We start from the raw sequence: 71213 nt of genomic DNA, 5'->3' as shown, positions 1-71213 counted from the left end.
TACTTCTTCTTAATGTCCAGCTTGAAACTGAGCATGTAGTGAACCAGCCTTGAAGCCCAACCAAATCCCTGCTCCTTGAACTTGATGAAAACTCCCAAACTCGACTCCTTGAGCTCTTCAAATTCGTCATCAGTAAGAGCTTTCCTAAGAGCAGTATGCAACTTGCTGTTATCCGTATGATACGAAATGCTATTGTGGGCTTCTGGCTCTTCCCCTGATGTGTATAACCTACGGGGGAGTTCTGGAATATCCATCCTTTTTGTCTGCAAAATAATCAAAGACAACAATATAAGTCCAGACGACTTAGTAGACGACTTATAATTAAGTCGTCTGGAAAGTCTTCCAAATGGACGACTTATATTTAAGTCATCTACTAAGTCGTCCAGTTGGAAGACAAAGCCGGACGACTTAAATTACTTACAAGTCTTCCAGTCGCAGAAGGAGTTGGAGTACTCGTCATTGCGGTTATAGATCTGAAAAAATAAACGTGAAACGGTGAGAATGAGTAAATTGATAGAGACAACGTTTTATGTTCATCTTTTCCTCGAGATTGATGACTTAGCGGCGTTAGGGTTTACAGAGAAACGGCGCTAAGGTTTACAGAGAAGAAGCGGCGGCGCTAGGGTTTAGAAGAAGCGGCGGCGCTAGTGTTTAGAGGAAGCGGCGGTGAGAACGTTGGTGACCACGGTGGCGAGGGCGACGGTTTGTTCGGAAATAGTGGAAGCGGCGGCGCTAGGGTTTAGAGGAATCGGCGGCGCTAGGGTTTAGAGGAATCGGCGGCGCTAGGGTTAGAAGAAGCTGCGGCGACAACGGTGAGAATGAAGTGAGATAGATAGCCGACGTTGAGAACGATGGTTTGTTCGGAAATCGTGGGAATTCGAAATCGCCTTTGAGAGAGAACTGTTAGGGTTTTGAGAGAGAACTGTTAGGGTTTCTGAATTTCGCGAAAAATGAAACAAAAAAAAAATCACCTTATATATTGGGTAAATAATCCGGTTAGCTTTAAAAGTACATTGGTAAACTTTAAGGTTTGGTCCGGTTTAGACGACTTATTCTGGCTGATAATGTACAACAGACGACTTAATATTTAGTCGTCTGTTTTCAGACGACAAAATATTAAGTCGTCCTAGACCCTAAAATGAACCCCTAAACTAAAATGACTAGATTAACTAACTAACCACGTTATAAAATCAAATTATACTTAAATAGTGTTTACTATACACAGAAATGAACACGCATAAGTAATTTTAAAAATTTTCAAAAACGGTTTTAATGCTTTCCAAAATCTAACCCTAAGAACACATACAATACTACAACATATGTTGATGAAACATAAACTAAAGAATATCATGACTCACTACTTTCACTCATCTATGCTGAAAACAATTGAAATTTGTTATATCTTAATTTATACCTCCTAAGACATATGTTAATTACATAATTCCCATTTTTCACTTATCAAAATATTTTTTACAAAATTTTTAAATAATGTTTAAGACTAACTGTCCAGACGACTTTCAGTTAAGTCGTCTGGACGACTTATTTTCAAGTCGTCTAAACAGACGACTTGCGAGGGGTAGAAACGTAAAAAAAATTCCGTTTTTTTGTTTGGTCACAAGGGGATAGTTGTAATTTCAATAGCCTTTTAGGTTACTTTTGCCTTTGACCCAAGTTGGGGTATTGTTTTGGGTTTGACTCCAAGTTTTGAGTCACACTTGGCAATTCTCCCTAAAAAATATCACGAACATATTCCGTTAATTACAAGGATAGCCAAAACTTGCTACTCAATTAATTAATTGGCTAATATAATTAATTGACTAATATATAGCTCAAATTAATTCTTCTTTGAAATAAAAAATGCATTTTTCATGGACTTCGAGGCATATTGTTGTGAACTGGTCGTCTTCTTCTAAACCTTGGATAATCCATCGATAGATACTTCGCTAGAGCATTCTCCTCTTCTTTTTCACCTAATCTCTTATCTTCATTCTTAGAATTGCCTGAGAATAAAATATACAAGATTTATTACAAATTCTTAGTTTTGAAATTACAAAGAGATGACGATTTTTGCGGTTTTCTTTTATAATTAACTTAGTTAGATGCTCCTGCAAATGATTGAATTGTATATCTCCGATTCTCTGCAACTAAATACAAAACTCTGAAGAAAGATGCAAACATATTATAACTTAACATTTTCTACTGACATGGTCAAAGATTCACATGTTTGACTATAGAACTGTGTTTATGAGTTTTGCTACTTATTAATCATTTCTTTTTATGAAAAGAAATGTCTGACTAATTTATTTATGTAAAATAGTTATCATTTCCTAATGACTGACTTACCAGAAGAAGTGACTGGAAGTTGCTCACTTGAACCTTCATGAGCACCTGATGTCATCACCTGTTATTTTGCAAATGAAATAAAGGATATTATGAGATTTCCAAACTTTCCATAAAACTCAATCTGAAAGATTTAGGAGATAAACACATTCACCAATCTCTTACATTATCATGTTCACTAGAGATGATCATGAGTTTCCGTGGCGCCATTTTTCTCATAATCTTTTCGGTTACAGCTGCTGAAGTTGAAGTTATAAGGAATAAAAAGGTCAATGCACAAAGCAAGAAGGTGACTCTAATTAGCTTCATTGTCTTCAATTGATTTCTACGAGAACTTTTTCTTCGGGTGATATCTTTCTTTTTCTTCTTCTGCTCTTGTTTTATATCAACCAAAAGGAACTTACACACACATATATATATAAGTATGTGAGAAAGAAAGTTCACGAAACACAAGCGAGAGTTCCAAAACAAGTTAAAGAAACTATATTAAAAAGCATACTGTATTAGTTTATTATTTCAAGATTTAAAAAGGCGTTCACGCCACTGAGGCTCGTTCTCGGGGTTGTCTGTCTCGGGACAAACACAAGTTTGGCCTTACACTTAATCGAACCCAGTTTGTCGAGTCTTTGCCTTTCTGTTCTTTTTTTTGTCTCTCTTCTCTCGTTATATCCCATATCTAAGAGCACCCCCGTCAGTGAACCACATAAAAAGAGTTCACAAAGTATTTTTTTATTATATTTTTTTTTAGTTTGATTTTTGTTTAAAAAAAAAAAAAAAAATTAATCAGACCAATCGCGGACCGCCATGTGCCATGGAGCTCGCGCTACAGTGATGAACCCGGTTCACTGAGAAAAGGTGGAGAGAGACAAGTTCATCACTATTCATTATTTTAATTTTTTTTTTTTTGGAATCTGTGTGAACCCCGTGAGTTCACTAACGGGGATGCTCTAATTATCTACTAACATTTTCCATTCACATTTAAAGTGTCTCATATTACAATATATATGTGTGTGTGCATAAAAAGCAATAGTGAATTATCGCTTAGTGTTCCAAAAAAAAAAAGAATTATCGCTTAGAACCCTTCATTATTCATTTAAAATAAATTATCTTCATGTATTCTAATATGTCGACGCTCAGACCACGAGCACATCCTATTAAAATGCTAGATAACCATCGCAATCATTTTTTTAGGATATTTAAGTGGTCATCGCCAATTGCTTTGAATCGTTAGATTATGAAACTTAACAATATTAAATCAATGTAACACAGTGTATATATGTTGTTTGAAAAAATGTTTTTTTTTCAACAGCAATAAACATACTCATTAATATTCTGCTAATCAAACATGGGGCTCTGGATTGATAAAGACAAAATAAGACGTTTGAAAACAAGTGTTTATACAATTAGTTAATGCTTCAAAAAATTAAAATATGTAAATCATAATATGGTTTAAACTTTGAGAGTAGGTATAAACAAAGTTGTTGAGAGTATCCCATCATTTTTGCCTAATCCCTTTGCTCTTTCTCACACATTCACGCCAAAGTTACTTATAAAAGCTCGATCCAAATGGGGTGAAGATGAGAACATCACTTTCTAGTTTGTTACAAACACTTTTGGTAGCATCATTCATCTTAATTATCACGTTTTGAAAGCGTTCCAACTCAAAACACTAGTCAATATCAATAAATACAATTGTAAACCAATTTAGCCTTGTCCGTACCGGATCACTTTTTATAATTTGAAAAATAAACAAATTAATATCAGATTAGCTCTGATTTTTTGGATAGGACTAAAATATGTCATCACTAGAACAGATCGCGTAAAACTTGTTAATTTGTGTTTTGGATTTTTGGGATTAACAATGAGCTAGCTAGCATGACCAGTATAACTACAAAGTTAAGCTTGTTTTTTATAATATTACTCTATATCATGATTAGATATGCATTTTCCATCGTGACATTTCTAATCATAATCATCAACCTCGTGCAAGTATCATAACATATTCAATAATCTGACCAACGAGAAAAAAACTACTAATTCAAATTCTGTGAAATAACCAATAACTCAAATTCAAGCAAATCCCAAGAATACGTAATGGCTACTATGTCAAGACGATTGTGTTGATTAAAATTTCGCTAAATAATCATGATACGTTACAGATCTGTTTGTTGAGGATTAATAATATTTCTAACAGTTATCTATAACAAAATCATTTCCAAGCACAAAATGTTAAAAACAAGATAAAGACTAGAAAATATATTTCCTCCATATGTAAAAGACTGTTTTTGAACTTTCAATAAATATTAAAAATAGTAAATATCTTTTATATACTTTTTGTTTTGATTTTGTATTTAGATAAATGTTTTACTACTCACTTTACATTTTAGTTTTTTTTTTAATTTTAAAACAAAAACATTGGATAAAGCCTAAAATCAATATTTTCAAAGCAAATAAAAAAGCTAAAGTATCATTCTATCATTTTCATATCTAAACTGAAGATAACTTAATTGTATTTTCAAAACATGAAGGCAAATTGGTATATATCATCACTTTGGTCAACGGAATAGCAACAACAGAGCGAGACAACGGTCTTGGAATCGCTGAGCATTGTGGATTGCCATTAACCAAGACAAGAAGAGATGGCCCATCAGGCCACGACCAGGCCCAACCACAGCCGTGTCCAAGAGGAAAGAGAATCGGCGGCTGAGGAGAGAGAGTCTGCCTATCCTTTGGCCGACATTAGATATATGATATTTTCCTTTTCTATGTTTTAGATCTTTTCCTATTTCATGTTGTATTAGGTTTTGGATAATTTTCTTTTTCCTATTCCTTGTAACCCGTATATAAGGGAATACTTTGATTGAGTAATAATAATACAGAGACACACGAAATATTCAGTCTAAAAACCCTTCGTTCACAACACGTTATCAGCACGATAGTCTCTAGACCCTGAGACAAAACCCTAACCTAAAATCCGTCACACATAAACCCTAAATCAGGCGGAACTTCAAATCGATGTATCTCTCCAACCCCGAAGAACCAGAAGACGAGCCACATATCAAATTGAAGTTCTGGACGAGACGAATCTATCTGCGAAAACCGTTCGTCAATCCGATCTCAGACGCGCCCACACTCGCAGAAACAACAGACGGCGCCGACTTAGTTCTTTGGAACCCTAATCCGAACCAACAAGTTTTCTAGCCAATTTCAAATCCTATGAAAGATAAGTTTATCATATCTCAGTTATTTGATGATACCTTGTTTAGATTATGATGTTTCATGGAATCTAATACTCCTTTTTTTAATTGTTTCATGAGCTGAAGAGGAGTTAGTGCGAAGAACCCTAACTTGTTCTTGCTTGAGCTCTGGCTTGCATACATCCGATCAGATCCAGCCCTAAGGTGTTCCTGATCCCAGACGTCCTCAGCTCCCTGTTCAAAACAAGGCCAGTCCACGTTCCAAGTGAGACAGCTTGCAAACCAGATCAGCTTGCATTCGCAAAGGAAGCAACTCGTGACCCGATAGGATGCAGCGTCTGTCCAGCTCGCGTCCGAGGTTCATCAGCTCTCTTGGTGGTCCGGTTCAACCCTTCAAACAGAGGTATACCGTGATCTGAGAACCTAGAAAGAACAAACCCTAAAATCCCAATCCATGATTATGGACTCCCTTTGTTCTTGATGAAACCCTAAATTGATATAACCTAGAATTGATCATCTCATAATTCACTAGATAAAAATCGATTCCCAAGAACATGTTTGATTGTTTGATTGTTTCTAATTTTGAATTAAAGAAACCTTAAATTTGGAATCGTAATCCTAGAAACCCTAAAACCCTAAAATCGGTTTTGACTTCATCTGATCTATTGATCATTGAGGTTTCTAAATTAATTTATCAGATTGATGATCTGAGATATTAGGATTGTTTGAAAGATTGATTGATAAATCTAAATCTCTAAATTCGAAATCCTTAAGGCCTTGAAACCCTTAATCGGCTACTTAAAAGTTTTAAGATCCTAAATCTCGTTTTGATTTCATAAAGGTTTTTGAAATCTTAAATCTAATAAAAGTTTTAACATATTGAAAGTTTAAAAATGTTTTTTGAATGAGAGTTAGGTTGCTAGATTGATTGATTCTAAAATCTAGTTGAAACATTACCAACCTTGAAAATTGGTAAACTTGATATGTATTGTGTAGCATTGTGTTTTGTCATGAATCATATTGGACGACCGTAAGGTCTAATACATTACACACACACGTGGTCTTGTACCCTTGAAGCCTTTTGGCTTAGTGCATATCTATGTAGCCATGTGGCCAAGCATCCGGATGGTTATAGAAACCGGATTGCATAATGATCCAATCCTTAGGATTGTTGTATCACATAAATACCGTGAAGCTTAAGGCATCACAATGTATGACCGTATGGTCTAGAGAAACATCTGAATGATCATGCGACCTTGTTTGTATATCTCATGAACCGATCTTTAAGATCGTTGTATCACAAGACATGGCCGTGTGACCTGACTCACACCATGATCGATTGTTTTCATAGATGCGTAAGACTTGTTTGTGGCCGAGCTTGTAAAATATCATGCGGCTACATGACCACATTGTGAACCTAAATTTTAAATGACAATGTGACTCAGATATCGAAAAGGGACTTGGTGATACACCAAGGACAACAATGAGAATGAATTGGTATAGTATTCCATCATCTCATTGAAGGTCTAAAATCAGTACGTCACCATGGAAAATCCACTAGACTTTGGGGATGCTTTACAGCATAGAAATTACCAACAGAAAACGGTGTTGCTCCCAAAGGCTAGAAATGACTAGAAGAATCTAAGATTCTTGGATTACAAAGTCATGGATGAGTACAACTCAGTCTTGTTTAAGACAGTCTCGATGATGAGACTTTGTGGTGAAGTAGTAACCAAGGAAGAGTTACTAGAGAAGTCCTACTCCACATTCCATGTGTTGAATGTTATACTGCAACAACAGTATAGAATAAAAGGCTTCACCACTTATACTGATCTAATTTTCAAAAGGACCAAATTTCGATACGACTAGTCTTATTGCTTTATGATTGCATTCGTGTTTGCTTTAAACGATCATTCACGTTTCATATATAATAATAGAATTGGTCTTAAGATTATTAAATCTTGTCTGATCTTACTTAAACATATGAATGTTTTAAAGAGTTGCCTAAAGGGCATAAAACCAAGTAAGAAATCATGAATGGTATAGAAAGCCTAGTAGGAAACTATGGCTAAGGCATTTGCCTATAAGGCATTATATACACCCAAAGAAATGTGGTCCATTGAAAGTTATAATGAATGGTTTCCAAATAAGAAACAATGGGCAAGAAAGGAAACAAAGTTCCTTCAGATCTTTAAGAATAAAAACGCCTAAGACATTTGAAAGAAAGTGGTCGAGACTATACCGATGATCTCTACTGATTTATACTATGCTAAGGACCAGTATGATGAGAGGCAAGAGATGTGGTGACCATATTGAGAAACACCACGAAATTTTACACTATATGGCATGATAGGATTAGCCATCCTAGTATAAAACTTGATGCAAAAGATTAATATTAAAAAGGCACAGAGTTATCCCGTAAAGATCTCACGTTGTGAAACATGTACACATAGGGAAACTCATTTGGCTTAATTATCCCAAAGCACCACGACCTTATAGTATGGTCATGAGGGGGAGAGAGGATAAACCCATGATCAATACTACAAGTTCGTGTACTATGGTCTAAAACACCATGATATATGGCTCGGTCATTACTAGACCATAAAGGGCCATTACCCGGCCAAAGAGAGACCATGATACAAACGGCCAAAACCAAAGAGGCATGTGACTTGTCCATTACATGACTTGGCCGTGACTTGTCTGAATAGTGCAGGCTTGTCCGCACACAGTCCATGACTCGGCCAAAGAAGCCGAAGAGACCATGAGAGACAACGGTCTGGCCGCAAAGGCCATAACCGGTCCGGAAAGGCCGTTACCTATAAAAGGTTCGGCCATTACCTATATGCTTGGGGACATTATGAATATACATGTACAGAATGCTAATAAGCATCAGGCCATATAAGTGAGCATAGATATTCCCATCTAAAGAATGAATACGGGTCATTAAAACCAGACAAACCATCTTAAGAGATTCTGAGATAAAACCACCACATACATATATATGCCGTCTAAGATGGAACCTCAGAAGAGGATTGGGAATATATGTTGGATAGGAGTAATAATTTCTCCCACGAATTCAAAGAAAGCTTGAGCCAAAACATGGGTGATTAAAATAGTGGCCAAGTACGGATTGCATGATCAAATGGATCTGACTATCCAAACATTAAAGGAGAAAGATTATAAGCTGGATAAAGAAAGAGTAAAGGAATGATAAGAATGGTTTTAACCATCATTGTCTTGGCAAGATCCTCGGACTATACATTATGATATAAGACGTCCAAAGAAAGATATTATAAAGTTGTCCAATTGAGAAGCTAATCGACATGCCAGACACTGACCCGAAAGAGAATGACTAACCAGCTTAGCACCAAACGAAATTTAAAGTCCTAGAAGAGACATAATCAAGTTGCTATAGAGTCTATACAAGATAGACCAAGTGTTCCATAAGAGTAAATAAACTCGGATAGAAAGAAAAGGTGCATAGACAGATCCGAAGTCATGATAAGAGAAATCATACCAGACATAGAGATAAAGGCTGGCCAGATACACATCTAAGGTACCAAGCCAAGTAGTCTTGGGACGCCAAGCTGCTAGGTAACAAAGGTCCTGGATAACGAAATCTCAAAGTGATCAGATCATGTCTGGAACATAGTGGAATCACATGAAAGTGTCGACACACACATTTGTATAAAGATACATAAGAGAATAGCACTTGAACATAAGCGAGGATCATGTACCCACGAATGAGTACTCATCATACAATCATAGAATCATAAAGATTATAAGGAATAAAAAGACAAATGTGGAGGTTCAAAGTATCTAAAGAGAGATGAGTGTATTGGCCATGTACATATACAGAAACGCCATCTGATAAACCAGTGAAATAGATGGATCTTGTGAGATAAAGAAACCGTGAGAGAGGACAAATGATCACGTGGCCTAGAGTGTCTATGTCTTCATATTAACAGCATTAGATCATAGCTTGTTTACACAAGGTACTCACAGAGATCAAAGGAACAGATTATAAGGAGATGAACTCCTATGTGGTGATTGCTGCTACAGATTTCGATATTAAACCAAGTCTGGTCATAAGAAAGAAAATAGATACACTAAATGTAGTAAGCAGCATATGGATCACTGGATAAGATAAGATAAGATAAGAGAACAGATTTGTTCCTAAGCTGATTCATGGACTGAAGCAAAAGCAGCTGCATAAAGTATATAAAAGAAATTGATCACACATGATCATTGATCTTGGAGTTGTGTAAAAGACAATCCAATAACAGTCCATATACATATGAGAATTTATAAAGAAATTCCTTGTGCTTATACTAAACCTAAAGAAGGTTAGTAGATATATAATGAAATCTATGTGGGTGTCTGGCTAAAAACGTCCAGCCACTACAAGAAAACAAGTAGATACCGACTGAAGAATCCGTAGGGAAACAGTCGCAAATTACGTATTACGACTGAATAGCGACTAAACGTTATGGTCGTCAATCATCGTGTCGGTAATTAGAGCGGTCGGGAATCGGTCGCTAAATTACGACTACCTTACGACTAAATTACAACTAATTAAATCAGTCGAAAAATAGTCGGGCAACAGTCATACTATATTACGACTACACTACGTCTAATCTACAACTACTTTCTTGACAAGTATTTCGTTTAAATGCAGTAGTTAATCAGTCGGATATTTGAAGTCGTTAATCAATCGGGTTCTTGTAGTCGTTAATCGGTCAGTTATTTGCAGTCGTAAGTTAGTCGGTATTTGTTAGTCATAAATTAGTCGGTAATCGTAGTCATAAATTAGTCAATATATTTCTGACTGATTAGCGACTACAGTTATTTTATGAGTCGCTATTTAGTCGTAAAATATTTCTATTTTGCTAACTGTTTTACGACTACATTCTGACTTCTTTTTTGTTATTTTAATTCCTAATTTTATTATTTGTGCTTTCTTGTTTGTGATGCTATTATATAATAAAACAATATTTATTAAACAAATTGTGAATTTGAAAACACTAGTTAATTTTAAACCTGAAAATGTGAACCACCGAGAGTTTACAAAAAAAGTTACCTACCACCGAGAGTTTACAAAAAAAGTTATCTACCACCGAGAGTTTACAAAAGATGTTGACAAACAACTAAACAAAAGTCAAGTTTCATGTCCAAGAGACATAAACAAGAAAGTATGATGGTGGAATTAGTAGATACGAACTGATCAAATCTATGATCAGTTGCAGACAGAAACTTCTTCACTACAGCAAATTCATTGATCTGCTTTGCTTGCTCTGCAATAGTAGCACCCTGCTCTGCAATAGTAGCACCTTGCTCTGCAATAGTAGAGCCCTGCTCAGCAATAGTAGTAGCCTGTGCTGCATTAGAAGCAGCCTGCTCTTCTATTTTGCGGTGAGCTTCTTCAAGCTGCTTATTCATGTCAAGGAATGCAGAAGAAGAGACCTCACTGTACTTCCGTTTACCATTGACGAGAGTTTGCTGGAGGCTTCCAATGCCATAGTAATGTCCTCTTTCATCTGTGAAAGTAGACTACAACAAAAAAATAAAATTGTTACTATAAAGCAGAAGAAAAGAGTATGAAGTATAAAGAGAAATTTTTTTTTGAAAGAAACAGCTTACCAAAAGGAATATCTCGGTATCCTCCTCTATGGAGAGCTGTCGATCATTGGAAGCACCATCTGAACTCTCTGAGTTTTCAGCCTCAAGGGCAGTCAACTTGGCTTCTTTGTTCTTCTTATATATCTCTGCAACCTGCTCAGCTTTCAAATCAACATAGGTCCCATCCTTTTTTGTATGTGTCTTGATGTAAACTTCACCAAGAGAAACTGGTCTGCCCAATTCTTCAACCTAAAATGGTAAAAAAAAAAGCAAAGGTTAATGATACAGATTGTTTAACTTTTATGAAAGGAGCAAAAACAGCTTACCATTTCATATTCGATTTGTTGGAAAGACTTCTGGCCAGTGTTGTGCTTGTGTGGACCAAGTCCGTTCCGTTCAGACAAACGAGCCACTGATGCAGTTTCACTTTTTTTTTTCGCTGCAGGAGTGTCCCAATACGCTGTCATTTCTTCCCACAGAGTATCATGGATCCAGATTGGTTGCTTTCGTTTCCTCCTACAAATGCTAACCATGTCTTTCATACGTAGCTGACATATGCTATCAAATTTTTCCTGGACAAGACCAGTGTGTATTTGACTCCAAGTTTGAGTTTTCTACAAAAAAAACACAGAGAAAGTTGATGTTAAAAGTCAAATTAAACAAAAGTTGAGATTTAATATAGAAGATAAAAGACTTAACTGCAAATTCTATAAATATTGTCACGACCAAACCTTTGAGATCCTCCGGGTCAGTTTCCCTTTGTCACGACCAAACCTCAAAACACAGAAACAAAATAATGAATTTATTAGATCGGAACAGAAGTAATAAACCAGTGACTAAGCCAACCAAAGCAAGCCAAATTTAAAGACAAAGTGAGCTTACATCAGACACTCTAAACATTCAAGTGAACTGAAAAAGGTGTGAGCTAAGCAAGCCTCGTATAGTATTCAACCAGCTAACTGAAAAAACTGTGAGCTAAGAAGTTAACCCTCAAATAAAAAAACTCAGTGAGCAATAAAACATTCACAAGTTAATATTTTCCTGTTTGCAAAGCCTCAAGTAAATTAAGTGGCATAAAAAACAATCAAATATATTATTCAACCAACAATTTCACTAGTGAGAATGTCAAGTCAATTTTTTTAAAAAATATATATATAATGCTCAAAAGTCAGAATCATACCATGTTGTTCCAGGCTCAAAGTTTGGGGATAGGATGGGTATGTCGCGGCCCCGATTTGGCTGGGAAATCAGTTCGTTGATTTGACGCAAGAACCCATCAGAGAGAGTTGGGTTCACAGCTTCTGGACGTTCTGTACTCGCAGAGTCTTGAGCCTCAGAACTGCTCGGACCATTTCGCGCTGCTGACGTTTCAGTCCGTCGAGGTTCTGGAGGTGGAGGTGGAGATGGTTGAGGAACATGCGCAGAAGCAGCTTCAGTTTGTGCATGTGAGTCTTGGAAGAGTTGCCTCGGAGGTGGGTAGTCACTCACGCCTGGTGGAGATCGGCGGTTGGGGACGGGAGGAGCCGTCGTCCTAGGGAAGAACTGGTACTGCGAGGGAAGGGGAGATTGTTGGGATTGTTTCTGCTTCTTTTTCGATCCCATCGTTTCAGAAAGAGATGAGAGATTAGGGTTCTTTCGGGTTAAAAGATAGATGAGGGTTTCTGGATTTCGCTTTTGATTTCGACAGAGTGAGAGATTTGGATAGAAGGTGATAGATTTTCGAGAGAGAGTGAGAGATTTAGGACTAGGGTTCTTTGTGTTCTGTCGGCATCGAGAGAGAACGAGAGAATGATGTATATTAGTGTTATGCTTAGGTGTTTGTCTTTATTTTGATTTTGGGTATAATTGGGCTTAGCGGGATGGTAAATTTGGTTAGGCGGGATTGTGGATTTGGGTTAGGCGGGATTTAGAAAATTAGTTTGTTTTGGTTTTACTTTTTTTTTTGGTTTCGCTTTTGTTTTGGTTTTGCTTTTTTTTTAATCACTTAACAATATCAAAACACGTTATTAAAAAGCAGCTAACATAACATTATTTTCACATTATAGAAAAAAAAATAACATAAGTTTAGGGATATGACTTACAATTTATTGTAAAATATTTTAGTATGGTGTTTTTCCATCTTCACCATCATCATCATCAGAAGAAGAAGATTTATTACATTGGAATTCATCTTCCGATTCTTCATCTTCGACATCAATATCGAGATTTATCGGTTCTCTTCGAACATGCGACAAATGGTCGACTGCTAGATCTTCAATTGTAGTCATCAATACAGCATCATCATTGTCTTGTTGTAACAGTGTCGATTCTTTGTCTTCGTATTCTCCTGAAATAATTCCCCTCGGGTTCACTTTTAAGACATTGTACCACGACTGTTTTGGTTTTTTTACATACGGATACGAGATGTAACAAACTTGATGTGCTTGAGATGCTGTTATCAAATAATAAAAAGTTAATAATATATTTATGGACATTAATTAATATGTATAAATAATACATACCTAGAATAAATGGTTCGTATTTATAGTATTTCCTCGATGAAAGAATGTCTACGATGCCACTGTTGCTCCGCCGAGTGCCTCTGCCAATTTTAGGGTCATACCATTTACACTTGAAAAGTGTGATTTTCAAATCCACCGCCCCCTCGTACTCAATTTGAATGATATCAGTTAAGATTCCGTAGTAATCAGCTTCATCTGATGCATTTGTATAACTCTCTCCTTTAACACATATCCCATAGTTACAAGTCTTTCGTCCCTCACCATGTTTCTGCGTATGAAATAAGAAACCTCTGCTGAAGTAGATGGGCCAGCTTTTGGCCTTATTCACAGGTCCACTCGCGATATCTTTGACCCACACAGGAAACTTATGTGTATTACTCCAGTAACAAACCTGCATATATATAAAATATCAATATATATAATTATAGACACAATAATTCCACTAATATTATTGCTGAAACATACATAATCTTTCACCCAAGTATGATATTCGTCAGCTCTCTTTGCGGAGAGTTCTTTCTCGGAGAGGTCTAGATATTTTGTAGATAGATAATCTTCAAACATCCTATATGAGTTCACCACCACAAATTAGTATAGTTAATTATTGTGATATATTGTAATAGAAGAGGATAATTACCAAATAATACCTCTCAAATGGCTGAAAATAATCACAATTTCGCAATACATATGAATGTGCGCAATTATAATCTTTCTCGGAAAGCCATATTTCTTGCATTTCCCCACTTGGACGACCAACATGCGTAAATATATCAGGTACTCCGGAGACATGATATACATGAACTTCACCTTCATCAAATCTTGTTAACCTGCACAAATTAACGATCCACATTACATAAAAATATGAGTACACAATAAAAAAAAAGTGAATCGATCTCTAGAATAATGAAAGTGTTTACCTTGATTTTGTTTGTATATGATCAGCAAAGTAGTGCTCAGTAAAGTAAGCTATCTCCTCATTGATATATGATTCAACAATCGATCCAGCAGCAAATCTTTTGTTCTTTGCTTTTGCTTTCAACTTTTTGAAATTCCTTTCAAAGACATACATCCACCTATAATTGACAGGTCCTCCTAGTTCAGCTTCGTATGGGAGGTGTACAGGGAGATGCTGCATTACATCAAAAAATGATGGTGGAAAGATCTTCTCTAAATTGCAGATGATCAAAACAATGTTTTTCTTTAGAATTTGGAGACGATCTTTCTGCAAAGTTCTCGAGTAAAGGTCACGGAAAAATAATCCAACACCTACAAAATTTAAAATATTATTGATAATTATAGATTAAGTTGTATCATTTAATATAAAATCAAAACAAAAATTTAGAACCTGATAACGCACGATGGACGTTTTTGCCAAGAAGCTCTGAAAAGATAAATGGAAGTAGCCGCTCCATAAAAACATGGCAGTCATGACTCTTCATGCCAGAGAACTTGTTGTTCTCTATATCAACACAATTAGCTAAGTCTGAAGCTTAACCGTCGGGGAATTTAACTTCACATTTCACACATTCCAATAAACTTTTTTTCCCGGCTTTGTCTAATGTGTAGGGAGGAAATGGAGCTTGACCATCATCATCAACATGTAAGTGTGACCGATCACAAATCTCTGATATATCCAATCGTGACTGGATTGTGTCTTTCGATTTACCCTTCACATTCATAAGAGTATTCATGATGTTGTCAAAGAAATTCTTCTCAATATGCATCACATCAAGATTATGTCGAAGAATTAGATCCCTCCAGTATGGCAACTCCCAAAATATGCTTTCCTTGTGCCAATTATGGTACTTTCCATATCCAGGCTTCTTCTTTTCATGACCGTTTCCACCGCAAGAAGACGTTTTTGGTGGTTCAGCACCTTTTAAATGTTCAGAATAAACTTGCTCACCAGTTAAAGAAACAGGTGGAAATTCATTTAAGGCGTGTTTTCCCTTCAAGAAATCCTTTTTATTCTTCCTTAGTGGATGATTACAAGGAAGAAATCTTCTGTGACAATCAAACCAACACGTCTTCCTTCCATTAGACAGATAAAAAGCCTTTGTATCTTCCATGCAAATTGGACATGCCAATTTACCATGGGTCGTCCATCCGGAAAGCATGCCGTACGCCGGAAAGTCGCTTATCGTCCACAAAAGCACGGCTTTTAGGTTAAAATTTTGATTCAAGGACACATCGTATGCTTCAACTCCAGTTGACCACAATTCTTTGAGCTCTGCGATCAGAGGTTTGAGGAAGATATCAAGACTAGCTCGCGGATGCTTTGGCCCAGAATTTAGAATTGTAAGAAACAAGTACTCCGTTTTCATGCACATACCCGGGGGCAGATTGTACGGAGTCAAGATCACAGGCCACAGCGAATGATTATGAGACATCCCAAATGGATTGAATCCATCTGTACATAATCCAAGATAAACGTTACGCGGTTCTTCGGCAAACTGGGGATGTATTCCTTGGAAGTTTTTCCACTCGGCCGCATCAGATGGATGACACATTTCTCTGTCTTTTGCTTGGTGTTCAGCATGCCACCTCATTGCCGCTGCAGTCTTCTTGCTCTGATACATTCTTTTCAACCTATCAGCTATAGGTAGATACCACATACGACTATATGGTACTTTCGTTCTACGTCGTTTGTCTCTCGGCTTCCATCTTTCTGCACCACAAAACTGGCACGTATCCCACCTTTCATCTTCTTCCCAAAATATCATACAATTGTTGATACAAACATCAATTGTATAATATGGGAGCCCTAAATTGCGCATCAACTTTTCTGTCTCATAGTTTGAGTCGGTTGCCATGTTTCCATCAGGTAAATAGTCATTCAGCATTTGGCACACCGAATCCACACATTTTTCACTCATATTATAATCTGCCTTAGTTTGCAAGACTGGAGCAGCTAAGGATAACTGCGAGTGACCTTCACGACAACCATCATACAAGGGATTTTTTGCTCCTTCTAACAAATCATAAAACTTTTTTGAATGGTTGCATGCATCGTCTACTACATTCTGGTAACTACCATCCGGGTAACTACCACCCTGGTGATAATTGTCAGAACTCACATTATCACGAAAAGCATCATTTACCATATCAACATATATATCTTCAGTACCAACTTCTTCATTACCACTTAAATGTGTCGGGTCAACATGACTCGTTCCTAATGCCATATCAATTTCTTATCCATGATTATACCAAACATAATAATCTTGCATGAATCCTCTACTATATATATGTTTCCAAATTTTTGACCCCGGAAGAAATTTATCGTTTTTGCAAACACTACATGGACAGAAAAATTTACCCCCGTTGCTTTGCGTGAGAGGCTGACTATTGGCAAATGTCATGAATTGATCCACCCCTGCTACGAATTCTTCCGAGAAATCTCCCGTCCGTTCATCGATCCTCTTGTACATCCAATCTCGAAAATTAGCATTGTTGTTATTTCCCGACATTGTAACACTTCAAACAATCTTTTTTTTTTTGTCTTTCACGATTTTGTTTTTTGAAATTTGTTTCTACGGTTTATCAGCAGAAATGTGGGGAGACACCGTCTGTATTACATTGTAAATTGCCTGACTTATTAGCGACTAAAGACTGACTAACCAAAATATTAGGTACAATGACCAAAAATGTAAAAAACGTGCTATGTACCGGTTTTAACCGACTGATTAACGACGAAATAATGACCACATACGCATAGTCGTTAATCAGTCGCTATTTACCGACTATAATGCGAGTGAACATTTCCGACATGGTATTAGTCGCCAGACAGTCGTTATTTAGCGACTAAACTACGACTGGTTGTTGTACATACGCATAGTCGTTAATCAGTCCCTATTTACCGACTATAATACGACTGAACATTTCCGACATGGTATTAGTCGCCAGCCAGTCGTTATTTAGCGACTAAACTACGACTGGTTGTTGTAGTCGTTAATTTGCGTCTGTTCTGCGACCGTTTTTCTGCGTCGCCAATTAGTCGCCTAACAGTCGTGTCATAGTCGTTATATTTTGCGACTACCTTTTCAGTCGCAATCCGTGGTCGGGAATCACGTGTTTTCTTGTAGTGAGCACACCAACTAAGAGCATCCGGCTCTCTGGCCAAAAGCGTCCAGCCCTCAGGCTATAAGCATCCGGCCCCTTCTACCAAGGATGTCCGACTCATATCCTTTGATCACGGCTAGTATAAAAGATCAACCAACAGGTTATAATCCGACATCAGATCCCTTAAGGATCCGGGATAGCAGAATAGTTTACAGCTGCTGTGTAACCTACACAAGACTTTGTCGTGAGGACAATAGGAGATATTTGATCTACCCTTCCCGGTCGGATACCAAAAGTATTGTAAGCCCGTGAAGTCAAGATCCATGACCTAACAATATATATTAAGCGTGTGATATGATCCACAACAACTAAGGTCATGAGACGCCATCATATGGCATTACCTAAGGCAAATGAATCAATGTCCACATCCATGAGTGTGTTCGGCCTAAGAGCCACAGCAATGAGTGATCATGAACACTCATGAAACAAGTAGTGAACATGTATAGACAAGGTCTATGACCTGGACGTAGATCGACCAGATTGAAACATGGTCGAAAGATAAACCATATTTAGTATGATGTCCATAAGTACTTGGTCTGTCCGACCTAAGTAAAGGAGTTTGATAAGTAGACAGTCACGTCTAGACTATGGACAGATGCAAACACGTTTTGCAAAGACCAACATGTGATGCCGAGGACAATATGGTTCACATTGCTTAGCATACATACTTTAAACGGGACACTCAATGTCAAAGGACATGAGAAACGACCTAAGAGGTCTAAGTGGTCTTAATTACGGTGCAGTAATGAAACTGGCCGATTACTCCCTTCCTACACAGATAGGATAGATCACGCATCAAGATGCGTAGTATGTAGAACCTACACCGCGGTTCACATCAGGGGGAGTAGTGCGTGTTGTACTCTTTTTCCTTCATCATGGTTTTGTCCCACTGGGTTTTCCTGATAAGGTTTTAATGAGGCAACATTAAGCGTACTACAAATCTTGTATGGTTATGGCATCCAAGGGGGAGTGTTATGAACATTGTGGATTGCCATTAACCAAGACAAGAAGAGATAGCCCATCAGGCCACGACCAGGCCCAACCACAGCCGTGTCCAAGAGGAGAGAGAGTTGGCGACTGAGGAGAGAGAGTCGGCCTATCCTTTGGCCGACATTAGATATAGGATGTTTTCTTTTTCTATGTTTTAGATCTTTTCCTATTTCATGTTGTATTAGGTTTTGGATAATTTCTTTTTTCCTATTCCTTGTAACCCCTATATAAGGGAACACTTTGATTGAATAATAATAATACAGAGACACACGAAATATTCAGTCTAAAAACCCTTCGTTCACAACAACACTTACCTTTTTTTTTGTAACACAAATAGAATCGAGACACTTACCTTGGTAGCATGGAAAATAGATTGACCCAAGTCGCTGATACGCTTGACAAAGGCCACTGAAATGTGGAAACGTGGAAACTCTAACCAAAAAAAAATGATAAACTTCAAAACTGACTGTAATATAACCTTTTTTTTTAATAATCACCAAAGCTAAACCAAAAGCATGTACATACATGATGCATTTGAATGAAAAATTTCTAACTGTTAACCCAAAATTACACACACCACTGCACTATAAATCACCAAAAAAAAGAAAAATAATAGTATAAAATTTTATAAAACTTTCTTCCTCTGTGCTTCAAAGTGAAAAGCTTTTCTTGATCAAGAGAATCTACAACACATAAGAATGTCTCTCCATCCTTTTTGTCTTTTCTTGTTCGCTTTCGCCATTCTTACAGGACTACTACTGTTCCATTCTGACTGCAAACTGCAAATAAAATAACAAAAAACTCAGATATGTCTCTCTTTTTGTGTCTCACAAAGTGCTAAGATGAGCCAAAAACAATACACTGGAAAAGCAAATGATCTTCCACTCGTTGTGCTTGCATCAGAACGAACTGATAGGCTTCCAGAGAATACAATTTGTCCTGAGTATGTTATATGACCTGAAACTGGCTCTGCTGCTGAGAAACTCGTCTCTCCAAATAGGCCTTGAGAGGTTTTTGTAGAAACAGAGGAAAACTTCTCCTGTGCTTTTTCTTGATCCACTGTTTCTTCAAGCTCTGTGTTGAGAGCTGGGGTGCCTAAGCTTCTTGTCCCCTTCTCCTGCAGTCACACAAGTATATAGTTGAAAAACCAAAACTTTTGTTTGATGGTATTAGATTGATGATATGTAAATTACCTGTAGCTGAAGTAGAGATTGTTCTTCACGTTTATTACTCTTGTTGCTGTTATTAAGTGGTTTTTGTTCATCTTCCAAAGTTAAAGATTCTTTCAAGACATTCTCCGATGTAGCCACTTCATCTCTTGAAGTTTCTTCAACATCTTGGTTTGCCTCAGGATCATTACGAAGCTCAGAATCCTCAAGCTTACAGTTTCTGTCTTTCAAGGACTTTGTTTTTAAAGGATTTGGTGAACACTGGTTTGAGTTTGAGTCTGAGTTACACCTCACCGAATCATCGACACATATATCCTTCACCACATGATAAGTTTTTTCATTGTAGCAAACTACAATCTCAGGCAAGTCACATGCCGTAACGTTTTTGTCCATATAAAACACTGGATCAACTTTCTCAAGAGAATTCATTTTAGCAACAATATCATGACTGTTATCTAGGAGTTGCTTTTGAGTCTCATTAGAATATCCACAGGAATGGTTTTCATCGTCCTCTTTATCCCATTCGTCGTCGCTTCTAGTATCATAGAATACCTCACACGCATTGCTATTGTTCTCTGCATCCTCCCACTTCACTTCAGGGCATTTATGAGGCTTCGAGTCATCTTTGCAACTCTCTACTGAGTTTTTAACTGCGTGATCATTATCTGAAAATTGAAAAACCACTTGATCTACTTACTGGTTTGCAAAACATTCAAAGACCATCAGAAACATCTTAAAGCTACAAAGAAGAAAGCAGCTAACGAATCAATCACTAAAATATTTGAAAGCTAAAGAGTTTTTTTACCTGCTCTCATTGTTATAGGAGAGAAAAGATTGCAAATAGAGAATAGTTCATCTTCTTCAAAACACCAGAGCTACAACTTCAAGCACCAGTGGCAAAACCAATCTTGCATGTCCAAGGGTGAAATATATCAATAATTGTCAAGTAGATTCATAGAAAAGAATCAGAGAAAAAACAATGCAGTTGCAAAAGGAAAAAAAAATTGAAACTTTATTCAAGATGCATGATGGAATCTATTTATCTGTTTCTCTCAAAGTTAGATACATAAGCAACCTTCATATGACTTAGGGTTGTTCAACGAAGCAATGGGCCAAGAAGATTGTGGCAGAAAAACAAGCCAAGCTTTGGGGAAAAATATTCTATGGATACATAACATAAATATAGTCAGTCACACATGGAAGATTCTCTTTGTTTTCCTCAAGTCTAAAAACAAATCATCATGAGGTCTAAGCACATGATAAACAGAAAAGGATGCAATCAATCACTAGCTAGCATGAGCACTTTCCAACCTTTTGATAATGAAGATAAAAGACATTTAGATAAAAGCTGTAATGCCATAACAATAAGCAAGAAAGTTTCAAAATTAGCTTTCTTTGTAATAAGATTTGTAGCAGTCAATTATAGAGTTGCATGAGTGTGACAAAGTATTTACCAAAGAATGAATAATCCTTTACATTGTCACTGAAACAGGAAAAGAGACAAAATGCATAAAGCTTTTAGACTTGCAAAGCTTTTAAACTTCAACTAGATTTTGACATGCACGCTCTTGCGTATTTTTGTTTTAACTTTTATATAAATAAATAGTTTTACATAAATTTTATTAGATTACAATGGAAAACTGAATATTGTTTTGTTTTTTATTATATACTATTTTCTTAGATAGTCTTAACTATTCAATGTATGTTATAATGATTAATAATATAATAACAAAATATTTAATGTTTTTTTTTTATTTTTATGTTAATATTATTGTGTCATCGAAACTTTTTCTGATTCTTTTTATGAATAACTAAAGAATAAACACGAAAAACAAACCAAATAAGAATTTAGACCGAACGTATCTCGATATAGAGTAGTCTAGCTTACACTTCCTATCTACATTCTCTTGAAAAAGTTTCCTCTCAAAATATATAAGCCTCATTAGCAAACTCTTCAACCTTCCGTTTGTTTCTTAGAATTTCTCGGTCTATCCTATTCAGAAACCGGTCATTGCTCTTGATCTTTCTTTCAAATGGACGTCACTCATTACCGTCTTTCTATAATCCCTTTCCCCTAGTGTCTTAGGATGCAGCTATGGACGATTAATGTCCTACGCTACGTAGTGAAGGTCGTATGTAGTCAATGGTGGTGTTCCTGAACTCATCCGAGTTGCAATGAGTGTCTGAAAATAGCTTGTGAAGAGTGAAAGAGGAAAGGAAACCTGTGAAGAATTTGAAAGAAGTAGTAAGGCTTCGTTTTTTGATAGTACAACTCCACATGAACGCACCAGCCAGTCTTAAAAGGTTTGACATCCTTAATAAGAGACATATTTATAGGGTTGGTATGTTTTCTGTGAATTGTGGATGAGTAGAAAGTAAAATGAGGAGGAAGAGTATATATAGATGTGTCGAAAAATCTTCTCTATTAAAAGATAAGTACAATTTTTATCTACTACAAAATAGTCATACTAGAAATCTAGATTATATATTCAAATATTTTTTTATTGTTTACATTAGTTTATTTAATGTATAACATTTCTAAATAATTATAAGGATATTAATAAAAAATCCATTTTAACTATAAATTTAAATTTTTGTTCTAGGAATAACAAAATCTGTTGAGAAAAAATATAACAAAATCTTTTTAAAAATTTATATTTTTTTAATTAATGCACTGATTAATTTCGAAATTAGTAGTATAATATTATTATAAATTAATTTTAATTAAATTTTTATTATAAACAAAAAATGAAATTATATGCTAATTTTATAAATTTTATAAGTATATTCTACATTATATTAAAATAGAAGTAATTAATGAATTACATATTAAAATTATGTTTTTTGTGCAAACATATTAAAATTATGTTGAATTGGTAAACCAATATATTTTGAAAAATACTTTCACTAAGATAAATAAATAAAATATCATTTACCGTTTAAAGTGACTAAAATATCATTCACCTTTTAAAATGATTAATATTCATAAATTAAGTAATAATTTAAAAACAAATAAAATTGTTAACATATGTTAAATTTTAATATTTAGAACTATATATCATCTATTAAGTTATTTTTAAAATAACAGCAATATATTATCATAAATTATTATATACAAAAAATATAAAATTTTATATCTATAAATATCCGTGCGGGTTAGAATCTAGTATTATATATTAAAATAGAAGTCACAACCTTGATTCATGTGTGATTATTTAAAAATAGACTTAATGGACGTATTCCTAGAAAGTCATGTTACATTTAATATATAATCTTATCATTTAAATTTTAGGCCTACAAAATTTTTTTATTGGGCTATCAATAATTGGATTTAAGATGATTCATTGGATTTATAGATAGTATAAATTAAATAGATATAATTTAATGTTGTAATAATATACATCTATATGCTAAATATTTAAATATTTGTCGATGTTAACTTTTAAAATTATAAAAAAAATATTTTAAATAACAAAAATCATATTATCTAACAATGATTAATCTTTACTACCTTAAACCAATGAAAAAAAATTTAAACTATATAGTTTATTTTAAAAATTAAACAAAAACTAAATATTTAATTATTTACTCGATAATATAAATCTATGAAGCGAGAAGTTTATTTTTTTAAAAAACTTTCTAAATTTTTGAAATGTTACAATATATTTGAATATGATAATAAAACAATATTTTACTAATCTTTATACATATAGTTACGATTTTAATAATGAAATAATAATCCGAAAATATATATATAGAAGAAGATACAAATACATGTGAAAGTTTGAAATAATCTATTCAATGAAAAAATATACAGTACACTTATTATGTTTTAAAATTGATAGAAAAATATATATTATAATATATATACCAATTTAGAATTGAAAACAAAATATTTATATAAAAATAAATGAAAACAAAAATTCGCGCGGTTGCGCGGATCGAGTTCTAGTCTAAGTTGAAAGGCAAGATTAGAAGAAGAATAGTATATCTTAATATTCCGTTTTAAACAAATCATATAAATCCTCATACATTTTCTACTCAAATGATTGATATTTTTAAAATCCCACTGTGGAATATGGAAACTAATTTCTGTATGTTAGGAATAAGTTTGATGAGAATATAAAAGCGATTCCGTTTGTTCAAAATTGTTTAAACAATATATATAGAATTAGCCAATTATCAAAGAAACTATTGCTAAGCTATAGAAGAATATGATTTTCGATAACAATTTATGTGGGAGGCAATATTAGACCATCTCCAATGTATTCCTCTATTTTTTCTTCTATAATAGAGGAACTCTATAAGGGCACTCTATAATAGACGTGGGTTTCTCTCCAATGTATTTTTCTATTTTTTTTCTATAAAGGAATATTCTTAAAAGATTCTTTTTTATTTTATAAATAACACATTTAACTTATAAATGTTGCAAATTAACCCATTTATTATAACTTTTATTTTTTTTCATAAAATTGCAATATTATTTAAATTAAACATTTTATTACAAATGACATTAGAAAATAATAATAAAACAAAATAGACATTATCTAAACATTTCATTACTATATTTTCCCATAAATGGTCAATTAATGCATTCCGAAGTGAGAAATGAGCTTCTTTATCTTTGATTTTTCTGAATCAACTTAGAAACTCTTGGAACCGATTATCTTCATCATCTGGTATTTGGACTTCTGGTGGTGGAGCTTCTCTTCCAATACACTAGAAGAAGGAAATAAACAATTTTTAGAGAACCTAAAGAAGTCAAGTGAACAAAGACAAACATCAGTTAGAGATTCAAAGACAAAATTTTGCTTTAAAACAGATGAAGGAAAATTTTTTATTTATTTTGTGACGTAAATTCCATAGAAGATCCAAATGTCCGTGAACATTTCCAAGTAAAGAAAACACATATTTTACAAAAGTGCACTCACTAGCAACAAAATCATCAAACTCCTCCTCCACCCACGTCGTTTGGACAATATTTTAACATTTTTTGTGGATCTGGAAGTAATTTATCGGAGTATTAAGTTGTTTCAACATGTTGTATTGATTAATATTTAAGTATTAAATTGTTTCAATATTTAAGTTTAATTTTAATATGTTATCAATATGTAAAATTATGTTAAACTTTTAATAATTAAATTTTAATTAATAGTTTAATTATCAATATAAAATTTTAAATATCATTCATTAAATAAAAGTCTGACTTTAAAATAAAATAATTAGTATGTAAACATAAAATAATTAGATATCTTTTTATTTATTTTATTTGTAATTATAAAAATTAAAAATTAGTATGTAAACAAAAATCTGTGTATTTATATGTAAAAATTGTATTTCTTCGTAAACATGTATTTTAGTTATAATCACAAAAATTAAAAGACTATTTTGTAAATAAAAAATTACATTTCTATTATAGAGGAATGCTATTTTTTCTCCTAAATATAGAGGAAAGAATAGTAATCTCTATTATAGCGGAAGAAATAGAGGTGGGTTGGAGTAGATTTTCCTCTATTATAGCATATAGAGGCAAATATAAGGGTGAGTTGGAGATGCTCTTAGAGAAACGGAATGACTAAAGCTTTTATTATATGCATAATATATCATATTAATAGTTTAAGGAAGATTTTTATTAGATTGATATTGTTTCCATATGTTAAACTAATATCTTAATTAAATTGATTTCCCAGATGTTTTTTTCATTAATGTATATATCAATTGTGTTAAGATTTTCCAAAAAATAATGATAGACTCTTGATTACAATAGATTCTTATGGTTTGTTATAGATATTAATTACTCTCTCTGTCTCAAAATACTTGATGTTTTAGGTGAATGCACAAGAATTAAGGTATACTCTTTTTCCTAAAAAGTAACATTAAAAATATAAAGTAAAACTAATTCAACCAATCATAAAAACCACTATAAAACATCATTGATGACACAGTTTTCTGTAAAATTAAAATTAATATAAAAATATCAAAACATCAAGTATTTTGAAACATTTTAATTTCTCCAAAATATCATCTATTTTGAAACAGATGGAGTATGATTTAGGTTAGTGGCATGAACTTGTAATATTAGAGGTAAAATGATGGTTAATTCTTAATTGGACTTCAGTTTTAATATATTAAGATTTGTTCAAAACAGCTACACTGCAATTTCTCAACTCCCCTTCAGAGGAATAGCAATAAAAAATTGGAATTTACATGACAGAAGTAGAATCTTGAACTGAAAATCTCAGATAAATAGTTCCAAATATCAAAAATAACTAATACCCTTATAAAAAAACTAATGGAATAAATAGAGATCTAATAACTAGAATCCAAATGAAAAGCCTAATGATGAATAAGAGTTTTAAGAGGAATCTTTTCAAAAACAGTGAAGAAGAAAGCAAAAACTACAAAGCAAAACTTGATCAGCAGGTACAGAGAGACTCTCTCTCGCAACTTTCTTCACTAATAATTACAAACAATGGATCAAAAACCCTAATAGGTTTTGAAGAAGAAAAATATCAGATCACTTGTAAAAAAAGAAAAATCTAACCTTTGGAGAAGAAGAAAAGCCAAATACTCTTTGGGCTGTTCAAAATTATAAAACAAAAATCTTCAAACATACATAAAAAGTATGTTCAAAGGTACTCCATCCGTTTCATAATATAAGTAGTTTTGGCTAAAAGCACGAAGATTAAGAAAATTATTATGTTTTTAAAAAGTATTTTATAATAAATAGGTTAGATATAATTTAATCAATAAAAAATAAGTCTATTTAATTTGATTGGTCACACTGTATTCAATAAATGTAAAAATTATTTAGAAATATGAAAATTACTTACATTTCGAAACAAAAAAATTTCCCTAAAACTAACGAAAAGGGAGTATCTATTAAAAGGAGTAAAAATCACTGTCTCTGCAATTAATTTGAAGCACATAGAGTCAGAGAGATCACCAAAAGAGTGGACAATCTTTCTTTCTTCTTTACTGTCCGTTGGTTTCCCGTTAAAGTACAAACCAAACCCGAAAAATGAAAAAAAAAAAACATTTAATGGCACCCTTTATTAGATAATATCGGCGAAAACATAGTAATACTTTTGTTTCTCCCCAAGTGGATTCGTTTTCCCGGAAATAATATATTTTTTAAACTATATAGAATCATTCAAGCTTTTTATTTGTTTTTGTTTTATAAGTAACAGTTTACGAGAAATGTTTGGACGTAGAAATTAAGCAAGGAAAATGCACTTACAAATAAATAGTCTCTAATGTCGTCACTCTCCTGGGAAAATCGGACACTCTGCACAATCATGAGATCATAAGCAGAAATTGTACAACCCCTTTTTATACACTTTATTTCTAGTGGAGTTATTCTTGGGTTCACCCTTTAGATTCACCAACCAATAGAAAATTATAATTTTAAATCTAGTATCTTTTAATTAAGGAAACCAAATAACTTGCAAATTATATTATTTTTTCAAAATAAAATTTAAAAATAAATAAAAATAATATATAAAAAACGAATTCAAAAAAAAAAAATCTTGTAAACAAAACACTAAACTCTAATACTAAACCCTAAACTCAAATCCTAAACCCTAAATCCTTGGGTAAACCCTAAATCCTTGGGTAAACCCCTAAATCCTTGGAAAAACACTAAACATGTTGTCAACAAAACACTAAACCCTAAACTCTAATCCTAAACCCTAAACCCTTGGGAAAATCTTAAACCCTTGGGTAAACCCTAAACCCTTGGGTAAACCCTAAATCCTTAGGTAAACCCTAAACCCTTGGAAAAATACTAAACATTTGGATAAATTATAAATTATAAATCTTAGACACTAAACTCTAAATCTTAAAAATAAATATTTTTTTTTTAAATAATATTTTTTTAGAACTATTGTTATTTTTATTTATTTAATTTTTAATTTTTTATTTTAAAAGCATAATATAATTTGGCAAGTTATTTTGTTTCCTTAATTAAAAGATACTAGATCTAAAATGACAACTTTCTATTGGTTGGTGAACCTTGAACCCAAGAAAAAGTCTTTCTAGTGTGTCTGAACTAAACTGGAAATGGAAAGGGAATATATCTGATTTTGATGTATTTTCCACGTAAATTAAAAGCCGCTTCAAAGGGGACTTTTTAATGTGAGGCGTTTATAAAGGACACAAATAAAAAGTCAAATGAAAAAGTCAACTATTCCCTCCTGATGCTAATGTAAGATGTTATATATTTTTATCTTGTACAAGAAAATACGATGTTTTGAGATACAATTAATGCATTTATTTTTAAAATTTAAACATAAATTAAAAAGTAAAATTATGAATGGTGAAACTTTATTGATATAATCAAAAAATAATAATTAAAATAGTATTTATTGTTTCTTAATATGTGTGTAAAACTTTAAACATCTTATATTTAAATCCAAAAGGAGTATTTGTTTGGGTGAGGCAGTATGCATTTTATCCCTTATCCAACTTTTTTTTTTTTGTAAAAAAGTTTTCTATTAAAATGCAAGTAACAGTACAACTATGACAAGGTCATACAGTTTCTTTTTATGTTTTGCTAAGCACTGATATTGCTTCCAAACACTAGGAAGCAATTTTTCATTTGTCATTTTCTCTTTTATTATATTTACTTTGATTTAATTATCTAGTTGACGTAAATAGTGGTTCATGTAGTATCCATGAAAATGACATTGACGTGAGTTATAAGTCGCACCAATCTCTAGTTTCATACTTGTGTTTTGTATAAATATGGTCCAGCTAATTGAGTACGTACGATCTCAGCGCGCATCTGCGTGAGACAGCGTGTTATTAACTGTTCATACCTAAATCGACGGCTATGTTTCGTTGGCTACCGTTGGACCTAAGTTATTTTTCTTTTACAAAAATAAACGATTGGACCTATGTTTTCATCTCCATTAATGTTTAAATACTATATCTTTTTAGTCGTCCTCTATGAACAATGTCATTAGTATATATTCCTTCCGTTTTCAAAATTATCCATGATTTTAAAAGATATTTAAAAGGTTTATTTATTATATTTTAGTCTAATTGTAAAATGTGATTGGTAAATTGTAAACTTTAAAAAACTAACTGTGTTTATTAAATTTTGATTGGATAAAAATTGTAAGAAATAGTTAATCAAAAATATATTGATTATTGCGTTTTACCACGAGTCAATTAACCTAATGTACATGATATCACAATCGAATTGTATATCGATGAAACAATATATGATCGAATCCATGGCCGTGCCTAAATAGAGGCCAAAGAAGCATATGCTTTAGGGCCGGTGACAATAATATACTTATTGGGGCCAAATATTTCAGAAATTTCATGTATATATACTGGTAAAGCCGGCCAATATTTCTTCACACCCCGGTTCGAACCTTCATTGATGCATATTTTATAATTTTTGCAAATTTTAAAATTTAATGGCCAAAAAAAAATTTTGGCTTGTGGGCCAATAATTATCAAGCCCTGCTCTGATCGAATCCACAAAAAAACTTGTGATCTACTATAATTGGTAATGGCTGTAGCTTTAAAATTTTTGTTTTAGATAAAATCTGTAGACTTTTTACTGTGACTGTAAATTTTATTGCTGCAGAATTTTATGGAAAGAACTAAAAAATTGCTTTGGATATTTGGCTCTGCAGAACACTTGTACAGCTGTAAGTTATTTCAAGAATTGTGGTTTCAAAAAAAATTTAAAATTTAATTGCTCTGAATTTGGTGCTGTAGAAATAAATATGGCTGTGGACAGCATCTACATCAACTACCAATCACCCCCTAAGAATACATAAACTTTCATAATCTAAGCAAATAAAAAGATGAATGATTTATAACAAGTTAAGATCCTAGAAATATAAACAAAGTGATCTCAAATTCAGTCAATAAATAAGTGCAAGAATTCAATCAAATGCAAATGATGGATCCACAGACAATAATAATTGATATAAAGTGATCAAGGTTCAGTATCGGATGTTCAGACAAACAATCAACAAGTAGGTCTAGATCTCATTCAAATAGATTTAACCCACTTCCGAAACAATAATTCCTATGTTAATCATCCATTAAACAAACAATCAACAACTTTAGATTTTTATATTTTAGCAAAACGACATCCTTTTGATTTCCGTTAACAAAACTAATGTTTAGCTAAAGTTATACAGTTAAACCTAATTTGGTTTTGTGTTGATTCGTGTGCTTTTAGGATTAATGAAGAGTTTTGACAGAAGTGTGTCGTTCAGTATTTAATTCTCTGTTTTCTACTTTTATAGCCTAATACTTAAATGATTTATGTAAACAAACATTTTTATTACTAGTTATCGGGATCATACATCTTGAAATGATCATTTCATTATGATTTTTGTAGCCTAATACTTCAATGATTTATGTAAAAAAAAAACATTTCTATTACTAATTATATGATCACACATCTTCTCCACTTTAATTTTTTTGAAAGTGAAGATAAAGAAGGCTTATAGATGTATCTCAATCATAACTTAGTTAGTTGTAACAATCGCTTGAAACTAATCTAAACCCATCAAATGATGGATTCATGTGAAATCGTTTGGCCTCCCGACATTGATGTTCTGTTCTGCCAAGAACTCTGTAATCGCCTTCTTTTGCCATCCTTTGAAGCTCCTGTAACCCCAAAAAAACAACCATTTACTTGTAATCCACGCGAGAGGAACACAAATATACAGAGGAGAATGATTTTGGACATTACTTTTGATCAAGATGAGCCAAGATCTCGCCTCCTGGGAATGATGCTTTAGTAGCTTCAAAAGCTGCTTGGATTGATTGTCTCCAAGTTCCACCAATGTGATTCTCTCCAGGCTTTGCTTCTTCCATTGGCAATGAGTATCCAGAAAGCAAATGGCCTACCCATATATCATCTTTCCTGATGAACACAACAAACAAAGAATCAGCCGGAGAAAATACTTACACTCAAGAGTTCTTTACAACTTACAAAACTACATCCACGTGACGAGGAGCATAGTGTCCACCTCCAATCCCTAAAAGAACCGTCCTCTTTCCAGTTTCACTGCCCACAAAATTGATTCTAATTACTTGAGAACGATACTACATTTTTCTTTTTGAGATGTAAAGATTAAGCTACCTGTTCCAGTTCCCCACAGCTTCACCGCCTCCAAGCCCAAGCCCTTCCCATATTAACTGAATCACAAAACACAATGTTTATACTAAATGAAAGCAATGTTTTAGATATTGACAAGCAAGTTTACTAGAGATGACAATGCATATTAATGGTTAGAAGCAAACTTTAAACACAAATGTCTTTGATTCCACACGAAGCAACAAGAATATTCATTTACTTACAAGAGCAATAACTTGAGCAGCGTCTTGTCTCTTCCAGTATTCCTCTGTACTACCTACATATACACAGCAAAGAACACACACAAGCTAAGCAACTGAAGACAAGAAATGGCTAATTTCAATTTCAATTAGAAAGAAACTCACCAATCTCCAAGAACATGGTTGGCTTACTAGTTATAGGACCATGATGAGTACCTTCCAATGTTATCTACACACACCCACACATAAAAAAGCAATCTCCTTTAACACTTCAATCTCCAAAATAAAAATAACAAAAAACAAAACAATACCTCAAACTCAGGAACCAAGCTATGAGCTTCAGCCATTTTCTTCAAAAGACGCAACCATGGCCCAATCCTAGGGCTCGGCAACGCCGCCCACCCCGCCTTTCCTCCGTGCGGCGGCGATTCCCCTTCCTTTAAGTGAAGCACTCCTTCAACCAACCACCAACAATTGAGGAAAAATAGCGCAAACCCACAAAGAAAGTTTCGATCTTTTTAGCATACCAATCGGGTGAACAGTGAGAGCAGGACGGTTCGAGGCGGCGGTGTGACGGCTGAGGAATATGACTTCATCTACAACCTCTCCGGTCGCTTCCTCCCACCGTGAATCGAGATCGTCTTCCTTCACTATAGACACATCGTGCTGAATTAGCCTCGTTTGCTGGTTGGTGAAGCTCTTGATGTTCTGCAAGAATCCGACAAGAAGAGGATTCAGACAAGAACGGGGGAGGAGAAGAAGGATCGTAACTTTACCGGCGGCAAGATTGGTCCGGTGGTCCATCCCGGCATGGCGAGAAGCGCCGTCGCGGGGTTGATCGACGCTGGGTCGTAGGTGGTGGCTACGATCAGTGTCACCATCTCTAGCTTTGAGGTTGGAACGCGGCAAGTGGCGTTTATAAGCGGTTGGGGACGAGTTGCGTTTGTTTGGAAAGTGGTGTGCGAGTGGACGAATCGTATAAACTATAAAGTTCCGGCCGCTTGTTTTCAAAACCATTGTTCTTCTACATTTTCAACATTTGGAAAAGCTAATAAAGTGATTTTTTTCTTTTTGTTTGGGCAACGAGTAAATTCGTTTAGTAAACCAAATTTAAACGTTCCAGTTAATAATTTTCGTTTTAATAAATCACTCATATTGTTGAAAACTATTTATGAATTAAGTTATATATAATAACAAATTAAAATAATTTAGCTACAAAAAAATCTATTTGTATTTTTGTAGATCAAAATTTAGAACAAATGTTTAACTATAAAATAATTTGAACTATAAAATCTTTAAACCAATCATAGTAATCGATAGGCTGGGCAAAAACACGAATCTGAAGAACTAAACCGAATCCGTTCCGAAAAAGTAGAATCGTATCTGAATTAAAATTGGTTAAATATCCGAACGGATTAAAAAATTTGGTATTTAGATAATCAAAACTGAGTCCGATCCGAACCGAAGTATTTCGGGTACCTAAATGTATTCGAAATATATTTATGTACTTAAATATATTAATTACTTTTAGATTTAATATGTTAAAATATCTAAAATATATAAGATATTTTAAAGTTGCCCAGAAGTAAATTTCTAAAATAGCTAAACAATATTCAAAACACCAAAAATACTTGAAACATCTATTAATTTTCTATCCAAATATTCAAGTCAAACCAATTTATATGTTAAGTTTAAGTATTTTGGCATACATTAATAAATTTTATATGTAATATTTTATTTTATTTTTAGATTTTGAAAAATTTAAAGTGTATAAATTATTAATTTTTTAAAAATAGTTTTAATGGATTATCTGAACCCGAACCGAAATTTATAAATATCAGAATAGAGCTAAAATCGTTAAACCTGAATAGACCTGAACCGAACTTGAATGGGTATCTAAACGCCTACTCTTAAGTAACTGATGATACAAAAACAATAGCTATTGAAAAATGATGGTGCTGCCCATGATCGAACTTGAGACGGCAAACGTGATAGTGACTACATCGCAGCACCTAATGTTTGCTTTGCCTCATTAAGGTTATAAAACATATTACACATCGCTCGTAAGCATTATATGGTTTGAGACGCAATTTTATAGGAGTATAACCGAGGGCGTTGGAAACTTGTGTAGTAGCAGAGACTGGGGCTGAACAATTGCTTAAGAAAGCTAGGACGATGAGTATTGAATCCTCAGTGAAAGAGGCTTTGTCTACATACAATTATTATCTCAACAACATCGTGAGTTTTGTTTTCTCTCTTCCCTAGAAAAAGCTGGATGCTTCATAGGTTTATGTTTGTTTGCTGCTGAAAAAGATTGAACCATGTGTCTTGGAATGGAGTCATATGGGTTTGTGAAGGATACAAAAGGTAACTCACCTAAAAGCTCCAGGTAACTTATGAGGTAGGCCTACTAAAGGAACGAGCTTCCTAAAGGTGATTCATTTTTAGTTGTGGAGGATACAAAAGGTAACTCACCTAAAAGCTCCAGGTTTTGGACATGAGCACATTGGAATGATGGTAGATATGCATAAATCATATTGAACTAACTAAAGCATAAAATATAAAAAAGTATGAAATTATAGAGGAGTAATAAAAGGAAAACAAGACAATAAAAAAATTAGCGGAAAAAAAGTTTGAAAATAATAATTTGTGTTTAGAAAATATATGTTGCAATATGAGTGGTTATTTTTTTTTCTGTTTAGAAAATGTCTGACGATTTTCTTCTTATGGATGAAAATGAGATATTTTGTTAACGTGTGCTTTGGGAATTTAGATTCTGATGAAATCTAAGAGACTAGTAATTTACAACATCATTATGAAAATAAAAGTTGTGACAGAATTGAGTGAACGAACACGGAACACATGTCACAATGGTAATATTAGTTGTGAAAGGCTCTGCCAGTAAACAACATCTCTCGTAAGCAAAGGGCTCGCATCTCTTCCTCTCAGGCTGCAAACTTGGAAGATTCGTCGTCACCATCCTCTACAGTAGGAGATGATCTCCATGCTATCTCAAGCGAGTATCCATGGGCAGCGAAGATGCGATCAAAATGCAATCTCCACAGGGTCACTATCCCCACCTACTTGGAAGACAGCACTCCAATGGTATGCATTCCGCCATCTGTTCTTCTGAAAGGATTAGATCATCAACGTGAATTCATTGTTGGTCAGTTCAAGAACTGTTCATCACCGCCTGGAGGATTAATCCATGGAATGACTACCCGAATTTGGGGTAAAAAGTGTAAGATTTTTACTAAACAGCTTGGTGAATCTTCTTATCTGTTCCACATACCCGACGAGTCGACTAGGAATTGGGTTATTTCGCGCGGAATCTGGTATCTGGACGACTGCTTAATGTTTGTTTCTGCTTGGAACCCTTCAGAAACAATCTCTCTCCCCGAAATCAAGACAATTCTAATCTGGTTGACCCTTAAGAACATCCCTTTCCAGCCATATTCCACGGAGGGCTTTGGTTGGATTGCTTCAGGCATCGGGGAACCAATGTTGACTAGCACGCCTTGGTTAGATCCAACATCTATTGGAGAAGCAAAAATCTTAGTCGAGGTAAAGCTAGACAGGCTGTTCCCTAAGCGTGTGGCTTTACAGGACAAAGAAGGAACCATAAGTTTGGTTGACATCGTTTACTCTTGGCTTCCCTCTAGCTGCACAACTTGTGGACAATTGGGACATAAAGCTAATCATTTCTTAGGAGTGAAATCAACAAAGGTTGCAACTAATGCTCCAAAGAACACCCAAGTTATTGTCTCAGAAGTCTTAGCTACAAGTAAAGAGGTTGATGCCGCTTCTACTCATTCAGCTTTGCTTCAAAATACTGCATCAATGGTTCTTATTCCTACTTTCTCCACTGCTACTACTACCTACCTTGCACTTCCACCTTCATTGGCAATAGAGCAAAGTCCACCTAAGGTTACATCTGAGGCCGATACCAACCAACTGGCGGACATCACATCTGCTCAACTTGACCTTCATTCAGTTACTGCTCTTACAAACACTGAGACATCAACTGAGACTGCTACTTTCCCTCCTTCTGGTGATGAACAAGACTTAAATAAATCTCCAACCACTCCTAAGCAAGGTACTGAGTCTGCTACTCTTATTGATGAAGATAACAACATGTGCTTAGTGTTGTCTTCGGTAAACACAACTGATCCAAGATGTGATAGAAACAAATTGGATGTTACTGCGGGTTTAGAAGTGTCGGATCCGACAAATGAGATTGACTCGTCTAAGGAAGCGGCTGAGATTGCCTCTGCCAACGACATTGTCTCTGTCGCCTCCTCCCATGCTGTAAACTTACCTCTGGATAAAGTATTTGCTTCCTCTCCACCAATTTTTGTAACAGGACCTGGTACAGCCAGTGCTTCTTTTACTTCAGATGACGACTTGATCCATAGAACTCGGGGAGGTAGACTCATTAAACCATCTCTTAAAGGTACAAAGTTTGAATGGACATTGGTGGGAGGAAGAGGTAAACGGGGACATGGTCGTGGTCCTAAACATTAGAATCATCATCATTGCCTTCATCAACATTCTTCAACTATTCTGCAATGTTATTTCCTTTGCAATCAGTGTCTTCTGATTCTCTTACTACTTTGCAATCTAAATCTCTTTGGTCACAAGTGTGAATCATTTGTATCAAACTTTTGAATTTTTAATAGAAAGCTCTTTCTCAAAAAAAATATTAGCCGTGAAGGATACAATAACTAATTTCCAGATTTTTGGATACTAGAATGATGGAGGATATGCATAAAGGCATAAAGGCATAAAGGAACTACTAAAAATATGCATAAAGGCATAAAGGAACTACTGGAGTCTTGATCATGCAGCTGATGAACGTAATGTAGCAGCGAACATGATTGCAGGGTCGGTTACAACGGGCCACCGGTACCAATCATACATAGCTTCGCAAGGTCCAGCCTGGCTCCACTCTTTGTTATCTCGTGAAGCTAGAGGTTGATACCACAGCTTTCCTTTGGCACCACGTTTCCAATAAGAGCATTGATTCGTCTCCTTTTGGGTTATGGTGTTCCACTATGGTGCTTACCAGCATTTTATTTCAAATTTTATCTTTTATGCTTTATCTGAGCCTTGTGCTCCGTTTTTCTTTCGTTCTCCTATGATGGAACCAAACAATGAATGTTATGTTTTGATTTTAGTGTTAAAAAAAAATGTGAAAATTACAAAAAAAAAAAAAAAAAAAAAAGGAAAAACAAGACTATCAAATAAAATTAAGCGGAAAACAAAGATTCGAAATAATAAAAAGAAACAATGGAATAGGTAGGTTTGAAAAGTAAATCATAGGAGTTGGTACGAAGATCAAGTGTGACGATGGCATCAGTGTTAGAAATTAAAGAACATAGTGAAGAACAAGAGAGAGAGAAAGAGAGAGAGAGTAAAGAAGGATAATCTTATTCACTTGATTGATTTGCTTATGAGAACATCTCATATATATAGTGGTTACAAGTATGGTAAATGGTAGATGAGATAAGATAAACTAATAATCCATTGTTTTGAGACCTTAACCCACCATGCATGCTTGTCCCTTGTAGTGGCATCTCCATTGTCTTGAGACCTTAACCAACCATGCATGTTTGTCCCTTGTAGTGGTATCTCCATTGTCTTGAGACCTTAACCCACCATCTTGTTTCTTATTGCTTCATTTTTACACTCTCCCTCAAGCTTGACCATAGGAACTGGTCAAGCTTGGAAACCATGAAGCATTCCCTCATTAAAACCTTTAGCTTGGAAAAACCTCATGGGATAAAAACCAAGCCAAGGTAAAAGAGTAGAACACTTCATGACTAAGAGGATCAGTGTGATGAAAAATCTACGAGTCCTAACTTGGAATGTATGAACTCGCAAACCTTGGTGCTTGCAGCCTTGGTGAAGATATCAGCTAGTTGATCCTCACTTCTTGTATAGCAGGGTAAGATGATCCTTTGTTCCACTGCTTGCCTAACTTTATGACAATCCACCTCAATGTGTTTAGTCCTCTCATGGAACACATTGTTGGAGGCTATGTGTATTGCCGCTTGATTATCACAATGCATGGTGATTGGAGTTGATGTCTCTATACCAAAGTCTTGAAGTAGGTTTCTGATCCAAATCAACTCACTAGTGAGCTTCCTCATTGCCCTATATTCAGCTTCAGCACTTGAGCATGACACTATCTTCTGTTTCTTGCTCTTCCAAGTGACAAGATTGCCTCCAATGAATGTACAATAACCGGTAGTGGATCTCTTATCCACTCTGTCTCTTGCCCAATCAGCATCACAATACCCAACTATCTCTGTATTTTTGTTGCATCCCATCCACACCCCTTGCCCTGGCGCCTCTCTTAGGTATCTTAGGATCCTTTCAACCATGTTCCAATGGTGTATCTTGGGAGCTTGCATATTCTGGCTTACTTGGTTAACTGCAAAGCATACATCAGGCCTGGTGATGGTGAGGTATATCAGCTTTCCTACCATTCTTCTATAGTGTTTAACGTCAGCATAAGGCTTATCTTCAATCTCCCCCTCACGCAACACCTTATACCCATCTTCTAGTGGAGTCTTGGCTACTCTCGCTCCAAGCTTTCCTGCCTCATTCAAAAGATCAAGTGTGTACTTCCTTTGAGATAAGAAAAGCCCCTCTTTAGAGCGGCATATTTCTATCCCTAGAAAGTACTTTAGCTCACCCAAATCTTTAATATCAAAAGTAGACTTAAGAAATACTTTGGTTGAGATAATACCTTCCTTGTCACTTCCTGTGATGATAATATCATCTACATAAATAAGAATCACCACAATTCCTTGCTTGCTTGTGAGTGTGAAGAGTGTATGATCAGCTTCTGATTTTACAAACCCTCTTCCATTGAGAGTTGTACTCAGTTTGTGGTACCAAGCCCTTGGTGACTGTTTTAATCCATAGATTGCTTTCTTCAACCTTAGGACATTCCCTGGCTTGACCATGTCTTCCATACCCGGAGGTGGCCTCATGTAAACCTCATCCTCCAGCTCTCCTTGAAGAAAAGCATTCTTGACATCCATCTGCCATAAATCCCATTCCAAGTTCACTGCCAATGAGAGTAGAATCCTTATGGTGTGGAGTTTAGCTACTGGTGCAAATGTATCGAGATAGTCTTCTCCATAGACTTGGGTGTATCCTCTTGCAACTAGCCTTGTTTTCTTTCTTTCTGGTTTCCCATTGGCAAGGTACTTGATGGTGAAGAGTAGACGGCTTGTAACAGCTTTCTTTCCTTTGGGGAGCTCAGTTTCATACCAAGTATCATTCTTGATCATGGCACCAACTTCATCCCCAACTGAATCTCTCCATTCTTCATGCTTCATGGCTTCTTCATAAGTCTTTGGTACATACTCTTGATCCAGGTTGCTGATGAAGACTACATGCTCTTCAGATAGTCTCGCAAAAGAACATGTTGCTTGGATAGGATGAGCTACTGCATTGTTGTTGAAGTATACTTTGGTGTCCATCCACTGAGATGGTTTCTTCACCCTTGTACTCCTCCTTAATGGTTGAACTTCTTGTTGCATTCCATCTTGATCATTAACAACTTCTTCTTGGATAGATTTCTCGTGGATGGCTTCGTCATGGATAGCTTCTTCATGGATAGCTTCCTGATGGATGATAGCTTCTTCATGGATTTGCAAATTAGGTTGATTTCCCCCCTCATGATCAGGATGGACTGCTTCTTCAACTGATGCAGCTTCATCCACAACTGGAGGTATAGGTGAAGTGCTCGGTATGCCACTTGTTTGAGGCTGGCTGATGCCTAGGTTTTCCAGAATGATTCTCAAGTTGTTTGCCCTATCTGAAGATCCTTGTGGGAGATCCTGAAGACTGTCCCAATTCTTCTCATCATAGTATCCCTTTGATTCCACAAACTTAACATCCCTTGAGACCATAACTCTTCTTGATTCAGGTATGTAGCACTTGTACCCCTTCTGCGCATGAGTATATCCTATGAACATGCCTTTGGCACTCTTGGCTTCAAGCTTGTTTCTCTGTTCCCCTGGTATCAAGACATAGCACACACACCCAAAAACACGCAAGTGATCAATTTGAGGTTTTATTTTGTTTAATACCTGAAAAGGAGAGATATCTTGGAGGACTTTGGTGGGGATCCTGTTGATCAAATAACATGCTGAGACCACAGCATCTCCCCAGAACCTCTTTGGAACATTGGTATGGAACATCATGCTCCTTGCAACCTCCATAAGGTGGCGATTCTTCCTTTCAGCAACTCCATTCTGTTGTGGTGTGTATGGGCAACTTGTTTGATGGATTATGCCATGTTTTGCTAAGTGATGTTTGAAAGCAGTGCTTGTGTATTCCCCGCCATTATCAGACCTAAAAATTTTGATCTTGGAATTGAAATGGTTAGATACATAGTTTTGGAAGTTAATAAAAGCTTCTAAAACTCTATCTTTAGTTTGAATCAAGGTGATCCATGTATATTTTGATTTTTCATCTATGAATGTAACAAAATATTTATGGTTCTCCCTAGACACACAAGGTGCTGTCCAAACATCAGAGTGCACAAGATCAAAGCAATTTTCATAAATAGTCTTAGAATTAAGGAAAACAGATCTCTGATGTTTACCAAGAATACAAGCCTCACAACTTCCATTCTTTAAAGATAGATTAGGTAACATCAATCCTAATGCACGAGAATGAGGATGACCTAATCTAGCATGCCATAAAACATCACTAGCTAACACAGAAGCAGAATTGAAAGCACAAGATAAATCTGAAAGCTTGGTGTTTTCAAGCAAGTAAAGCTCTCCCTTGCTCACACCCTTTCCCAGCATCTTCCTGGTCTTAATATCCTGAAAGCACACATCATTAGGACTGAAAATAACATTACAATTTAAATCATTGGTTGCTCTCTTGACAGATAATAAGTTGGATGTGAAAGTAGGCATATAAAAAGCTTGAGACTCCTTATCAAACAGTTTCAAGTTTCCTACTCCTTCAATTGGAATTCTATCACCATTAGCAATCACTACACTCCCTAGAGCAGGTTTAACATCACTAATCAGTCTAGCATCCCTAATCATATGATGAGAAGCTCCAGAATCAATGATCAAAGGTCTAGTAGTATGTGAAGCACTGTGAATAGAATTTAAAGCATTGACACTGATGTTACCAGAGTTTGCATTGATAGCCTTGATAAGCGCTTCAATGTCTGACTTGCGGATGAAGGCATCATCAGGGGATGGCTGAGACATGGCATGGGATGTGGATCCACCAGTGTGGGTGGTTGAGATCATAGCTCTTCCATCTTCTCCTATGTGCATGGAGCCTGATATTGTGGTTTCATGAGCTCTTGCTTCATGTGCTTTGGCCTGGTTGTATCTGTTGGTTGAAGCAGGTCTGAGGTGAGGATGGAGGATCCAACAATTGGTTTTGGAGTGGCCTAGATTCTTGCAGTGCTCACAAGTCACAGACTTGTCTCCTCCTCTTCTTGATTTGAAGTGTGCTTTGTTGCCTGAAGCACTCTCCATCTTCTCAGCTTTGTTTGCCATAGACAGCTCCTCTTTTCCACCAAAGAGACCATCTGAGCCTAGCTCCTTCCAAAGTTGAGCACACACATCATCATAGCTTGGAAGCTCTTTAGCTCTCAATATGTGTTTAAGTACATCATTGAAGCTTGGGTTGAGTGTGAGAAGCAATCCAAAGACCTTGTCTTGCTCACGCCTCTCTTCTAGTATACTAGGATCAGTGGTACTTGGTCTCAACATCTCAAGTTCAGACCACAACTGGCTGTACTTTCCAAGGTGTTTGGTGAAGTCCATCTCCTCTTGGTGCAAGTTGTTGATTGCCCTCTTAACCTCAAATATTCTGGTGAGGTTTGAAGTGTTGCCATATACCTTGTATAAGGTATCCCATAGCTTCTTTGCAGTCTCACAGTGTGAGTAAGACTCCATGATAGGAGTATCAAGTGAGCCTTGCAAGATAGACAGCACCATGAGATCCTCCTGACCCCATTTGCCTTCATCTACCAATACAACCTCCTTGCCATCTTCTCCTTGGGTGATTTGTCTTGGGGCCTCACTTGTGGTGATGTGCTCCCATAGACCTCTTCCTCCAAGAGCTGTCCTGGTCAATCTCGACCAAGTAATGTAGTTAGGACCCTTCAGGGTGACTGGAATCCTCACTAGCTGGTGTTGCTCCATCTTTGCTTGCTACTGGGTAAAAGAAAATGAAAGAGATTCTGAAGAAAGTAAACCAAACAAGTGAAAGAGTAAGGTGAATAGAATAGATTTGCGGAAGCAGTTTGGTGTTCAAGAGCTTTGATGCTCTGATACCATGTTAGAAATTAAAGAACATAGTGAAGAACAAGAGAGAGAGAAAGAGAGAGAGAGTAAAGAAGGATAATCTTATTCACTTGATTGATTTGCTTATGAGAACATCTCATATATATAGTGGTTACAAGTATGGTAAATGGTAGATGAGATATGATAAACTAATAATCCATTGTTTTGAGACCTAACCCACCACGCATGCTTGTCCCTTGTAGTGGCATCTCCATTGTCTTGAGACCTTAACCAACCATGCATGTTTGTCCCTTGTAGTGGTATCTCCATTGCCTTGAGACCTTAACCCACCATCTTGTTTCTTATTGCTTCATTTTTACGATCAGGATAATCACGACCTTGGAGTAGTAACTTGTGCTTGTCCAGAATTGCAATAGGCACCCTGAACGTATAAGCAGTTGATGTTGTTGATCCAAACACAAAGCTTCGATCCTTTCTCTCTTGCTGAGACGACCATCATCATCATAACAGTTAAGGGACACGAAAAGGACATGTGGACCGCTTCGAGACATCTGGATCAATTGTTGTCTTTCCTGGAAACGTCGGCAATCGATTGCAGATTTCAGCTTTTTGGACACGGTCCTGAATCTCAGCCGAGATTTCACAGGAAGCCTCTCGAGTATCAGCTCTACAACATCGTCCGGAAGCAATTGCAACTCTTCGCGATGCCTTTTCAGTGTTTTTGTTTTGAACGGAAACATCCTTCTCGTCCTCGTCGTCTCTAAATTTTATTGAATTTGATCAACAGATCTGATATATATATATATATATATATATATATATATATATATATAGATACAGGCAGCTAAGGAATCTGGAAACACAAAAAAAAAAAAGAGAAAATTTCCTCTCCGTTTAAGTAAGATTTCCTTTTTTGAATTTAAACAGAATCGAAACATCAAATCTAATAATAATAATAATACAAATATACATACATACATATTACCTCAGACTCAGGCAATGAACAAGCCTTTTCTAATCCTCAGGAATCATCCATCTCTCTCTCTCTCTCTCGTTTTGTTTGTGAGCATCGATGCGGCGGCGGCGCTTAGACAAAGACATCTCATCGGGACGCCTCTTTTACAACTCCTCCTCCTGTCTTCTTTTGGGCTTTCCCTGTGTTACTTCGGCTCTTCGAATTTGTCCACTCATTTTCAAAGAAATACCTATTGTTTTCTTTTGGGCTTTGCCTGTGTTACTTGGGCTTTTCAAGCACCCATTTTTATTCCTACATTCACTTTTTTAAAAAATAAAATACTATTATGTCAAAGGTGGGATGATGGGAGATACATCGGCAAACGGCCATTTCATACCCAATATAATGCGATATGTTCAATTCATACCCGATTTATATGATCGTTTCAAAACTGAACTTTTAGAAATTTTAAATAACATACATGATGTTTAATTTTTTGACAAAATCATACGTCAGTTACCACATCAGCTGTCATATCATCTACTTTTACTGACGTGGATGCTAGATCAACTAATTTTTTTACAAAAATGCTATCTATACAATTTATTTTTTTTGAAAAACTAAATATTCATTTTACAAAAATAAATTTTTAGAAAAAGTAAAATTTATAAAGTTTTGTTATTTAGAAAATTAACAAAAATTAATTAATTAATTAAATTTTAATTTATATAAGAGATATTCGTAAAAGTTTGGATCCTATCACAAACCGCTCTTATAAGAGTTATATATGTTGCAATGATTTAAATTCAATACTAGTGTTTCAGTCATGTTATTCTTGATAAATCATGGATATGTGTTGTAACGATTAATATGGTCGGGTTAATTTTAATTCTTTAAATGTAAATACCATATCCATGATTAATAAAGCGTAACAAGACTGCAACACTAGCATTGAATTTGAATCATTACATATATAACTCTTATAAGGACGACATTGTGATATGATCGAAACATTTATGAATATATCTCTTATATAAAACTAAAACTTAATTAACTAATTAATTTTTGTTAATTTAACTAAACAATAGAAATTTATAAAAGTTTACATTTTCTAAAAATTTATTTTATAAAACAAAAATTTAGTTTTTCGAAAAAAAATTGTACACATGTCATTCTCGTCAGCAAAATTAGCTGACTTTAGCATCCACGTCAGCAAAAGTACATGACATGGCAACTGATGTGGCGACTGGTGTATGATCTTGCCAAAAAATTAAACATCAGGTATGTTATTTGAAATTTTTAAAAATTCATGTATGTTTTTGCATGGTCATATAAGTCGGGTATGAATTGAACATATTCCGATATGTTAGGTATGAAATAATCGTTTTCTCGAGATACATCGATAGATGAAGAGTCAATTGTTCTTGTCTTGCCACCATTATCCACGTCCAGCAGGTCTTAAATATGTTATTTTCACTGTTCTTGTGCTCTCATCTGCATAACTACATTATAGACTTAAAGATGGAAATCCCATCAAGTGAAGATTTTGTACTGGGCATAGTTGGATGGTCTTATATTGTTAATGCAGTATGTGTTTATCCCCCAATTTCAACCAAATTAATTTCGACATCAACCAGTATCTCCGACAAGTACAAATGTTCATGTTCGTCTCATTCGAAGTTTAGCTCGGAGTCAATCATTGCTTGAAGTTTGCAGTTCCGTAGTCTTAATACAAAAGGCTAATCAAAACTCTTCATGCTGGGGCCATGACAAATCATTTTATTCTTTCCTTCTCTTTGTAGGAGTGAATCTTTCCACCAAAACTCTTCTTCAGAGAGGTACTCTTCTTTTGGCTCCAAAGCCAATGAATATTGTTGCTTTCCTAACAACGAAACTCATTCCAATGAGATCTGACGTCTTGGAGCATTCAACAACACGACATACGGTGACTATTTTTACGTCTAAAAGATTCATAGGATGCAGTAACTTCTTCATGAGGTTACTCGCGGGTGGCACCTCTGAAACCAATTTCGACATCTCATCAAACTTATCTAAGTTTGTGTCTTTATCTTTATATTACTTTGCTCTTGATTTTCCTAAAAAGACTGCACATCACATCTCAGATGTAGCATTTAACCATGTAATCTTTTAAGCTATGAATGGAAAAATATATATTTGACAAAAAAGATAAAAAAGTTAATTAGATATATATATATATATATATATATATGTTATTTTTAATTATAAGCTTATATAAACATAAAGCAAAGAAATCCAATTATTTGGTCTTTAAAAATCTTCATAGCATCTGTTATGGGAGCCAACAATAAATTACACGATTAATCCTACTTTTGATATGCCTTGAATCTGGATGTTACATCTAGAGGAAGGATGTTACATCATGTACATCATACCGACTCGGTTGCATCAAGTTATTATGGATGTTACATCTGATCGTGGGCTTAGGCTCATGAGTCCATATTGTCTAGGGTTTTAGATGCGAGATGTTACTATATATATCTTGCATTCGATGTAACCCTAAACTTGCACTTTGTAAGCTCAATATCGCCTCCAATAATAAGATCTCTCTTTGCCCGTGGACGTAGCCCTAGGGGTGAATCACGCTAAATATATGTGTCGTAGTTGTATCGCTTTATTGATCTGTTTCCGCATCTGTTCCTTCTCACGTCCGTCACAACAAACTGGTACCAGAGCCAGGTTGGTGATCTGGTGAGAAGATGTCTGGAATAAACGCGAAGATCGACAAGTTTGATGGGAGAAACAACTTCAGTCTTTGGCAGATTAAGATGCAGGCGTTGCTGAAGCAACAAGGCATCTGAGGACCATCGCCAGGGAAGAAATCTGAAGCAGCTGTTTTGGAGGCTCTGGAAGAGAAAGCATTCTCAACAATTTTGTTGTGTCTAGCAGACGAGGTTATCATCGAAGTTTCAGATGAGAAAACCTCTGCTAGTTTGTGGCAGAAGTTGGAGACTTTTGTACATGACAAAATCTCTAACAAACAAGCTACTTATGAAGCAATGCCTCTTCGCCTTGCGTATGCAAGAAGGTATTGAGCTTCGCGATCACCTTGACAAGTTAAATTTGATATTACTGGAGCTGCGTAACATCGATGTTAAGGTGGAGGATGAAGACGCGGCACTAATCCTGTTGGTATCTCTGCTGAACTACATCGAGAACTTCGTCCAATCGTTCATTGTTGGCAAAGATACAGTGAAACTGGAAGAAGTTAGGTCGGCGCTTCATAGTCGGGAATTGCGCCATAAGGCATCCAGCTCAGAGACAAACAATCAAGCTTTAGGATTGTTTGTCAGTGGCGTGAAGGGACATGGAAACAGAAGGACTTTGAAAGATAGGAAGTCGTTTCCAAGAGGTTATAAGGCATCTGATATTTGCAACTATTGCAAAGAGAAGGGACATTAGAAGTCAAACTGTCCAAGATAAAGCAACAACGGTTACTGTCCTTGTAGATATCAATTCATTATTTTCATTAGCAATCACAGTAATCCCCCCATTCTTATGAACTACATGAACATGACTAACCCACTTGCTATCAAAAATCCTATAGATTACACCAGCTTCTAGAAGTTTCATTATCTCTTTCTTAACAACATCTTTTAGATTTGGGTTTAACCGCCTCTGATGTTCTACATAATTCATTGATTCATCTTCTAGATGTATTCTATGCATGCATAAATCAGGTGAAATACCAGGAATATCTTCTAATGAATACCCTATTGCCTTACGGTATTTTCTCAATTCACACAAGAGTTTAGCAGTTTCCACATTATTGAGTTCAGAGTTCATAATGACAGGATATGTGGAATTAGGTCCAAGAAACGCATACCTGATCCCCGCTGGGAGGGACTTTAATTCGATCATTGGAGCCTTGAGTTCGCTCCAGGAATCATCGAGCAGTCTGGCCGGTTTGTTACCTTGTTTAGGAACAGTTGCTCCTTTTGGTGGAGGCTGATTGCTCGTCTCCCCCAGACTTAGGAAAGTGACCATCTTCTCAATGCTTTTACCCGAATCAAGCATCTTCTCGTACCCATCAGCATCAATGTTGCTCGTGTTTTGCTCAGACTCTGCTCGTGTCAGAGCTACTTCCAAAGGATCATCCACTAGTATTTCTTCGATCATCCCTTGTTGAGGGGTCAAGGCGGCGTTCTCGTCGTCAATCGTGAAGTTCTGACCATCTAGCATAGGTCGTTTGAGCAGCTCGTCCATCTCAAACTTCATGACAATATCTCCTAGTTGGAGATCGATTCTCCCATTGCGCACATTAATGATTGCACCAGCTGTGCATACGAAGGGTCGACCTAGAATGAGAGGGTCTTTCGGTTCATCTTCTAGCTCCAGAACCACGAAATCCGCCAGAACAGTGGTGTTGCCAATTTGAACTTGCAGGTCTTCGAGAACACCTATTGGTAACTTGACTGATCTGTATGCGAACACCAGTGAGATCCTGGTTGGCTTGAAATTGGTTAGTCCCATGCGTTTTGCAACTGAGTAGGGCATGAGATTCACACTGGAACCTAGATCACATAAAGAACATGCGAACAATGTTTTTCCAATATGAACCGAGAGGAAAAATTTTCCAGGATTTTCCAATTTCCTGACTGTTCTGTTTTGAAGGACTGTGCTGCATTCTTTTGAGACCATCATGATATCGCTGTCTGCAGAGATTTTCTCAGAGATCAGCCCCTTCACTAGACTGCGCATTGAAGGAATCATCTGAATTGCGTCCATGAGAGATATCTTGACATTCAACTCCTCTAGCATCTTCTTGCACTTCATCTCTTCGCAATCCTATCGTGATCTCTTAGCAGGGACCGGGTAGGGAACTTTTGGAGTGTAGACGCCAGCAGGAACAGGTTGGTCCTGCGTCGTAAGATCTATTGGTTCTATGACAGTTGGTTGTTCTGCGTCTTGATCGTCGTCGAGGACATCCTCAAGTGGAGGTTGTTATCCCTCTTTATGTTTTCCCTTCTCTTGAGCAGTGAGCTTTTTGGAGACAGGTTCTGAGAGATGTCTTCCACTTCTCAGCTCAACTGCGTTACAGTCCTTAGGATTCTTATCTGTTTTCCCTGGAAGTGTTCTCTGTTGCCTTTTTATTGTTTCAGTAGTTTGAGCAATCTGAACATCCATCTGTCTTATGTGGCTTGCTACAGCATCATATTTGGAATTTAATTCTGTGAACATGTTGTCCATCCGAGTATTGATCTCGGTTGTAACCTGGTTCAGTGATTTTCCTTGAGTATGCTGACGCTGCAGAAGTTGTTGCATCATTCCCTTCAGCTTATCTGGCGGACCGCTCGCAGTTGCAGGAGCAGCATGCGGATTGTTCTGCCTGTTCTGAAATTGATTCTGAGCTTGGCTGAGGATGAACATCTTCCCATTCTGATTATGATTTTGATTATGAAGGTATGGCATCTGATATCCAGTGTTTTGGAACTGATTTCCCTGATATTTGTCAGTTGGGTTGTCTGGATTGGTCTTGTATGAGAACAGATACGGGTTGTTTCTCACATTAGGGTTTGGATGGTAGTTCTTGAACTACCAACCCTGACCGTTAACGTAACTGACCTCTTGCTGATTTTCTTTTGATGTCTCGATCTCTGCTGTAACATCAGTAGTACCTGGTTCTAGATTGGCTTCTTCCATGACATAGATCTGATTCTGATTGTTCCTGAGCAGTAGATCAACCTTTGCGGCGAGGTCATCGATCTTCCTAGTGTCCATGCTGTTCACCTTCTTGGAGCGGTCAGTCTCCTCGTTTTTGTTGGATGAGCTAGCTGCCATGTTCTCTATTAGCGCGTGAGCTCCTTCAGTGGTTTGAGTCATGAAGTCTCCATTGCTCGCTGCGTTTAGAGCATTGCGGAACTCCCAATCCACACTATCATAGAAGATTCCTGGGACATGGTCATCGTCAAATCCGTGATGAGGACACTCTCTGAGGGTATCATTAAACCGTTCCCACGCTTCATTAAACGGTTCGTTAGCGAGCTGCTTGAACGAAGAGATCTTGTTCCTTAGGGCAGCCATTTTTGCTTTCGTGTAGAAGTGACCCAAGAAATCTGCTCTAACTTGCTCCTAAGTAGTTAGGGAACCTGTAGGTAATGACTTAAGCTATATCGTGAAGCCTTGTCCGCTTGAGAGAATGGAAACATCATGCATTTGATGAAGTCGGGTGGGACGCCGTTTGCACGAGTGAAACTGCAAATCTCCTCGAAAGCTTCGATGTGTTCCATTGGTATCTCAGCTGACAGTCCATGGAACATCTTTCTCTGCACTAGATTTATCATGCCGGGTTTGATCTCAAAATCTGCCCTTTTACATGGCGGTGGAGCAATAGCAGAGCGCGTAGCAGGGATGTTACGCGGTAAATTCCTCTCACCGATTGGGGCAAGTGGTTGATGTTGTGCAGCTTGCTGAGCAGCCAGCTACTGTGCTGCAATAGTCTGCTGCATCTGTTGCATCTGCTGTTGCATCTGTTGCATAGAAGCAGCGATTTGTTCAGGAGTGTCGAAATTGTCCATTGTGGTGGTATTCGGTCTCTGTTGACGGTTTGTTCTTTCTAAACTTGCAAGTTCTTGATTTGTAAGCGACAGTAATTCCCCTTGTGTATTGCTCCAAGTATGTCTACTGGTCATGCACTTGGGTTATTAGCTGCAAAAAGGATTAAACAAGTTAGACGTTTTAGAATAAATAAATAACCGAAAAATGAAGGTAAAAAGCTGGTCACCGGCAACGGCGCCAAAACTTGATACACTAAAATTGGATCTTTGTTTACTGTCAAGTTAACAGTGTAGTTGCAATATCTTTAGATTCAATTCCAGAGAACCAGTTTACGCTTTATCTTTATAGGATCAAAATTAAGCTAAAACAAGGTGGGGTTGTAAAATAGTAAGGTAACGTAAAGAACAATTAACAAGGTGAGGTTGTTTTCGAATTGATTAAAGGCGCTAGTCTAGGGTTTCTTCTTTAGGTAAGGAAAACGCAAAACTAGCAATTATTCAAGTCCAGTTTACACAAGTCTAAACTCGAATAACTCAGGTTGAAACAACCCCTTGTCGTGGTGTTGATTCCTTTGCGGATCGGTCTTGACACCTAAACTCTCGTTTGAATCAAGACACGATAGCAAGCTTTGGAGATCAAGTCGTATATGTTCACAATACACCTTAATATCTACTCTCGCTGACTAGGGATGCAAAGCTCATTCAAATCATATCAGGGTATCGATCAACGGTTAGCAAGATTGATTAACCCTAATTCCTTCACTAGGTGATCAGTTCAATGCAAGCAATAAGAACATATATGAATGTAGACAATCTTAAAATGACCAATCTTAAGATGACTTATTTATACTTCAGCTCACGAATCCTAACCCTAGAACCCTAAGCTAACTCGGTGACTACTCAGACATAACACAAGAACAGAGAAGCATGATTTCTGAATAATACTGCATATAATAGATAATAGAAATCAGAGGGTTCAGGATAATCTTCTCTAGGAGATAGATGAGGCATTCTCCCTTACAAGTAGCAATCGCAAATCGCAAAGCTCTCTCAGGTCTTTCTTGCGTAAAAACTAAGGTAGGTTTAAAGTAAATAAAAGGAGACTATATATATAGGAGCCACATGCGGCTAAAAGGGAAAAATAGGAAAACCTAGGGAAAATCCCTAAATAAATGGAAACTTCCTTTTCAATCTTTGCCGCTGGAGCAGGCACTCAGGCAGCTCCATTTGACTGTTCTGCCCGAAAGACTCCAAATCACACTCTTTTTCTCTTCTTTTCCTCTAGCTGGTCCATCTCCCATCCAATGCAACTCTAGACCTGTAATGACTCAAAGGGACTAAAAAGACTCGATAAAACCTTGAAAACTATTAGTAATACATACATATAATGTACCAAAAACACAATATATCAAAATTCGACAGCTATAATTGGTGTGTTTACGTGAGTAAGTTGAAAGATGCGAAGTTCATCTATTTGGTGCTCTACGTAGATGACATGTTGATAGCTGCAGAGAAGATGTGTGATATCGAGAAGCTGGAGCTTCTGGGTTTTAAAGTTGAGATGAAGGATTTGGATGCAGCAACCAAGATTCTAGGGATGGAGATCTTCAGAGATAGGGAGAAGGAGTTGTTCTTGTCACAGAAGACCTACATGAATGAGGTGTTGACAAGGTTCGTGATGTCTTCAGGTAAACCTATCAGAACATCGTGCACTGCGAATGTTCATCTAGCCATGTATATGATTTAGCCCGTTGGGGCATCCGACCTGAAGGGGCATCTGGCCTGTTGGGGCATCCGGCTCGTTGGGCCATCTGGCCCGTTGGGGCATCTGGCCCGTTGGGGGCATCTGGTCTGTTGGAACATTTGGCATGTTGGGGCATATGGCTCATTGGGGGCATCTGGTCCTCAAGGACATCTGTCCCGTTGGGCATCTGGTCCAAAAGGACATCTGCTCCGTTGGGACATCTGGCTAATGACGAACGTCTGGCTCTAGTTGAGAATTTGGTTCGTCTTAGCAGAACATCTGGTCCGTTGAGACATCTGGGTGATGACGAACGTTTGGCTTTAGTTGAGTATCAGGTTCGTCTTTGCAGCACATCTGGTCCGTTGGGACATCTGGTTGATGACGAACGTCTGGCATATGTTCCTTCTCACGTCCGTTACAACACCTACATTCCTAATTATGTTATTCATTGAGTGATTTTTCTTGTTTTTATTTTGGCTGTCAAGAGTCGATATTATATCAAGAGACTAGTAATATATAAAATCTTAATGAAAATTAAAGGAGCTTCTAAGAACACAAGCTACAATTGATAATTAGTTGTGAAGGATACAAAAATCTAATTTCCATATTTTGGAGTGGTGGAGGATATGCATAAAGCATAACTGAACTCCTACTAAAAAGCATAGAAGATAGATTTTTTTAAAATGTGAAATTATGTGGGAACCGAAATTCGCACTGTCGATTTCCGTTTAAATAAGGAAACTAGGAAAACCCTAATTTCCCAGAGGACCCGGATATCTGCTAATTACCACACGTCAAGCAATCAGAACATGGGAAGAACAACGATAAGAATAAGAAATCGAGAAAGAGAGCAAAGTAGATCTTATTCCGAATCTGCGTATGAGCGTTTACAACAAGGTATAAGCCTGGGCTCGAGAGCTGTTGGCGAGATTCCTAGTTCTAGCAACCCTAAGACGGCTAAACCTAATTGAGTCGCAGCTCGAAATAACAAAAACAGAAAATTGCCTAAATTGCTCTAAGTGCTAAGTTTGCTCTGAAAAGTCCTCTTGTATGCTCCTTGCCTAGGACTCCTTGTATACTAGCTCCAAGGTCGGTTTACGCTTTTACTCTTCTGCCCTTAAGCCGTCATAGCATAAAAATAGAGATATTCCATTTTCCCGATCTTCCAATTATCTTCAAAACTTCCGTATTTATCCGCGGAAACTTGACATTTATCCTTCCTTGTGGACCAAGCGTAAACCGTGCTGCGGTTTACGGGCTTTTGGATAAGAAATCGTAGGATGGGCCTCGAGTCGTGTTTTAGATCCCTTTGGGCCGTCTTCCGACTCGACACGTTTACTACGAATTCCTTTTGATAAAGAACGAACTTTCTGCAGTTTCTAATCCGCGTAGTTTCATCGATGAATTTGAATAGCGGAAAACATGGACTGAGCTTGCTACGGTCTTCGGGAGATAGCATTCGAAGGTTTGACGAGAATGCATGGATTGATGTCGTATCGATGTTCGGAAGGGTTCAATCGCTACACAGCGACTGAACTTTGGCTCGAGCCCGGTTGCTACGTGGCGACCGAGCGGGACGAGCGCTCAGTCGCTACGTAGCGACCGATCGGGAAGATCGCTCGGTCGTCGCTACGTAGCGACCGAGCGGGACGATCGCTCGGTCGTCGCTACGTAGCGACCGAGCGGGACGATCGCTCGGTCGCTACGTAGCGACCGAGCTTTGGCTCGAGCCGGTCGCTACGTAGCGACCGAGCTTCGGCTCGAGCTCGGTCGCTGCGTAGCGACCGAGCTTTGGCTCTAGCTCGGTCGCTACGTAGCGACCGAGCTAGACGAGCGCTCGGTCGCTAAGTGCTAAGTTTGCTCTGAAAAGTCCTCTTGTATGCTCCTCGCCTAGGACTCCTTATATACTAGCTCCAAGGTCGGTTTACGCTTTTACTCTTCTGCCCTTAAGCCGTCATAGCATAAAAATGGAGATATTCCATTTTCCCGATCTTCCAATTATCTTCAAAACTTCCGTATTTATCCGCGGAAACTTGACATTTATCCTTCCTTGTGGACCAAGCGTAAACCGTGCTGCGGTTTACGGGATTTTGGTTAAGAAATCGTAGGATGGGCCTCGAGTCGTTTTTAGATCCCTTTGGGCCGTCTTCCGACTCGACACGTTTACTACGAATTTTTTTTGATAAAGAACGAACTTTCCGCGGTTTCTAATCCGCGAAGTTTCATCGATGAATTTGAATAGCAGAAAACATGGACCGAGCGACCGAGCGGGACGATCGCTCGGTCGCTACGTAGCGACCGAGCTTCGTAGCGACCGAGCGGGACGAGCGCTCGGTCGCTACGTAGCGACTGAGCTGGACGAGCGCTCGGTCGCTACGTAGCGACTGAGCTGGACGAGCGCTCGGTCGCTACGTAGCGACCGAGCTTTGACTCGAGCTCGGTCGCTTCGTAGCGACCGAGATTTGGCTCGGACTTGGTTGCTACGCAGCGACCGGACAGCGTGTATGCGTGGTAATTACGCAACGGTCGAGCTTGGTTAGTTTGGTTTGAATCTTCAAGGATACTTCTTTGTTAAAAATTCGTGTTTGGTTATATTTTACGAAAGTTACATCTTCCTTTTTACTATCTCTTTCGGAAATACGATCTCCAACAGTTAGCCCCCCAGCCCGTTAGGATCATGCATCGTAGGATCCTAGCGTGCGGTTAGGCATGTTCGGCAAGTTAGGCATGATGGATGGAATTAATATCCGAAAGTCCGAGCTTGAACAGTAAATCCTCATGCTTATAAGAGGGGAGTTAACTTGTTTCATAATTTTTTCACTTTCTTGTCTTTCTCTAAGATCTTTCTTAAGAAAAAATTTTCTTTCCTTCTCTCCACCCTTTTCCTCTATTTTCTTAGGAGAAGTTTAAAGATGTCGAGCAAGAAAAAGATTGCGAAAAAGGGTCTTCATCCGGGAGTGCTTACGAAGAGCTCATTGTTCCGAAGATGGAGTTCGTGCCTCACTCGGTACATCCTGCCGAGAACGAGGCATGGTGGGTTGCTCATTATGGCTCGTTGACCCCTCCCAAGGAGAAGTCATTTCCGGTCCTGACCCATCATGGAGTCGAGATAGGGGATGCAAGCAGGAGTACCGACGAGTTTCTTGCGATCATGCGATCGTTCTATCATATCCCGGATGCTGTGGAGTTCCGGGTTCCTCGCCGTGGGGAATGTGCTAACAGCCCCCCCAGAGGGTTACTTCACTTGCTACGAGGCGTTCGTAGTGCGTTGTCGCCTATGGTTCCCAATACCCAAAATTCTCGTCCGAGTGTTGGACCGTTTCGAAGTTGCGATAAGCCAGTTGACTCCCCTTGCCATTCATCATCTTATTGGGATTCTGATCCTAAGCTACGAGCATGGCCTTTCCCTTTCCGTCGATCATTATGAAGCGCTTTTGAGGCTTCAACTTGTCACAGATACGGATAAGCATAGGTTGGTCCCTCGGAAATTTATGTCAGTGGTTAAGAAGTTCATTTCGAACTTCAACTCGTGGAAGAAGTTCTTTTTCTTTGTTCGTATAGACGCTGCGTCCGTCGAAGAGAGTTGCATTCCACTGTTCCGGAGGTTGCCGAATGATCGTCCCTTCATCAACCCTCTTGCTCCGTTCCCTGAGGACATCATTGCGGTGAGGGATCTTCTCAGGAACGGTCCCTTCTTCTGGACTTCTTTTATGCCGAAGAGGGTTTGGAAGGCACTGAGATTCGTGCAACCCGGTCCTTCTTTGGCTGCGGACACGGGAAGCGACTCCGAATCTGACGACAAGAATCCCGTCGAAGCTCCAACAGTTGTGCCGGAGTCGAGCTTTCGGAAAGGAAAAGATGTCGATCTTGGCGACATATAATTTTCGATGGATGACTCTATGCTTCCAGGATGGGATCCGAACCTTGCTTACGGCGATGGGAGTGGTTCGAGCGAGGTCCCTATTTCGGATTTCGATGATTTCTTTGCTGATCTGCCACCGGGTTTCGATGCTCCTCCTCCTACGAAAGAATCGGCGAGGCCGAGAGTCGTTGCGGAAGGATCTCGCATCATCAATGGGGTTAGTTTTTTGAGAATTTTTTGGTGATTGTCCTATGTATATATATCTATATCATGTCAATTGATTTTGCAGGGCCTGAGCTTGCTGGGCTCGGCCATTGAGGCGGGCCATAGAGAATCCATGGTCTACCGCTTCTAAGCGGAGAAAGCGGAGCGGGATCTCGCTTGCGTGGAAGGCGAGATGTTGGAGCGAGAGGTGCAACTTACTCGTGATCATGCGCGGGCCATCCGCAAAGCGGAAAGGAAAGGCAAGAGGGAAATCGTCGAGGTGATGAAGACTCGTGCCTCTCAATTCCAGGTTGAGTATGGGAACCTCAAGAATGCCTTTACCTTGGTGGGTGACTTTCGTGAGTGCCGCGGTTCGGTCGGAAGTCTTTGGAGGACGCGAGCCGATGACTATGCGTTTGAGGAGGAAATGAGCTTGATGAAGAGTGGGATGAATGAACGTGCCCACGCTGAGGCGCTTATCCCTCCGATCGACGAGCGGATTCAAGGGTTCTGGGATTCCATCCCGGTTTCCCCTGATACCGAGGAGGTTTTGACTGGGTTTCCCGATGATGGCGAGGAAGTGGATCGTCCCGCGGATGCGTTCGGTGCTTCGTTTCCGGGGACTTTGACTTTGGATTATGAGAGGTGGAATAGTTATCGAAAGAGAGATGCTCGTCTTTCTGTTTCATGTTTATGGCCGATTGTGGCCGAGAGATTTGTACGGGCCTGTTTTGGCCGTTTTTATCGTTTATCGGGATTGGCCGTTGGTGGCTTTGAATCCCCTTACCGCTTTACGCGGTTATTTATATGATGAATGTTTTCGTTTTCGAGTTTTCCTGAGTAGGTTTGAAGTAAATATGAGTTGTCGTCTCATATTTAATTCCGATGAGACGTTCAATCTGTTGGTTCGTTCGTGATTTTCGTAAAAATTATTTATCTTTACGATTTTCGAGAACATTGAGATACGAACGGAGAGACATGGTTTAGGATCTCGTATCTTTTAGATATCATGCCTTGAGATGTTTGAGACCAGAGCGTTGGGTTTAGGGCAAGACCTAGGTTTACTTTCGGTTAAGGTTTATGCGGTGACTAGCCGGCTATCGTTTTTCCTGTTGCGATTTCTTCCTGATTCGCACCGATTTAAAGTCCGCGATATGTTCTCGGCTTATATGACTTGTATGGTACGAATCGAGCATCTTCTCAGAATTAACTGGAAGTGCTAAACCAAAATTTCGGATTTTTGTTGTAGCGCGCTTTTGTCCTTGTGCTGGACGTTTTTAAAGATCAAAAGAGTGATCGAATTGCGTTTGTTTAAGACGGCTGGCGTGTTCGTCGGGGCCAATCGACGAACGGGGTGTAAGGTTTTGGTGGTCGCGTTCGGACAATTTGTTCGTATTATCTTCGAATTTTAACTTTGCGACGTCTCGCAGTTGTTTCGAGGATTATACGTGTATCTTTGTGCGTTTGAAGGATGATGATTTTTTTACGATTTTTGGGCCGGATGAGGCTGCAGACAAGAGTCTTAATGTTTCCAGGCGTGTCCTAAAAATTTTTTGTAATTAACTGAAGCGTAAACGTTTTCCGATAAAAAGGACAACGAATATTGTAGTAAAAGTTTTTGAAGTTTCTTAAAAACTCGATTACAATAATGGCGATTTTTTAAGTTGGAGTATACGAGTATACGCACCCACTCCCCCCCCTTTTTAGAGAGGGGTATAGCTGAACTCGTCTTTTGACGAGCTGCCTACGTACCCCTTTCGAGGATCAAGCCATCTCGTAGTTCTGTTTCATGCCGCGAGTGTTCTTACTCGGTGGTAGATGTCGCGATGTCCGCCTTAACCTTGTCGATCGTGGCTGGGTCAACGCTATTTTCCGGATGTTCCGGTTTGCGTTGGTAGACTTTTTTATTTCGTTTTTCCCGGGGTGCTTTTGGCCGAAGATTGGTCTATCTTCGTGCGCTTGCCGTTTACAGCTGCAGAAGTCGTGATTTGCCTTAACTTGTGCTCTGCGAGGAAGCATAGCCGCGACTGTTTTTGGCACCCCTAGATGGCCGCGACTCCGCTTGGGGTTGGGAATTTGAGACCCAGGTGGAAGGTTGACGGAACTGCCTGCATGGCGTTGAGCCATGGGGTTCCCATGATCACATTGTAGATAGCGGGATGATCGACCACCGCGAACTCGACGATTTTCGTGATCTCCTTGGCCATGACTGGCAATTGGATCGATCCAAGAGTCATCGATACTTCGCCTGAAAAACCCGTGAGTGGTTTTGGCGTCGGAATTACTTCTCCGAGTTTGATGCTCATCCGTTTGAGAGTGTCGCGGAAGATTACGTTGACCGTGCTTCCCGTGTCGACGAGTACCCTTCCGACTTCTAAGTCTCGTATAACGAGATCTATGACGAGCGGGTCGCAGTGAGGTTGATCGATGCCGCCGGCCTCTTCCTTTGTGAAGGTGATCGAGCAATTTTGGCCATCTCGGGGAGGAGACCATGTAGACCAATTTGCGCTCGACTCCGCCTTCCGTTGGTAAGCCTTGATGGCCGACACAGTGTCGCCGCAGTATTGTGATCCTCCGATGATCATATTGACTCTGCGGCGATTGTTATCGTTTCCTTTGTCGTCTGGCCTCCTGCCGCGTTTATCCCCAGGCTGGTTTTGTTGAGGGGATTTTTCAGCGGACGGATTTCTGTCCGTCTTTGGAGGGCGATCAGAATCGAGGATCAGATCCTTGACGCTAGTTACTTCCGAGAGCTCTCCAGCGAGTAGCTTCGCGGCCAGTCTTGCTCCCAAGACTTTGCAGTTGGTTGTGGAATGTCCTCGGGATTGGTGGAACTCGCAGAAGGTGTTTTCGTCATACCCTTGATTGCGAGTCCATGTGTTGCCCGTGGTCCGACCCTGATCTGAGTTGATCACATAGTTATGCGCCCCCTGGAGATCTTCCCCCTCGTGATGGACGTACTTGGCGTTACGAGAGTTCTTCTTTTTCCCTTTCGGGTCCACGTCTTTCGAGGATGGTCTTACCGCCTTATGTTTTTGCAATAAGACTTTAGTTTCCTCCTCTACTATGATGTAGTCCGTTGCTTTGTGGAGGGCGTCCTGGATCGTTCGTGGTTTGTCGAGAGTTATCCACTTTCTGAATTTCGACTTGTACCAGAGCGTCTTTCTCAGCGCGTCGATGGCCACTTTGTCGCTTATCCCACTGACCCTTGACATTATCAGCTTGAACCGACTGATAAACTCGCGGAGGGGTTCGTCTTCCCTCTGGGAGAGACTCCAGAGGTCAACATCGGAAGTTTCTCTGTCTATGAATACAGAGTATTGCTTGAGAAATTCCGATGCGAGCTGTCGGAAACTCCCGATGGTGTTACGACGAAGGCGTGCGAACCATTCAAGTGCTGCTCCTTCCAAGTTTTCAACGAACAGGCGGCAGTAGCCGGCATCCTTTTCGCCGTCCTTCAGTCTAGCTCTTCCCATCGCGATGTGGAAAGCCTGAAGGTGCGCTTTTGGATCGGCCGTACCATCGTACTTCGGTACTTTGATTTTTCCCGGATCGGACACCCTCATGTCTGAAATGCGATTGGTAAAAGGGGTCTTCCGAGCTCCTTCCAACAGTCGATCGATTTCGGGGGCAGCACTAGTAGCATGATGGATTTGAGACTTTACGGCCCTCACTTCTGCCGCAGTCTTGGTGATGTAGTCGCGAAGATCGCGGATATCCGATGTCTCGTCAGTAGATTTCTGAGCCTGTCGGCGTTTACTGCGAGTGTGCTCGGTTTGTCTTTCAGCCAGCTCCTCCTGTTCGTTCCAATAGGCGATTTCTTCCTCTTCCGTCATTGGTTTTTCGAACGGGGAGCCTTCCCGAGCAGATCGGCTTCTGGTCCTTCTCGGATGTCTGTCGACGTCCTCGTCGGTGTCGTTGGAAACATCGCTAGGATCCAGGTCAATGTGTTCGGCTTCGTTATCCTCCGAGTCCTTTGCAGGGGGCGGAAGACTTTCAGGGTTCCCCTTTTCGATGGGAGATTTCTCGCTAGGGTTTTGACCAGAAGGTCGTTCCCGCGCGACTCCTGATCGGTCGAGTGGGGTAACGAAGTCGAGCCTTTTCTCGCGGATTTTGGTGGTTCCACGGGGGCGGATTACTTGGGTCCTTGCCGTTAAGGTTTCAACCTGTTGGGTCAAGGTATTCACGAGCTCATCCTGTTCTTCCGACCTTTTCTCATAGGTGGCGAACATCTTTTTAAACTCCTCGAGCGTCGCGGCGTTGGCTTGTGCGTTGGCCGCGGATACGTCCGCTACTGGAGTGTGGAGATCGGTGCCGCTGCCTCCGTTAAGAGGAGTTTGCACGTTATCCGCGTCGTTAGTTGACATGTCTGATCGAGAGTGATGTGGCTTTTGCGGGTTAGACTGATCCGTACCCCCCTCCTTCTAGCGCCAAACTGTGGGAACCGAAATTCGCACTGTCGATTTCCGTTTAAATAAAGAAACTAGGAAAACCCTAATTTCCCAGAGGACCCGGATATCTTGTAATTACCACACGTCAAGCAATCAGAACACGAGAATAACAACGATAAGAATAAGAAATCGAGAAAGAGAGCAAAGTAGATCTTATTCTGAATCTGCGTATGAGCGTTTACAACAAGGTATAAGCCTGGGCTCGAGAGCTGTCGGCGAGATTCCTAGTTCTAGCAACCCTAAGACGGCTAAACCTAATTGAGTCGCAGCTCGAAATAACAAAAACGGAAAATTGCCTAAATTGCTCTAAGTGCTAAGTTTGCTCTGAAAAGCCCTCTTGTATGCTCCTCGCCTAGGACTCCATATATACTAGCTCCAAGGTCGGTTTACGCTTTTACTCTTCTGCCCTTAAGCCGTCATAGCATAAAAATGGAGATTTTCCATTTTTCCGATCTTCCAATTATCTTCAAAACTTCCGTATTTATCCGCGGAAACTTGACATTTATCCTTCCTTGTGGACCAAGCGTTAACCGTGCTGCGGTTTATGGGCTTTTGGTTAAGAAATCGTAGGATGGGCCTCGAGTCGTTTTTAGATCCCTTTGGGCCGTCTTCCGACTCGACCCGTTTACTACGAATTCTTTTTGATAAAGAACGAACTTTCCGCGGTTTCTAATCCGCGAAGTTTGATTGATGAATTTGAATAGCGGAAAACATGGACTGAGCTTGCTACGGTCTTTGGGAGATAGTATTCAAAGGTTTGACGAGAATGCATGGATTGATGTCGTATCGATGTTCGGAAGGGTTCAATCGCTACACAGCGACTGAACTTTGGCTCGAGCCCGGTTGCTACGTAGCGACCGAGCGGGACGAACGCTCGGTCGCTACGTAGCGACCGAGCTTTGGCTTGAGCTCGGTCACTACGTAGCGACCGAGCGGGACGAACGCTCGGTCGCTACGTGGCGACCGAGCGGGACGAGCGCTTGGTCGCTACGTAGCGACCGAGCTTTGGCTCGAGCTCGGTCGCTATGTAGCGACCGAGCGGGACGATCGCTCGGTCGCTACGTAGCGATCGAGCGGGACGAGTGCTCGGACGTAGCGACCGAGCTTTGGCTCGAGCTCGGTCACTACGTAGCGACCGAGCTTCGGGTCGAGCTCGGTCGCTACGTAGTGACCGAGCGGGACGAGCGCTCGGACGCTACGTAGCGACCGAGCGGGATGAGCGCTCGGTCGCTATGTAGCGACCGAGCTTTGGCTTGAGCTCGGTCGCTACGTAGCGACTGAGCGGGACGATCGCTACGTAGCGACCGAGCTTTGGCTCGAGCTCGGTCGCTACGTAGCGACCGAGCGGGACGATCGCTCGTTCGCTACGTAGCGACCTTCGGCTCGAGCTTTGTTGCTACGTAGCGACCGAGCGGGACGAGCCCTTGGTCGCTACGTAGCGACCGAGCTTTGGCTCGAGCTCGGTCGCTACGTAGCGACCGAGCTGGACGAGCGCTCGGTCGCTACGTGGTGACCGAGCTTTGACTCGAGCTCGGTCGCTTCGTGGCGATCGAGCTTTGGCTCGGACTTGGTTGCTACGCAGCGACCGGACATCGTGTATGCGTGGTAATTACGCAACGGTCGAGCTTGGTTAGTTTGGTTTGAATCTTCAAGGATACTTCTTCGTAAAAACTTCGTGTTTGGTTATATTTTATGAAAGTTACATCTTCCTTTTTACTATCTCTTTCGGAAATACGTTCTCCGAGGATTTTCGGGTGGTAATTCTGTCGTAACCGTTTTTGACCCGAACAAATTACAAAAAGGGAGGTAACAAGACAATAAAATTAAGCGGAAAACAAAGATTGAGAACAACAAACAGAAATAGGGGAATAGGAAGACTTGAAGAGTAAATGATAATAGTTGGTAAGGAGATCAAGTGTAAAGATGGCGCCATAGTAATCACCACCTTAAAGCAGCAACTTGTGCTTGTCCATAATTGCAATAGGTGCAGAGGGAACTTTGGTTCATCAAGCAAAGAAAAAGGTTCCGCAAGCCAAGAAGAAATTTGACTGAGATCAATGGAACACATTTTCTTCCACGTCTTGTTGGAATGGAAGGACCATAAGTCTTGGGTAGGCCAGTCTTTCTTAGAAACGCAAAGGCGATTGTCGAGGACGCAAATGGTGACAGACGAAGGGTCAAGAACATGGGCAAAGGGAGCATTACAGATGGCATGAAAAGTTTCGGTGTGAAGATCAAAAGACAAAACCTTGGGTACTTCACAATCGGTGAGCCAACAAAGGGAGCCATCTAAATAAACGGGATTGGGGTGAGGATTAGTGGTAAAGGGAGAAGCAGGGTGAATGTACCTCCAGCGTTGAGTGGTGAAATCGAAAACTTCGCAAGTGGTGACGTCGTCTAGGCCAAAACCGGACGAGTTGGTTAGAAAAAGAGGCTTGTAAGTGCCGGTAAATTTTTCTTTACCGAAACCAAGCTTAGGAGTTGGGATGTTTTTCCTCAACCTTTTGATTAAGAGGTTTTGAATGTTGGAGAGAGGGAAAGTTTGTTGCCATCTAGTGGCGGGATCCATCAGGACGCAGAGACTCGAGTTGTATAATAGAGTAGAGGCATAGTAGACCGTCACAAGTACTATGATAGACCGAAGTGCCACCCCAATTAGTAGGCACATGGACCGTGATGATGATCCAAACACATATGTTCGAGCATCCTCATCTTCTTTGACGAGACGACCATCATCATTATAACAATTAGTGGCCACGAAAAGGACGTCTGGATCACCGCCTCGTAGCATCTGTCTTTCCTGGAAATGTCGGAAATCGATTGCAGATTTCAGCTTCTTGGACACAGACCTGAATCTCAGCAGAGATTTCACCGGAAGTCTCTCGAGTATGAGCTCTACAACATCGTCTGGGAGCAAGAGCAACTCTTCGCGGTGACTTTTCAGTGTTCTCCTTCTTTTGAACGGAGACATCCTCTCGTCTGTCGTATCTAATTTACTGAATTTGATCAACAGGTCTGATATAAATAGATACAGCAGCTAAAGGAATCTTGGGAAACAAACAAAAAAAGGAAAATTTCCTGTTAAGTAAAATTTCCTTTCCTTTTTTCGTATATGTTTTTTTAGGGGCTATCGCAATAAACTGGATCATTTTAGTATGTAGCGACTTCTTGGTGCTGACTAACTTTAAAAGCAGCAGAGTAGAGTCTGAGACCTCTCTGATGCATGAATTTTAAATATCAGTAGATTACATTGATCTTTTGCAATAAATTGATCCTTTTCTTTATCGCAAGTAGATTACACTTGGAACTAAAATGTCTATAGAAATATACAACAATTGGTTTCTTTTTTCTAGTAAAAGAGTTTGGCCTTTCTTCCTTTTGTTCGTAAGGTTGTGTACTCTTGTGAATCTGAGTAAGTTGGAAGTTAGTGAATTGTATGGAGATTAAGGCATTAGGAGAGGAGAGACTGGTGGATGAAGAGATACTCTGAAGGGACTCCTTAACTAGCGGGGGAGATAGATAAGACCCCTAGTAAAGAGAAACTAATTGGTTCTTCTTTTAGATTCTTTTGTTAAGATTCTGCTTAATTAAACTTGTTTTTTCCTATTCAATAATCCTTTTTTTTTCTTTAGGATTGTGTTGTGAATTGTGATCTTGTCATAGATGATGGACCTAACTGGCCCGACCTGTTTTTAGTCCTCTATATATTTATTTTTTGTTTTGATTTGATCTTTCATAGTCCATGAGCTTTTGGCCCATCACAAGTTTTCCGACAAAGCAACAAACAAGAAAAGACATCGGCCTAAAATATTGTGGCGCTTATCTTTGACTTTTATACAAGAGTAGTGATTCTCTTTCTCTTCTTTAGATATTATTCTACGTGCTCTGCAAGTAGCAAGATATGCTGACTATTACATCAGAGATTAGGACCAAAAGGATCTAAGTACTGCGCTATTTACTTGTTGAGCAAACATCTCATTCAACACAACATTTTTCTTATAAAAAGTACAGAAGTATCACACTCATAGATGCAAAAAACAGCTCATAGTTTATAACATTTTTCAAGATTGATCAATAATTTTAACAATGTCTTCATCATCATCAGCTGTTCCTGATTACTTGGGAGATGAAGATCTGACACAAGAAACAAGAGATCTGATCTCTTCTCTTCCAAGCGAGAAAGGTTGGTTAGTGAGTCAAATGTATCAGTTTCAAGGACGTTGGCACACACAAGCTCTCTTACAAGGACTCTTGGAGTGCCAAAAACACTTTGAGGCTAACGATTCCGACATTATCCTCGTCACCAATCCTAAATCGGGTACCACTTGGTTAAAAGCTCTTGTCTTTGCTCTCATTAACCGACACAAGTTTCCAGTAGTTTCTTCTACTTCTGGTAATCATCCTCTTCTTGTTACCAATCCGCATCTACTCGTGCCTTTCTTGGAAGGAGTTTACTATGAGTCTCCAGATTTTGATTTCTCCAAGTTACCTTCTCCAAGACTCATGAACACACACATACCACATCTTTCCTTGCCCGAGTCTGTTAAGAGCTCGTCTTGTAAGATTGTGTATTGTTGTAGAAACCCTAAGGACATGTTTGTGTCCTTATGGCATTTTGGGAAGAAACTTGCTCCTCAAGAAACCGCTGATTATCCAATTGAAAAAGCGGTTGAAGCGTTTTGTAAAGGAAAGTTTATAGGTGGCCCCTTTTGGGATCATGTGTTGGAGTATTGGTATGCGAGCCTTGAGAATCCAAACAAGGTCTTGTTTGTTACTTACGAGGAGCTGAAGAAGCAGACTGGAGATACGATCAAGAAAATAGCTGAGTTCTTGGGATGTGGTTTTATTGGAGAAGAGGAAGTGAGAGGGATTGTGAAGCTGTGTAGCTTTGAGAGCTTAAGTAATTTGGAAGTTAACAGAGAAGGGAAGTTGCCTAATGGAATGGAGACTAAAGCTTTCTTCAGAAAAGGAGATGTTGGAGGATGGGGAGATACTTTGAGTGAGTCCTTGGCAGAGAAAATAGATAGAACCATTGAAGAGAGGTTTCAAGGTTCTGGTCTAACATTTTCTTGTTGAAATCAATCTTTGAGACTTTTTGTTTTGTTATTGTTGTGCTTTAATGATTTTTCTTTTTCAATCTTGTGATTTTTGTTTTTGCTGTCTATGTTTTGTTGTTTGCTGTTATATGAATAAAAGATCGATCATGGTTTGTTTGATAATATTATTTCTTTTATCAGTTGAATATTGTAGGATTGTTCACATTTATTAGCGCTGGCAAAATAAGCCTAATCCAAACTCGACCTGATAAAAATGAATCCAAATCCGACATAAATATTAAATTGTTTTGTTTTACGGTATTTTTGATTATGAGTTCTACCCAAACCAAATCCGAATTCAAATGTATATCCGAAAAACCCAAAAAATTCAACCCCAAAAATGTTTTATATCAAATTTGATCTCAATCCCTAATATGTATCCCGAATTCATTGGATATTATTGACTAACTCAAATACTTAGTGTAATATATATGTTTGATATTTGATTTTTATTGATGTTTTTATGTTTTGATAATTGCATTTGAATTTCAGTTATTAAAAAGTTTGCTTTTGAATTTTATAAAATGTTGTTTTAAGTTTAAATAGTGTTTCTGACGTTTATAGAATTGCTAGTTGTTAATTTTAATTTAGTTATGTTTCATTATGTATGATTCTTGTTCATACAAAGTTTTGGTTTGTCATAAATCATGTAATCATGATATATCTCATGTTGTCATATACAGTTCAAGGACGAGTCTCGTATGGTTGACGGACGAGTTTTCCAAATTTATTTTAAAGGACAAAAATACAATTTGATAAAACCACATACACAAACTTATTGAAAATATTGGAAATATATTAAGTTTAATAATATACAAATTAATATTTTCAGAATAGTTGACCCTGTTAATATATGAAAGCCAAACTATTACGGGTTCAGCCGGATCTTGGGTATATAACTAAACCTAAATCAAATCAGATTTGAACTTTTATAATATCCGAATGGGGCCGAAAATCATTAACCCAAAAACCCAAAACATGAATGAACTCAAACCGAAACTCGATTTGGACTCCGATTTCCCACTTAGTCGTCTAGTTGACTTTCCTGTGAACATAAAAGAAAATAAATTTTAGTAACATTAACGTTTATATAATTACAAAGTTAAATGTGATGAAATTATAAATTATATGTAATTGTCACTACCAAAATTATTTTTGTTTCTTGGTTTGCTTGAAAAATGAAGTGGATTTTTAATTTTAATTGGTCTTTGTTCCTTTTCTTTTTGTTTATTTATTTATAAATGTGAAAATATATTTTTGGTTCTTGTTTGTTTGTTTCTTTTGATTAATCTGAGGATATCTCGGATCTATATAAGGGTTTGTACTAAATCCAAAGGGAAAGTGCAATTCGCAATGAACCCTTTCTCTAGGTATTATAATGGATTGTAAGCAATGAATTTATATATGTGTAACCTCATGTGAGACTAATAATTTCGCAATAGAGAAGAATCGATTCCTAATCCGGACCAACAAGACAACTTCTCATACTATAAAAACCACTAGACCACCATGATCTGATTCTCTTGTTTGTTTGTTCTTACCGAGGAAAGACAACATATTACTTTATCTTTTATAAATCAATATTGAACGCATTTTTCAAATAGAAAAAGATGTACGATATTTTGTAATCCATAGGATTACAATTTGAGAAAATTACTTGGATTAGCTCTTATTAATCAACTAGAAGGTTTTATGAGAGCCATGCGCAGTGTTGATATATTTTTAGAAATTATAACTATTTATTAAATTAAAGTTTAATTTATATTTTAATAATCTTTTTAGATTTAAGCTTTATCAATATTAAAAAAGCTTAAAATAATTATTCGTAATTTTTTTTTTAGTTTTAAAAATTGTTTATATTTTCAGCTTTAGTTAAGTTTTATCATAAATTATTTTATTTTTATTAGTTGATTTTAGTTAAAAATACATTGAAGTAATAAAACTCAATTTACTAAATAATTTAATGAATTGATTAGCACTCACTGAACGAACATATATTATGGGGAATATACATAAATAGATTTAATAATTTGAAAACATGACTAGTTGGTTTTACATCTAGTTAAAGTACAACTCGAAATTTTAATTATTTATGATAAAGTATAATGATATATTAAAATTATTTTTAAATTCTAAATTTGATATGAAACTTTTTATTTATTTATAATTATGTTATTAATTAAAACTTTTAATAATGATAATACACATAAAATATTCTTATATTACAGAGAAACTTTACTAAAAATGTAAACTTCGTAAATAAAATTGTACATGTCATAATAAAATGAAAATCATGTCACATTTTATACTAAATCATGCCATCATTTTTAAGAACTCTCATTCATTAATACATGTTATAATGGATCAATTAAGACCAAATTACCATCATACTTAATAATAATTACAATACTGTCATTATATAACTAATTTAAACAAAAATAATAATAACATACAAATTAAATAAAATTATCCCATTATAAAACCTAGGGAAACTAGTTTACGAAAAATCAATATTTTTATGAAAAAATATTTAATATCTAATCTAGTAAAACTGAAGTACATTTTGTATTTAACCCTAAGTTTTCTACAAAAATTACATTCTCATGCCACTCTAATTAAAACTATGTCGTCTTAAATACATTCGATAATATAAGTTTTTAATCATGTTCAAAATCAAGTTAGTTTCGAAGCCCATATTTTGGGTGTTTGGTTAGAAATAGAAGTTTGTTTGGGCTTTTAATAACAGTCCGTTATGGTTTAATCCTAATGGTTTAGGGATTTTATGGTTTAGTCGATTTTGGATATCAATATATTTAATGTGACTACAAAATCGAACCAGTCACACTTATTTCCTTCCTAAAACTCGACATCAATCAAAAATTCATTCATAATTCTACGCAATAACAATTAACTGCTCTTGAATATCAAACTAAATATTCTTTTTATAAAAATCAAAAAAACATTCCTAATTTAATGTGACTACAAAATCGAACCAATCACACTTCTTTCTTTCCTAAAACTCGACATCAATCAAAAAAATCTTAGAGTTGATATTACTCTGCACGGGTAAATCATAAATATTATTTCATTTCCTAATTCTACGGAGTCTCCTTTTAAACAAAGAGGAGGTTTAGGACGACGGAGATAAGCTCTGTTTAGAATGAAACGAAAACTTTTTTTTCTGTTCACAAAAGGTTTGTTTATTTTCCGGAAAAAAAACTAATAGGCTAATGACGAAAACATTAATAATACTATGGCCCAAATTAAAATTTGTTTTTCTCATATATTACTATGGCCTAACTTACAATGGCTTACTTAATTCAAAGTTTCTGAATGATTGTAATTAATTTTTCTGCGATTTTTACTAAGTTAATGTACAAATATATATGTACATGTTAATTATTTATATTCCAAATTTTTACAAAGTACAAATAAATTCATATACACAACCAAGGAATTGAATAATCTAAACAATAAATACTAACATATAAACAATAAGAATGTTTATGTGTAGACATGCCAAATTTAAACAAATATGTAATATGTAATTCTTATAATTCCCTTAGATAGTTTTTTTAGTTTATTTTCACAAAAATAGACTTTCAAAAAAGAAAATGACCAAAAGAGGTTTTATTGAAGGGTAAATATGAATTTATACCCTTAGGATTAACTAATATAAGACTTAGGGTTTAGAGTTAAGGGGTTGGGTTTTGGGATGTGTTCAAATTAAAAAAAAAAATATTAAAATTTTCAAAATAAATAAAGCTATTTTGGTCATTTTATTTTTAAGGGCTATTTTTTATGAGAAAAACTTAAAAATGTCTATTTGAGAGAATTTTTCTAATTATAACTCCAATTATTAATAGATGTGAAATTTTTATATAATACCACTGTCCGTCATAAAATGGATTGTTATTACAATATTTTTGAAATAAAATGGTATGAAATTGCTTATTTCAATTTTTTTTAATTATCAAATACCTGCGCGGTTGCGTGAGTCAACTTCAAATTGGGTTTGGTAGGTATAATTACCAAAAATCTGTACTTATTTTTGAATTTTTTTTGTTACTTTTTCAATTATTTTGCATGTTACTATCTAAATAATGTATTTGTTAAAATAACTATAAAATTATAACTTTACATCTAATTTTAATCACAATATTTATAGTTTAATTTAATAAAGCACATACTTAATACGGCAAATCTCCAAAATAACACATTTCTAAGTTTATATCACAAAATATCACTCAAAAACTAAAATGACCAAAATACATTTTATCATTTGAAAATTTTAATTTTTTTATTTTTCAAAATTTGAAATCTTATCTCCAAAACCTCATTTCTCAACTCTAAACCCTAAACCCTAAATTCTAAACCCTAAACCCAAAACCCTAAACTCTAAACCCTAAACCTTAAATTCTAAATTCTAAACCCTAAACCCTAAACCCTAAACCCTAAACCCTAAACTCTAAACCCTAAACCCTAAACCCTAAACTCTAAACCCTAAACCCTAAACTCTAAACCCTAAACCCTAAACTCCAAATCCTAAACTCCACCCTTTAACTCTAAACCTTAAGTTTGTGACTTTTGATAACATTAAGTACTATTTTTGTGACTTTTGACCTTGAGTGCTAGTTTGGGAACAAAAACTTGATTTACTGATATTTTTGTCTTTTTCTCTACTTAATATACCCTAATATTTTACACTTAAGAATATTAATTTAATTACCAAGTAAAACCAATAAAAATACAATAAAAGAAGAATACAACTGCATAGTTTATAAATGGAATCAGTAACATAAATGTTTATACAGATAAAAAACATACTACATCGGCGCGTCCTAAAAAACATACTACATCCGCGCGGACACGCATATCAAAAGCGAGTTAATATTAAAAACAGTGAGTCAACAAAATAACAAACAAGTTCTTACAATATTCTGGCGCTCATCCTTCTGACAATGTGATAGTAGAGCCGTGATTATCTCTCTCTCTCTTGTTTTTTCTTTTTGAGATATTATTCTACGTGCTCTTCAAGCATGTTGACTATTCCATCAAAGATTAAGACAAAAAGATAAATCCGAGAACAGTATTGCGATTTACTTGTAGAGCAGGATATGTTGACTATTCCATCGATATTGCACTTATTATAAATAGCTATTCCATCGATATTGCACTTATTATAAATAGCACACAAGTATTACCCTCATAGATGCAAAAAACATCTCATAGTTTCTAAAAAAAATCAAGATTAATCTATACTCTTCAACAATGTCATCATCATCATCATCTTACTTGAGAGATGAAGATCTGACACAGGAAACAAGAGATCTGATCTCTTCTCTTCCAAGCGAGAAAGGTTGGTTGGTGAGCCAAATGTATCAGTTTCAAGGACGTTGGCACACACAAGCCCTCTTACAAGGACTCTTGCAATGCCAAAAACACTTTGAGGCCAAAGATTCCGACATTATCCTCGTCACCAATCCTAAATCAGGTACCACTTGGTTAAAAGCTCTTGTCTTTTCTCTCATTAACCGACACAAGTTTCCAGTTTCTTCTGGTGATCATCCTCTTCTTGTTACCAATCCGCACCTTCTCATACCCTTCTCGGAAGGAGTTTACTACGAGTCTCCAAATTTCGATTTCACTGAGTTGCCTTCTCCAAGACTCATGAACACACACATATCGCTTCTTTCCCTGCCCGAGTCCGTTAAGAGCTCCTCTTGTAAGATTGTGTATTGTTGTAGGAACCCTAAGGACATGTTTGTGTCCTTATGGCATTTTGGAAAGAAACTTGCTCCTCAAGAAACTGCTGATTATCCTATTGAAAAAGCGGTTGAAGCGTTTTGTCAAGGGAAGTTTATAGGTGGACCCTTTTGGGATCATGTGCTGGAGTACTGGTATGCCAGCCTTGAGAATCCGAACAAGGTCTTATTTGTTACATACGAGGAGCTGAAGAAGCAGACTGGAGATACGATCAAGAGAATAGCCGAGTTCTTGGGATGTGGTTTTATTGAAGAAGAAGAAGTCGGAGGGATTGTGAAGTTGTGTAGTTTTGAGAGCTTAAGTAGTCTGGAAGCTAATAGAGAAGGGAAGTTGCCAAATGGAGTGGAGACTAAAGCTTTCTTCAGAAAGGGAGAGGTTGGAGGATGGAGAGATACTTTGAGTGAGTCCTTGGCAGAGGAAATAGATAGAACCATGGAAGAGAAGTTTCAAGGTTCTCGTCTCAAATTTTCTTGTTGAATCAGTCCTTGAGACTTTTTGTTAGGGCAAATCTCCAAAATAACACATTTCTAAGTTTATATCACAAAAATAACACTAAAAAACTAAAATGACCAAAATAGCATTATATCTTTTGAAAATTTTAATTTTTTTATTTTTCAAAATTTGAAATCTTATCCCCAAAACCTCATTTCTCAACTCTAAACCCTAAACCCTAAACTCTAAACCCTAAACAATAAATTCTAAACCCTAAACCCTAAACCTTAATCCCTAAACCCTAAACTCTAAACCCTAAACCCTAAACTCTAAACCCTAAACCCTAAACCCTAAACCCTAAACCCTAAACTCTAAACTCTAAACTCTAAACTCTAAACCTTAAACCCTATACCCTAAATTCTAAACTCCACCCTTTAACTCTAAATCCTAAATTTGTGACTTTTGATAAAACAATAAGTGTTATTTTTGTGACTTTTGACCTTGAGTGCTAGTTTGAGAACAAAAACTTGATTTAGTGCTATTTTTGTCTTTTTCTCTTTTTGTTATGTTTTGTTGTGCTTTTTTTTGTTGCTAAATAAATTTCTATGTTTT

General features: G+C 37.4%; 7 protein-coding genes and 1 non-coding gene across 13 annotated transcripts; 2 read left to right on the top strand and 6 right to left on the bottom strand.

The window, feature by feature from the left end:
* Nucleotides 1-1704: 1704 nt before the first annotated feature.
* LOC106356202 (protein GOLVEN 6-like) lies at nt 1705-2999 on the bottom strand. Its single transcript, XM_013795999.3, has 3 exons — nt 2506-2999; nt 2344-2401; nt 1705-2000 (listed from the first exon to the last, which is right to left on the bottom strand). Exons 1-3 carry the CDS (start codon nt 2647-2649, stop codon nt 1867-1869), a joined length of 336 nt encoding a protein of 111 aa, XP_013651453.1. The 5' UTR covers nt 2650-2999; the 3' UTR covers nt 1705-1866.
* A 7552-nt stretch (nt 3000-10551) lies between these two features.
* LOC106357764 lies at nt 10552-18104 on the bottom strand. Of its 6 annotated transcripts, none has more exons than XR_007318952.1 (6): nt 12337-18104; nt 12039-12124; nt 11856-11930; nt 11483-11770; nt 11178-11405; nt 10552-11087 (listed from the first exon to the last, which is right to left on the bottom strand). XR_007318952.1 is itself a non-coding variant. In XM_048746361.1 (6 exons), the coding sequence occupies exons 4-6, from the start codon at nt 11696-11698 to the stop codon at nt 10662-10664; spliced, it is 870 nt and encodes a 289-aa protein (XP_048602318.1). In that variant the 5' UTR covers nt 11699-11770; nt 11856-11930; nt 12039-12124; nt 12337-13206; the 3' UTR covers nt 10552-10661. The 6 variants fall into 6 exon arrangements, 3 of the variants coding, with proteins under 3 accessions (XP_048602318.1, XP_013652914.1, XP_048602317.1); XM_048746361.1 differs by having other exon boundaries at nt 12337-13206; XR_007318950.1 differs by having other exon boundaries at nt 11856-12124.
* An 846-nt stretch (nt 18105-18950) lies between these two features.
* On the bottom strand, nt 18951-20753 carry LOC106355037. Its single transcript, XM_048749178.1, has 2 exons — nt 20744-20753; nt 18951-20627 (listed from the first exon to the last, which is right to left on the bottom strand). Exons 1-2 carry the CDS (start codon nt 20751-20753, stop codon nt 19939-19941), a joined length of 699 nt encoding a protein of 232 aa, XP_048605135.1. The 3' UTR covers nt 18951-19938.
* Nucleotides 20754-30273: 9520 nt separating this feature from the next.
* LOC106357766 (D-aminoacyl-tRNA deacylase-like) lies at nt 30274-32330 on the bottom strand. The gene is made up of 9 exons (XM_022697022.2): nt 32028-32330; nt 31779-31959; nt 31563-31705; nt 31417-31480; nt 31276-31328; nt 31058-31113; nt 30908-30982; nt 30665-30838; nt 30274-30579 (listed from the first exon to the last, which is right to left on the bottom strand). The coding sequence occupies exons 1-9, from the start codon at nt 32130-32132 to the stop codon at nt 30492-30494; spliced, it is 939 nt and encodes a 312-aa protein (XP_022552743.1). The 5' UTR covers nt 32133-32330; the 3' UTR covers nt 30274-30491.
* Nucleotides 32331-46052: 13722 nt separating this feature from the next.
* LOC106355038 lies at nt 46053-47325 on the bottom strand. The gene is made up of 2 exons (XM_013795058.1): nt 46239-47325; nt 46053-46090 (listed from the first exon to the last, which is right to left on the bottom strand). Exons 1-2 carry the CDS (start codon nt 47323-47325, stop codon nt 46053-46055), a joined length of 1125 nt encoding a protein of 374 aa, XP_013650512.1.
* A 1135-nt stretch (nt 47326-48460) lies between these two features.
* On the top strand, nt 48461-48567 carry LOC125582773. Its single transcript, XR_007320226.1, has one exon. It is a non-coding gene; the product is annotated as a small nucleolar RNA R71 (small nucleolar RNA).
* A 12455-nt stretch (nt 48568-61022) lies between these two features.
* On the bottom strand, nt 61023-62617 carry LOC106355039 (F-box protein At1g11270-like). Its single transcript, XM_048746343.1, has one exon. It carries the CDS (start codon nt 62276-62278, stop codon nt 61100-61102), a length of 1179 nt encoding a protein of 392 aa, XP_048602300.1. The 5' UTR covers nt 62279-62617; the 3' UTR covers nt 61023-61099.
* Nucleotides 62618-63221: 604 nt separating this feature from the next.
* On the top strand, nt 63222-64526 carry LOC106355040 (cytosolic sulfotransferase 12). Its single transcript, XM_048748566.1, has one exon. It carries the CDS (start codon nt 63394-63396, stop codon nt 64381-64383), a length of 990 nt encoding a protein of 329 aa, XP_048604523.1. The 5' UTR covers nt 63222-63393; the 3' UTR covers nt 64384-64526.
* The last annotated feature ends 6687 nt before the right edge of the window (nt 64527-71213 follow it).

This window comes from Brassica napus, chromosome C2 (genome assembly GCF_020379485.1).
Source record: "Brassica napus cultivar Da-Ae chromosome C2, Da-Ae, whole genome shotgun sequence".
Taxonomy (NCBI): domain Eukaryota; kingdom Viridiplantae; phylum Streptophyta; class Magnoliopsida; order Brassicales; family Brassicaceae; genus Brassica; species Brassica napus.
Note: the sequence above shows the minus strand (reverse complement) of the source record. Positions and strands in the feature narration are given on the sequence as shown.

Bases quoted from the DNA above. Each gene is read 5' to 3' on its own strand.
- LOC106356202 (XM_013795999.3), bottom strand. From the start codon at position 2,649: ATGAAGCTAATTAGAGTCACCTTCTTGCTTTGTGCATTGACCTTTTTA. The intron at 2,402-2,505 runs GTAAGAGATTGG...GCAAAATAACAG, and splicing joins TCTCTAGTGAACATGATAAT to GTGATGACATCAGGTGCTCA. The intron at 2,001-2,343 runs GTAAGTCAGTCA...TTTTATTCTCAG, and splicing joins ACTTCCAGTCACTTCTTCTG to GCAATTCTAAGAATGAAGAT.
- LOC106357764 (XM_048746361.1), bottom strand. From the start codon at position 11,698: ATGAAAGACATGGTTAGCATTTGTAGGAGGAAACGAAAGCAACCAATC. The intron at 11,406-11,482 runs GTAAGCTGTTTT...TTACCATTTTAG, and splicing joins AACAAATCGAATATGAAATG to GTTGAAGAATTGGGCAGACC. The intron at 11,088-11,177 runs GTAAGCTGTTTC...TTTTTGTTGTAG, and splicing joins ATACCGAGATATTCCTTTTG to TCTACTTTCACAGATGAAAG.
- LOC106357766 (XM_022697022.2), bottom strand. From the start codon at position 32,132: ATGGTGACACTGATCGTAGCCACCACCTACGACCCAGCGTCGATCAAC. The intron at 31,960-32,027 runs GTAAAGTTACGA...GGATTCTTGCAG, and splicing joins CCGGACCAATCTTGCCGCCG to AACATCAAGAGCTTCACCAA. The intron at 30,839-30,907 runs GTAAGTTGTAAA...TGTGTTCATCAG, and splicing joins CGTCACGTGGATGTAGTTTT to GAAAGATGATATATGGGTAG.
- LOC106355038 (XM_013795058.1), bottom strand. From the start codon at position 47,325: ATGAAGTGCAAGAAGATGCTAGAGGAGTTGAATGTCAAGATATCTCTC. The intron at 46,091-46,238 runs GTATTTCACCTG...TGTAATCTATAG, and splicing joins TTCATTAGAAGATATTCCTG to GATTTTTGATAGCAAGTGGG.
- LOC106355039 (XM_048746343.1), bottom strand. From the start codon at position 62,278: ATGTCTCCGTTCAAAAGAAGGAGAACACTGAAAAGTCACCGCGAAGAG.
- LOC106355040 (XM_048748566.1), top strand. From the start codon at position 63,394: ATGTCTTCATCATCATCAGCTGTTCCTGATTACTTGGGAGATGAAGAT.